The 68,688-nt window shown below is 55.4% G+C and overlaps 2 protein-coding genes, 4 non-coding genes and 1 pseudogene across 8 annotated transcripts; 2 read left to right on the top strand and 5 right to left on the bottom strand.

Annotated features, from left to right (window-relative positions):
- Window positions 1–9,475: 9,475 nt before the first annotated feature.
- RPL3 (ribosomal protein L3) lies at window positions 9,476–16,072 on the bottom strand. 2 transcript variants are annotated; one of them, XM_042993302.1, is made up of 10 exons: window positions 15,972–16,072; window positions 14,820–15,012; window positions 14,140–14,308; window positions 13,439–13,574; window positions 12,129–12,315; window positions 11,404–11,564; window positions 10,859–10,960; window positions 10,291–10,386; window positions 9,777–9,896; window positions 9,476–9,576 (listed from the first exon to the last, which is right to left on the bottom strand). In XM_042993302.1, the coding sequence occupies exons 1-10, from the start codon at window positions 15,972–15,974 to the stop codon at window positions 9,532–9,534; spliced, it is 1,212 nt and encodes a 403-aa protein (XP_042849236.1). In that variant the 5' UTR covers window positions 15,975–16,072; the 3' UTR covers window positions 9,476–9,531. The 2 variants fall into 2 exon arrangements, with proteins under 2 accessions (XP_042849236.1, XP_042849237.1); XM_042993303.1 differs by having other exon boundaries at window positions 15,968–16,039.
- On the bottom strand, window positions 10,503–10,596 carry LOC122240679. The gene has a single exon (XR_006220451.1). It is a non-coding gene; the product is annotated as a small nucleolar RNA U83B (small nucleolar RNA).
- Window positions 11,987–12,079, bottom strand: LOC122240680. Its single transcript, XR_006220452.1, has one exon. It is a non-coding gene; the product is annotated as a small nucleolar RNA U83B (small nucleolar RNA).
- On the bottom strand, window positions 13,575–13,629 carry LOC122240684. The gene has a single exon (XR_006220455.1). It is a non-coding gene; the product is annotated as a small nucleolar RNA U82P (small nucleolar RNA).
- LOC122240664 lies at window positions 15,416–15,479 on the bottom strand. Its single transcript, XR_006220436.1, has one exon. It is a non-coding gene; the product is annotated as a small nucleolar RNA SNORD43 (small nucleolar RNA).
- A 23,574-nt stretch (window positions 16,073–39,646) lies between the features above and the next one.
- On the top strand, window positions 39,647–62,544 carry SYNGR1 (synaptogyrin 1). 2 transcript variants are annotated; one of them, XM_042993305.1, is made up of 4 exons: window positions 39,647–39,805; window positions 56,286–56,523; window positions 57,967–58,112; window positions 62,270–62,544. In XM_042993305.1, the coding sequence occupies exons 1-4, from the start codon at window positions 39,707–39,709 to the stop codon at window positions 62,489–62,491; spliced, it is 705 nt and encodes a 234-aa protein (XP_042849239.1). In that variant the 5' UTR covers window positions 39,647–39,706; the 3' UTR covers window positions 62,492–62,544. The 2 variants fall into 2 exon arrangements, with proteins under 2 accessions (XP_042849239.1, XP_042849240.1); XM_042993306.1 differs by lacking the exon at window positions 62,270–62,544 and adding an exon at window positions 59,636–59,939.
- Window positions 62,545–67,985: 5,441 nt separating this feature from the next.
- Window positions 67,986–68,138, top strand: LOC122240695 (annotated as a pseudogene).
- The last annotated feature ends 550 nt before the right edge of the window (window positions 68,139–68,688 follow it).

Consider the following 68,688-nt stretch of genomic DNA (forward strand, 5'->3'; position numbering starts at 1 on the left):
AGGTGCTTCTGAGCAAACAGAAGAGGCTGAGGGCCTCTCCTCCGGGCCCTGGGCAGGTACCTTTGCCAAGAGAGAAGGAGAAGAGAAAGAAAGTCGTTGGTGCCACAAGTTTGGGCGGCGGGGATGTGGTCATGAGGGGGGGGGGGCGGGGGGGCGGTGGTGGTGGTGACAGGATCTACCCCCTCCCCGGCTGCAGGAGCTTGGAATTTTCTCCTGGCAGGAAGGGCCCACCCTCCTAGGAATGGAAAACAATCCCTGGCATCTGGCCCCTGAGGCGTGCAAGGTCTTTGACAATCAAGCATTATAATCCTCCCTGCCTCAGCCAGCGCAGAGGGGAAACCGAGGCAGGTGGGGTCTCCGTCTGAATCAAGAACCTGAATCGCCCCCCCCCCCGCCCCCGGCAGATTCCAGGGGTCCTCATCTCTGATGGAGGAATGTCAGAGCCCAGGGAGCCACAGGGGAGGGGCCTGAGTCAGAGCTGGGAGGGCAGATGGGAGCGGAGACCAGAGAGGGAAGTGGTTTGCCCAAAGTCACCCAGGACGCTGCAGCATCCTTTCTTATTGCCTCCACAAAGGCTCACTTCCAGGGCCTCCTCCTCCAGGAAGGCGTTATAGATCGCGCTCCCCTCGGCCCCTTTGCCCCTTAGGACGTTACCATTTCACACAGAACAGTGTACCCTAACTGCTGTGTTCTTACAGGTTTTGTTTTCTAAGTATTTTGCGAGAAAGTGTCTCATCTTTCCAGCCCATGCCATGGTGGTATCCCTCTATCGGCCTGGAACCAGAAGCCTTGGGTTGAAGCTTCCACGCCCCTGCTCAGACACCTGCCATGGCTCCCCCATGCCCGGACACGTGCAGGCAGGCACTTCAGGGACGGGGGTCCTTGGTCCTACTGGGCATAGGTCTCGCCAAGTTCCTGGCAGGCACCGCCAGGCCGTCTGGCTCCCTCCCTGCCCTGCTCCGGGCAGCCCGTGGCCCTCCTCCCTCCTCCCCTGGACAAAGCAGCCTCATCCCCCAGGCCTCCGCTGAGACCACCTGCCGGGTGCAGGTGCCTCCTGGGGCAGCCTTGGACTTTCCTCTGCGGCCCTCACTTCTCGGGGCCTGCTCCCCGCGGCTGGCCTGGGTCTCACGGGCCGGATCTGAGACCAGTTCCGAGGTCCCCACGGCTGGCCTCAGCCCCTCACGTGCTCTTGCCCTTGGGGTTTTGTCCGATCCTCCCCACTTTGCAGATTCCGAAACTGCGGCACAGTGTGACTACATCGCTTCCTCGAGGTCACACGGTTCATCAGTTGGCAGAGCTGGGACCGGGGACCCTGAAAGTCGGGCTCCAGAGGCCACACGCTCTTCCGTCAGGTCACATCACCCAGGGAGGGGGAGGACAGAGCACTGAGCGCCACAGGGCCCTGCCAGGGAGCCTTGGGGAGCCAGGACCAGGGATTGCTGAGCCCGATGCCTCCTCGCTCAAGCCCCCGAGGCCCTGAGGGGGCAAGTCCCCCATTTCAGGACTCTCACGGACACAGTGCACAGACACACACACACACACACACAGCAGCACACGCACGGCGCACGCATGCACGCTCGTATGCACACGCACACATGCACCGAGGCGCATGCACGCCCCTGGAACTAGCTGCAGGAAGCCCTCAGCTGCCCAAGCCTTTTTCACTTCAGCTTTTCCTAAATTTGCCTTGAGGAAGTTGTGGCCGCCCCGGAGCTCTCCCCTCTCCCTCACGCGCTCCAGACCACATCCCTTCCCTCCCCGGCGCCTCTGGGACCTGGAGAACAGGGCCGCAAACAAGGGAACGGGGAGAGACCGTCAACGTGATGAGGAAGGCCGTTGCACACGAGGTGGCAAGTGAGAGCGCCCTGGAGCAGAGAAGGGGTGGGCACAGTGGGGCGTGAGGAGAGCAGGCGGGGAGCGGGTTGCCGATATCACTAGGGGGTCAGGTCAGGAGGGGCCTCGCTGTGGAAGGGGCATCTCCGAAGGCTTCTAGAGGAGGAGGATTCCAGGACGAGGGGAGAGCCAGTGCAAAGGCCCTGAGGCAGCAGCACGCCTGCCAGGAGAGAGGAACGGAGAGGCCCAGATGAGTGCAGGGAGTGAGGGACGTGAGGTCAGGGACCGGGCACCTTGGCGACTTGGGCTGGTGCTCTGCACTCGATGGGAGCTGTGCAGGGTTCGTAAATACGGTCACGTGGCGCAGCCAGCGCCCCTTCCACGGCACAGAACACTTCTAAAATGGAGACTCTGAACCCAAGGCTGCAGTTGGACTTGGGCTTTAACGGGATCATTCTGGCTGCTGAGTGGAGAATAGGTATGAGCCTCCAGAAGGGAAGCAGGGAAGTCAGACAGAGGGCAAGAGAGGGTGGGGCGCCGTCCCAGAGGCAGGACCCCCGGCTTCCACCGCGTCCGGGCCACCCCGACCGTCCGGGTGACCCAGAGAAGACCCCTCCGCTCATTCTTAAATTCGTGTGTTTATTCGTGCCTTCGGTCAACTAGGTATTCAAGAGATATTTGTTGTGTTGAACACCTCCAAGCGCTCAGCACTTGGGGGCGCAGAGGACACAAGAAGAACAGAACAGACACAGAGGCAGCCCCTGATGCAAGGAGGCGGCCATGAGGCTGGGAAGTTGGACACGGAGCCCAAAGCAGCAGGAATACTAATGCTGAGGGAGAAACTGAGGCAGCAGGAAGAGCTGACATTAGAGGACTCTGATATGGGGGGGAGAGGGGGGCGGGGGGCAGGGGTTGTCTGGGGAGGCTTCCAGGAGGAGGTGACACTGGAGCCCGGAGGGCAAGGTGGTGTTGCCCACTGCAGAAAATAGGGAAAGGATTCTCCGCAGGGGAACAGCCTACACAGAAACCCTCTGCTTCTACGGAAGGCTTCCTTCCCGTTCCCTCCTCCAGGTAAAGGGGCCCAGGGGGGCCTGGGGGTCAAGCCCAAGTTCCTCTTCTGTGTCCTGTAGATGCGAGGAGTCGATGAGCCGATGCACGGCGAGTGCCACGCGTGGTGCCTGGCACACAGTGTGCAAATGGACCACGGGCCAACTCCCCACCCCCACCCGCCCCATCCTGGTCTGGAGAACCGGGGCTCCCTGCGGTGAGGTACAGAGGAGGGTCTCAGGGAAGACCTCCCCCAACCCACCTCCAAGTCCCTCCCCAACGTGCTTCCTGCTGTGCCTCAAATTTCTCTATTAACAAGCTCATTCCTTTGAATTGCGCTTTCCCACCCTTCTCGAACCATCCATTCCATTCAGGTTAGCCGTGAGCCGGGCATGACTCGGCCTTCACGGCTCGGCTCAAGCCTCCCTCTTGCAGCAAGGCTTCCCTGATTGCTGCGGCCCGTGGAGTCTCCCTCCTCGCTCTGCACTGGCCTCCGGCTTTCAGAGGCCCAGCCCCGGAGCTGAAAGGGCGTGCTTCCGCTTAGCGCCTCTCAGGCCCCTGGGCCTTTGGATTGCTTCCAGGTTTCTGCCATCGATCAGGATTTGAAAGACGAAAGCGAAGCTGTGAACTCCCGAAATTCAGAGTCTCATGCAGACCAGCTCACGCCGAGAGCCACCCCAAACACAGCTGTGGGCTGCTTTGGCCCTTGGGCTGGCAGTTGCCACTTCTGGCCTGGTGGGGCCCGGGTGCCGGACGAGGACAAGGACGAGGCAGGGCCACGTGCTGGCTGCGGGAGCCTGGCGGGGTCCGCTGCCCTCTCTGAGCCCTGGTTTGGGAAATGGAAGTGATTCTGCCTTTTCCACGGGCCCGTCCGCCCATTCAGTGTCTACTGATGGGGAGTGGGGGCCAGACGGAGAGCGAGGACTCGGTGACAGCAGCCGCCCGCCGGGGCACATCCTCCACCCGGATCTTCTCTGTGGCCCTCCCAGGGCTGTCACAGCTCTGGGGAGAAACAGCCGGTCTCCAGCCCCGGCCAGCTCTCCCCCACGTACCGCGCGGGGCCACCGCGGCACAGCCGGGAGGCCTGGGCCAGACGACGGTGGTGGTCCCACGTGGCCACATGGTCAAGACACAGCAGCCCGTGAGGACCTGCTGGGCAGACTGGGGCCAAATGAGGGGGAGGAGTCTTGGATGCCGCCCCAAGGTGCCCGACACAGGGCGCTTAATAAATGTTTTCGACGTCTGAATAAGTGGACATGGGCAACGTGGAGCCGCGGAAAGCTTTGGAGCGGGGGAGGGCCTGCCCTTGCGTAAATGTCAATGCACAGTGACTTAGATGGTGCTGGTCCCGGGGAGGCAGGGCAAAGTGGCAGGCACAATGCCAGCTCGCTGTGCTTGTCATACCGGAGCCCCCCCTCCCCGCCGTCCACCCCGCCCACCCCCGCTCTGTGCCCCAGGGCGCTGACCTCTGCGGCCACCTCTGGGGACGACCTCAGCCAGTCGGGTTCAGCCAGCAGGTGGCCAGCAGGGGGGCCGTGGCGTGTCCGCGAACGCTTCACCACCGGCCCTCTGGAAGAAAGGCCCCGATGTGCAGCGTTTGTGGATTTCTCCCGACGTGAATCCTTCCGGGCGGGTGGAGACAGACTCCCGGATGAATGAGTGACACCGCGTGTCCCCGTGAGCCTCGGTGTTGTCGTGCCCGTGTGGTCACGGCCCCCGGCCGTCGTGGAGATGTGTGGTTGTGTCGGTGTGGAGGGGTGTCCGTGGTTCAAACGGGGGTGACGATAGACCTCCCGTCGAGGGGAGGTTTTTGAGCGGCACGGGGCACATCCCTGACCGGCCCGGCGCCGGTGCCTGGGGAGTCTTCAGACGGTGACCGTGGCCTGGGTCCCTGTGTTGTGCCCCAGGCTCTGAGGAAGGGCCTGCCACGGGAAGGGTGGTGCGTGCTGGGAGCCATCGGGGACGAGGTGGTGGCCAGCGAGGATGAGGAAGTGGCGAGCGGGCTATCTTTAGCATCTCCTCTCAGAGCCCTTTTCCTCTGCCTGCTGCGGGGGCTCAGGAGGCAGCGAGCGGGGACGGCCACTTCTCCATAGTCCTATGAAGCCTGGTAGCCTGAGGCCAGCCGTGGGGCCAGGACCCCACCTGTCTGCAGCGGCCCTGTGGGCGGCATCCCCCCCCCCCCCACCATGCCCCGCACCCATCTGTCCCCGCCCGTGGTGTGAGTCTGTGAGGGGCAGGGGACAGAGGGACGTTGGTGCTGTGGGTGCTGCTGGGAAACGCTGTCCCTCCCCTTCCTCACCAGCAGCCCCCAGGCACCTACATGGCGAGGGCAGCGCGGTGCAGGGGTTAGCGCTTACCTTCTGGAGCCTGGATTTGAATCCCTGCTCAGCACTCCAGAGAGTCCCACGCGAGGGGCCGCTAGGCAGCTTGCGTTTTCTCATTGCGGAAACAGGGGTGGTAACAGGGGCGCCAGTTCCCGACCCACGGGGCTGTCGTGACCGCTCAGGGAGACAGCGGAGGAGATGCCCCCCAGAGCTGTGACCTCCGAGGACTCTCTGAGTCTCTCTGGGACCCCCATTTTCCCATCTGTCAAATGGGACTAATGGTTGTAAGGGTCAGAGTAACTCCGAAAGGGTCTAGCACAAGCCTTAGCACACAGTAGGTGCTTCACAAATGAGTACTGTACTCCTCCTTCTCCTTTTAAGCCACGATGCTTTTGCAGGCCCCTCGTAGCAGAGGGTCGGGGCGAAGAGATGCCAGGCCTCAAATCCCAGCCCTCCCAGTTATCCGCCGTGTCCCCTTGGGCAAGCTGCTCATTCTCTCTGAGCCTCAGTTTCTCCTCTGCAAAATGGGGTAGTAACAGAAGCTGGGTCAAGTGGTGCTCCTGGAGACTGAGTCTATACGCGTAAAGTACTGAGGACAGTGCCTGAGAGGAGGTGAGGTATTCAGGCTATTACCACCTGCCCACCAGGCAGTGCCCCCTGGAGGCAAAGCCAGCGTGAGCGCGGCTCCTCGCGAGCCAGGGGCTGCTGGGCCTGGACCCTGGGCCGCGCTGTGCGGGCGGGTCGAGGGGGCCGACGGATGAGCTATGGTGAGGATTCTGCATCGTAACAGTTCTGATCTGCTACGAGGCCCTGGAAGGTTCCTGGAGGCCGCCTCCCTCGCTGTCACTTTCCGGCCTCCCCCGGAGTTTGAGTCAGGCCCCTCTCCTCCGGGCAGTCCAGCCCCAGCCCGGGCTTCTGAGCCTGCTGCTGAAAGGGCAGGGGAGAGCCACCTGGTTTCCTGGGAGCAGGCCGGGAGTCTGGCCCCGGGGAGGGGACGTGATGCTGGAGAGGTTGGCAAGCCTCGAGTACCAGCCTATGCGGCGCGACACCGCACAGAGGGCGGGCGGGGACTCTCAGACAAGTAGCTGCGCGCTGAGAGCAGATGGGGGGAGGGCGAGGCACAGGGCTGGGGCCCCCGGGGGCTGGGGTCGGGAGGGCCAGCGGGGCAGGCAGCGCAGCAGCCCTCGCTGGCAAGGCCGTCCGTGGGGATCTGGGGAGGAGGCGGAATACTTTGGGGGTGAGCCCAGGAGGTGCAGCCAACGACTCACCCCTCCACCCCCCAAGGCCATCCCCAGGTGAGCTCAGCGAAGTCACTAGCTCTGTCGTGCCTTTTAAGGCAATGGTGGCTCCGGCCACCTCCCTGTTCCCACTTGCTCAGAAATTCCCAGCAGGTTTTTTTTTTTTTTTTTTTCAGTTGGAATGGAATGAGACTCCTTGTTCTGTCACCACAGGATTCCAGCGAGGCCTGTCTGAGGGTTCTGGTGACAGGAAACGCACAGCGACAGGCACTCAGGAGCACCCTCAGTGACATGCAGGCAGACTGCGGGAGACAAAGACAGCTGTCCCACCCACCACGGGCTCACACAAGTGCCAGGAGACCAGTGCTGGGGCACCCGACACGCAAGCACGGGCGGGTCCCCGGACGCAGGGAACGTTTACTGAGCACCTACTATATGCCAGGCCCTGGCCAGGTAGGCAGCGGGGATCCAGTCCCACCTTCACGGACCTGCCTCCCTCCGGAGTTCAGATTTGAGCATGGAAGCCTCGCCCACCTCAGGGACTTTGCACCTGCTGTGCTGTTGGGGGTGTTGTGTCCGTGGAGCTCGCTCAGGCTGGATCCTTCGCACCCTGTCTCAGAGCGTCCTCCCCACACCCGTGTAGCCCAGGGGCCTGTTTTATTTCTTCACGGGCATTCATCACTCCTAAAACTGTCTTGTTTACTTGTGTCTACCGTCTGCACACCCACCAGATCAGCTTGAGCAGGGACTTTCAGTTCCCCACTGCTCCCCCAGCGCCTGGAGGTTCTCTGGATTGGAGTGAAGCTGACCCCACACACATGTGGCCGGCCCTTCCCGCTGCCCCCTGCCCCAGAGACCCTTATTATTCACCCTAAAAGCCCCAGCTGTTCCGTGCACCCACTGGGACACTCTTTGCCATTTGGTCCCGCCAACAACCGCTGAGATCGTGAGTCACCAGCAGATGAGGTGGGGGCTTGGAACTGCTCTGGGATGTGCTCAAGGTCACTCACTGGCCAGGGCCAGGACAGGAACAAAGAGAATGGGGACACGAGGGTATGGTCAACAGCCAAGGGCTCACTCAGCCCCTGTCGAGTAAGCCTGCCCCCGCAAAGGGCTTTCTGTGCCCGTGTCATGTGTGTGGGGACACAGAAGGATAAGGCGACAGCATGTCACCTGGAGATGTATGCAAGGTGCTGGATGCTTGTGCGCATGTCCTCGGGCTAGGAGCACACAGGATACTTTTCTGCCCTTAGGAGCTGAGCCTTTGTTCTCTGGACCCACATCCGGTCATCCTGGCCATTCCGAGTGGGCAGAGCCCTGGGGACAGGGGAACAAGGCCCAGCCAGGACATCTCAGACAGACCAGCAAAACCTTCCCTACCTGGGCTGGGTGGGCAGCCGGGCCCCAGGGCTGGCCTAAGGGTGGTGGGGAGGCCCGAAGGCTACAAGGCCAAGGGAAAGAGGGGGTGGTCCTGCCCAGCTCACCATCCTCTCCAGAACCTGACTGGGTTGGGAGATTGACTCTGCCCGAGGGGACTAGTGGCCTTGGACCAGGTCCTCACCCCTTCCGGCTGTGGGCTTGACTCCCGAGACTGGGGCACCCTGGTCAGGAAGCCCTGGTAGGGAGAGGCGACGCTGTCTTGGGACGAGCCCTGGGGCCCTCCCGCAGGGCCTCAAGGGGCCGGTCCAGCAGGGTGCTGCCCACTGCCCCCCCCTGGCGGTTCTGGCCAGAAGTGCAGCTCCAGAACCAGGATCCTGAGGACCCACGGCGGGCGGTGCTCCGGCAGCTGTCTTCAATCAGCCAGCGGCTTCGAGGCCATGCCCCTGGGGTTCACAAGGGGCTCCAGAGTTGCCAGGCAGAGGACATGATGGGAGGGCCCTGTGCTTAGAGCTCTTCTCAGCCTCATCCACTATGCGGGCATCATGCTAACTGGGAACCAGAGGGACAACTTGGGCCCCCTCTAATTTACCTGGCCCTGCACCACACACATGCCATCAGTCTGTCCTGGGCCAGCACTACCCGTTCTCAGGCGGTGCCAGAAGCCAGGGGGGACAGCCTGCTAGTTGCTAAACAGCTGGACAAGGACCACCCAAAGCTGCTCCAGCCACAGTGTCGGCCCTCAGCTGGAGTCAGGAGGCCAACAGCCCAAGGTTGTGGGGGGACCAGCACAACGGACAGGCCTCAAGGGGGGAGGGGGGCGGTGACACCTCCCCAGGACACACCCCTGGACTGCCAGCTGTGCCAGAACTCACAGGCTTGAAGTCACGGGGGTCAGAAATCAGAGATTAGAGCAGCCACACCACTGCCCACCACTGTGGGGATCCCAAGGCTGGAGGGCAGATAACACAGGGTAGAGGCTGAACCATCCTAGGCCAATGAAGGGTCCCAATGGCTTCCCAGCCGGGCAGCATTTCACCTCTGCACGCCCACGTCCTCAACCTTGGAAAACAAAGCTGGGGGAGCAACTAACCAGAACCTTCCTCAGGGTACATTCCCATGTTCTACCAGTTTCAGTGCGGGGTACCCACCCCCCGCAGTGTCAAAACCCGGCTGGTTAGAAAAGAACCTCAACAAGCCCCAACTGGAATCCAATCCCATGTATCCCATGTGGATTAGTTAACTAAATTACTTATTCTTACACTCAAAGCCAGGGTTGGCCCTGCCATGCCCACCAGAACTCCAAAGCCAACGGGGAACACGAAATCCTCACTGCCTCCCTCCCCGTGCGGTGTTACCACCCAAGCTGTGCAAACACAATCACCCTCCACAGCAGAGCCTCACCGGGTGACAGGACACATTTGCACAAAGCCTGCCGCCCCAGGCCAGTTTCAACAATTCAGGGGCAGACCTGGGCTCCGCTTCTAGCTCCCATCAAGCCCCACCTGCTCCAGGCAGGGGGCCAGATAAAATGGTAGGGCTAAAAACATGACATTTTGCTAAGGAGCCAAGGGCAACAACTCTCAGAAAGCACAAGAACCCTCCTGTGGCCACAGTGGAGCGGCCAGACTGAGAAGCAAAACCAGAGGCAGGGGGTCACTGGAAAACTAGTTTTATTGAGATCCCACCAGCTGCTCAATCTGGTCCTGACGTTAAGCTCCTTCTTCCTTTGCAATTCGGTCTTTCTTAAGTGGTCCCTGTGGAGAGGCGCAGGGGGCAAGGTTAGAGGGGGAGGAAAGAAGCTGGTCACGAATACCCCCACGTATGGAACCAGAGATCCTGCACTGGCACAAGCTCAGGACCCCCAGGAGCCAGTGCAGCTGGGCAGGCTGACGGGAGACATCCCCGGGGAACCATCCCAGCCCCAGCCAGAGGGCAGCAGGGTCCGGGTGCTCACCATGAACGCTTTCTTCTCCTCCACGGTCTGGAATCGGCCATGGCCAAACTTGGAGGTGGTGTCGATGAATTTAAGGTCAATCTTCTCCAGGGCCCGCCGCTTGGTCTGCACCAGCAAGGACTGTGGGCCAAGAGGGAAAGGTCAGTTACAGTTCACAGGCCCGTCATCTGCGAGGGCAGAGGATCACCAGTCTCAATCACAGCCCCTCCAGAGCCAAGAGGAACCCCCTTCCCACACCACCTCTACTATAGCTGGTCTTACCCAAGGATCTCCCCCTGGACACCAGAACGATGTAGGAAACACATGAAAACAGAAGCAGACAGCTGGGCCAGGCCAGACTGAAATTCCTCCTCCCAGAACTTCAAAGCTCATGTTCAAGGGAAGGCCAAGCCCTGCCCCCCATTTCTTTGAACTCCCCTCAACGAAGTGTGGCCCTGTGTCCCCTATCGACTCCTCCACTGGAGGCCCAAGCCCCGCCTACACCCCGACCACCAGGAAGGGCCGCCAGCCTCACCTTGCGAAGAGTCAGCACTCGCTTCTTGGTTCCCACCACACAGCCTTTCAGCATGACAAAGTCATTGGTCACTTCACCATAGTGGACAAAGCCACCCTGGAAAGAGCAAGGCCATCAGATCAGGACAGAGCAAGTGTAAGGCTAGAGACTGATCAGACAACACACAGGACCCTTCAGATTCAGGTGCTCCCCTGCCACCTGCCGACCACAGGGCTGTTCTCAGAAGGAAGGCAGCAAGGAACGTTTCCGCAGTTGGACTCGGGCGCTGTGCCCAGCGCTCATTCCAGAGCCTCATCACTGAACAGCTGGGTCTGAGATCCCACTTCTCACCAGCCAGCCCCAACCAGGGCATTGAAGACGTGCCATTTACAAGAACAGACGGCTGGATACAGTCTGTAGGAGACCAGTTAACAGACTGAAAACACAGCCTCGGTGAGTCAGCCAGGACACAAGAGCACCAGGGTCCCACCCCACAGGTGAGGTCTGGCGCAGATTCACAAAGAATGAGAAGGAAATCCCCGCCGGAGCCAGGACTTGAGGCTTTGAGAAAACAGTTCTCATTACTCACCAGAGGATTGATGCTCTTGTCAGACAAATCATAATCAGTGGAAGCATTGTTCTTGATCAGCTTGCCATCCTTGATGAGGTAGCCCTGGCCAATCTTGTAGATCTACATAAGGGATGGACCGGAGAAACTTAAAAGGAGAGACAGACTCCAGGAAAGCAGCTATCGCCTCAGTCCTAGTGATGGGGCACCCCAGGCTAGGAGCAGAAAGAAAGGCCGGCTGGGCCTAAAGATACCGCCGCGTGTTGGAGACAGTGGCCCCCGCAAAACCTCAAAGGCAAAGGAAAGGCCAGACGTGGCTCTCATCTTTGGTCACCCGAAGGGTCAGCTGCACCAGAACCACCTTCGACGGCACCTTGTAAACCACTGATGTCCACGAGCCAAAACCATGCCCCATCAGACAAGGGGAGCCAACTCCAATCCAAGTGCAGTCCGGAAGCTCCCGCACAACGGAGCAGTGCTAACAGGAAGTGGAAACTGCACTCCCAACACTGGGCTCGTCTCTCCCCAGCTTTAAAGTCTCCATACGAACCCCCCTGGCACCTCACCTTCTTGTTGATCTCAGTGCGGTGATGGTAGCCTTTCTGCCCGGCCCGAGCCACAGAAAAGGCGACTCGGGCAGGATGCCAGGCCCCAATACAGGCCACCTTGCGCAGCCCTCGGTGGGTTTTGCGGGGTAGCTTCTTCGTGTGCCAGCGGCTGGTGACCCCTAGAACAGACACAAGCTTGTTACCGGGGTGTCGAGAACGCCTGCCATTGGCCCTTTCCCACTGAGTGCCCAATCTGAGTTCACTTGACACCTGAGTATGGACAGTCAACACCCACACGGACTAGGTGAGTGAGGGACAGGAAGGCTGAACATACACGTGACCCTCTAAGCCCTCTTATTCGCTCCAGTGGATCACCTGCCAAGACGTAAACCCGTTCTCAACTCAAGAGGCCTCGGAGAACCGGCCGTGCACTAGAATGGGAGCACGTGCACCTCACGGCATCCACCAAGTTCTACACCGTCGGAGGCTGACCCAATTTCCGAGTCCCCTCCGCCTTCTGCAGCGAGCTCCAAATGTAAGGGTTCAGATGTATGGCCAGATCGCCCCCAGTCCTCCTACCTCCCTGCCACTTGACCACAGGGCTATTCCCAGAGACAGGCAGGGAGGAAAGTTTCTGCCATCTTACTCGTGGGACATGCCCAGCACTCCTTCCAGGGCCTCGTCGCCAAAGATCTGGACCCGAAACCGCATCTAACCACCACTCGGGCCACCGCAGAGCTCACCTTTGTAGCCTTTGCCCTTGGTGACGCCGATGACATCGATCATCTCGTCCTGCCCAAACACCTGATTCACAGGCACCTGCTGCTCCAGCCTCTCACGGGCCCAGTCCAGCTTCTCGGCCACCGTGCCTCCGTTCACCTGGATCTCCATGAGGTGGGCCTTCTTCTGGCGTAGAGGGAGCAGGCGCATCTAGGAGGGAATCGGTACGGCTCAGACACCTGAGCTTCAAGCTCTCCTCCAGTGGCAGAACAGTCTGGCCACCTTGAACCGCACGTTTCTCCACTGGCAAAAACGAAAAGGCTCCTTCCTGTATTAAAATCCCTACTGGGTACCGTTCCCCTTTTCAATTCTGATGCCAGAGTTCACCATCAGGATGGACTGATCCTTAATACACATGGGCCACGCCAACACAAGCAGACCTAACCAGATCCTGGGACCAACTAGCCCTACGTTCCTGATCATCATGCTTTCTGGTGGCTTCCTTTGGCGTACTGCCCCTCGTTTACCCTGGCCATCTATCTTGGCTCTACTGACCGTCAACAAGCCACTCACATTTTGGGAGAGTGGAAACAGCACCTCAGTCAAGAGAGAAGCTGCAAAGTTTAGGGAAAAAAAGAATTCAAACCTAAAGCGTTTCATTAAGAGCGGCCCAGTGCTGTCCTATGGAACTCTCTTCAGTAATGGACACACACTACAAATCTAAGCCAATATGGTCATCTTAACCATACTGAAACTGAACAATTTAACAATCGGGGGTGTATACCCAGAATAATAACTCAAGCAAACCGCAGAGGACGTAGTCATTCTACAGCCAAAGGGTCACGGCAAGTCAGATTTGAAGCGCGAACAGCCAGTGACCTACTATTTTCAGTCAAGCATTTCACAATGTCAAAGAATCACTAGTTCCTTCCACCACTTTTCCTAAAATGGGACACGGTTTCCCAAATAAAAAGCCTGGAGACACAGCGCCCTCTGTTGGCGACAGAAAAGCCAACCCTTAGGCCTGGAGGAACCGGGCTGCCTTCTCAGGTTAACAGACTTTGCCTGGCCTCGGAAATCCAGGGCAGGTGCCGCACCGTGTTGCTGCATCACTTCAAGCAATCCCCAGGCTGCTCGCTGGCCCATCCATCCAGACACGTTTAAGGAACTGGAACCAATCTTACCATCCCTCCAAAATCCCTACACGGTCCGTTTGAGGTGAGAAATCAACTCAGAAGAGAACTAGGGGGGGCTCGGTTCAAGTAGGACTCCGTCTCCCTAGACAGGAAGCGCTGGCGCAGTCCCCCTCTTGCGCGTCCTGCCGAGTGCTCACCTGAGTGTGGGCGATGACGCGGATGACCTGGCAGTACTTCTTCATGCTGCCGAAGTCCTTCTCTAGTTGCTTCTTGCCATCATCATCCTGCCACTTCTTGCAGTACTTGGTGAAGGCCTTCTTCTTGGACTTATGCCTTCAGGAGCAGAGCAGAGTTGGGGAGGGGGCGGGGCGCAGGCCTTCATCACTCCTCCAAGGGGTGAGCGGAAGGCACACTGGCACCACATAGGGACGGGGCTCATTGCCGGCTTCTAAGGAGCCTTTTCCACCGGCAAGCGGAGCCTGGATGGAGCTCATCGGGCAGAGCCGAGCGGAGCTGAGCAGAGGTCCACAAAGTTAATACAAGTCACAAACATTCAAATACTCACTAATTCTTGCTCCGACTTAGCCATTATTAACCCGACCACGCTCCCAGACGGAGGACTGGGGGAGTTAGGCACTATCTCAGTTTCTAGCCCTACTCTCCATACTTCCCAGCAACCAAAAGAACACGAGAACTACTGAGTTCTCAGTCAACACCCACTAAGCTGAACGGGAAGGTCTAGAGGTGCTGCTCAAGGTCTGTCCCCAGGAACTGTTCTGCTCAGGACACCAACTAAACCGGACGCCAGAGCAGTTCTAGTTCCTCCCCTGCTAGAGAGAAGACCTGCACAGGGCCCCTGACCCACAGGGCGCATAGCCTCCTCGTCCCTGTCCCTTACCAGTTCTTATAGAAGCGCCTTTTGCACTCATCACTGATGTGCTCAGCGAAGATGGTCTTAAAGGTACGAAGGCCTCGAGGGGTTTCCACGTAGCCCACGACGCCCACAACCACCATGGGCGGGGTCTCCACAATGGTCACAGCCTCCACGACCTCCTTCTTGTTCACCTCTGTGGAAGAGAGGGCGGTCAGACGGGAGGGGGACAGCCAGAGTCGCCGAGGGATTATGACGCTGCGTCTCCAAGTGCCCACTTCAATTAAAGAACGCAACGTGCTTGAGGTAACCAGAAGTTTGCAGAAGTGGGGCCCTTATCGGCAACCTGGACTCCCAGGGGCCAACTTCCCGCGTGCGTTTTGTGTTTCTAACTCAAAAAAGTATCAGGACTCTAAGGCAGTGCAATTTTTCTTCACAACCAGGGACACGGGCAGTATTCAGGCTTTTAGAGTTACGGCTGACAGGGACGATCTCCCAAATTGGCATACTCCTATGCTGTGGTTTTAAAACTTACTCACGTTAAAGTTCCCGGACTTCAACACATCCCTCCACCTACAGCAATGCCAGCCATCTACAGCCTGAAACACCGATCCCACAGAGAGGGTCTGCCCCAACTCCAGTCCGTCCCCATCCTCGGCTCCTAACCACCACCCCCCACCAGCTCCGAGGATGCAGCCTGTACTTACTGGATCCTGGCCTGTCGACCTCCCGCACGATGTGAGTCATGCCGGCCTTGTAGCCCAAGAAGGCGGTGAGGTGGACGGGCTTTGAAGAGTCATCCTTGGGGAAGCTCTTCACCTTCCCACGGTGTCGGCTGCTGCGTTTCCGAGGCAAGAAGCCCAGGGACCCATGCCTGGGAGCGGAGAACTTCCTGTGAGACTAGGAGGAAACAATCCACGTTAGCACTCTGGCTCATCTAAGTAGCTCACTTCTGACGCCCAGCGTGCCTCAGTTGAACGCTGAGTCCACGCCAGCAACCCCATGAATAAACATGCTAATGTGCGGGGCTGGGTTCACTTGCTTAGAGGGCCACACATCCTAAACGAGTTCTATCTTTGCCTCGAAACCTCATTTCGTAACCCAAGCAAACGTACTTTCTTCTCTTAACAGGACTAAGACACACAAGGTGGGGGGGAGGGTCATTAAAATCACTTCACAGGTGGCTTTATGGTCGAGTCAGCAACAGTTTGACCACAAAGAGACTTCTGGGACAAGCGGCTGGCACTACAGGTTCCCCAGGCCGGACTGATAACACGTAGAGGCCACCAGAACCCGACAGAGCCAAATCAGAACATGACAATCAGCACAGAGTCTCTGTCCGCCCGTCAATAAGTTCATCATCTGTGGTTCCTCGGAACTCCAGAGGCCTTACGGTTGTAAGAACCGTCCCACCCATTTCAGCCCGAGGCCTCGGCACCCCTACCCCAGGCTCCCCTCCCGCGCGCTACTTGGATTTCTGCACCTCCCAGGTTAGCACGAGTAGTGCCTGGCGACCCCACTCAAGAGCCTCCTGGCCTACGTGCTCAGACTCTAAACCGGATTAACACTAAATCGGGAAGGGCGAGATCCGGCAAATTATCTGGCACTTGAGAATTTTCGGGCTCGGGGCCTCCAAACCGGAGCCAGGCCCAAGGGCTTTCGCCAGCCGCCTGGCGGGCCCCAGGTCAAGCACAGGCCTCGGGTCTTTCCAGAAATAGGCCTGGTTGGGGATGTCGCCGAGTCCCCCATGCTCGTCGAGCAGGCCCCCGGCGCCCGCCGAGTTGGGATGGCGGCGATGCGCCGCGGATGGAGTCGTGCCGCCGCGCCAACAAAGAGGGGAGGGCCATGATAACACATACCATCCCGCCGCCGAATGCTGCCGGTAGAGGTCGGGGCTCTGCCGGCGAGCCATTTATAAAGCCCCGCCTGGCTCCGCCCCTTCCGGCGTGCGAGCGCGCGCCCGCGGCGGACGCCGGGTCGTGGGGCGGGTACGGGGCGCCCTTTCCACGCACGCTCGTCCTCGCCCAGAGTTCGTTCTGAGCTGGACGTCCGTTTCGGGGGCGGGGATTAGAAATTATACGGCGAGCGACTGGGTTCAAACTTAGCGAAGCGCCAGGGAAACGTTGGCAGAGAATTGGGCGCAACGACCGTTCAGCGCTAGGTAGCTGCCAAGTTGGATGACACACGCCGTTACGGTGAAGCTAAATGGCCGCGTCTGGTTTTTTGGGTTTTTTTTTTTCATGTGAAATGCCGTCCCCTCCAGGATTGAATAACCCAGCTGTGGGTTTCAGCGCCAAAGCGCCTTCACACGTGACATCCCCTTTCCGTCCCACACGGCGGATCCGCGGTGTTGGCCGTTTGGCGGGCAACCGACTTGGGACGCGTTGCCCCGCTCCCACCCGTTCAGAGTTGGAGAGAAAAGACCGAAAACCGGGCTGCCTGACTCCCAACCCAGAGCTGCTTCCGCGACACCAACTTGCCTTTACTGCTTTCTGATTTCGGACACCCGTCCCTCAAGCCCCGTCTGGGCCATGACTCCGGGTGTCCAGGTGCTGTGGCCCGCGCTCGCTTCTGATGGTCAGCGAGGCGACAAAACCGCCTCACGACCTGCGGTCACGGGTCCAGCTGCCCAACCTCCCTGACTCGCCCTTCCAGCCTCAGGAGCCCTTGCTGATCTCCGCCTGCCTCCCCCCACCCACGGTGACCCACGAGCTTCCTATTGCTCCCCCTGCTTCCAGGCTTGCCTCTCGAAATCTTTTTAAGAATCACATGTTAAAGGGGCGCCTGGGTGGCGCAGTCGGTTAAGCGTCCGACTTCAGCCAGGTCACGATCTCGCGGTCCGTGAGTTCGAGCCCCGCGACGATCTCGCGGTCCGTGAGTTCGAGCCCCGCGTCAGGCTCTGGGCTGATGGCTCGGAGCCTGGAGCCTGTTTCCGATTCTGTGTCTCCCTCTCTCTCTGACCCTCCCCCGTTCATGCTCTGTCTCTCTCTGTCCCAAAAATAAATAAAAAACGTTGAAAAAAAATTTTTAAAAATAAAAAAAAAAAGAATCACATGTTATCTTGTTACTTCCCGTGGCTCCCTGTTGTTTCCTGGGGATTAAGCATTAACTCCCGAGGCTGCCCCCCAAGGCCTGATACACCCTTTTTGCTGGGGGAGGACACGCACACTGTCTCCCATACGTCACCTTGCACCTCCATCCCACCCGGTCCTGTTACTTGATTCCGGACCTGGCCATTGCACGCTCACACCATTGGTTAAAAAAACATTTCATCTTCACACCATCCCTTGGGGGGTCGGGGGTGGGGGCGGCGCCGATTTCCCTCACTGGAAATAAGATTTCCCTTCTGGGAAATCTTTGGGGCCAGATGTGTTTCCAAACTCAGCATTTTTCATGTTTTAAATAAATCATGCAATATGGTGCACATACTTATGTAATCCTCCCCAAACTCTTTAATGAGACACATTAATTCTGTAAAAATATAGATACGGATATAGATACCTTCTTATGGAGTGGGATAAATATAAACGGCTTCACATCGGTTCAAGGCTGACTTTGCTGCCTAAAAAATTCGTCGGTTTGGTTTTTGCTATCCAATGGCTTCTGTTTTTAATTTCAGAATGCAAACGAAAGACTATGACCCATATTGTCTGTCCCCTCCTATAGAGCAAACAAAGTTTCAGGCCAAGAGGAAATAATTTGACAAAAGTCACACAATCAATGAAGGACAGGGCTCAAGTCTGACTCCAGCTTCGGTTTTCACAGCTTCAGACTTGGTGTCCAGTAACCCCCTCACTGGAAACAGCTCTGGGCCCCCAAATCATTCACTCAATAAGAAATATTTACTGGGGGCACCTGGGTGGCTCAGTCGGTTAAGTATCTGACTGGCTCAGGTCATGATCTCAAGGCTCGTGAGTTCAAGCCCCGCCTTGGGCTCTGTGCTGACAGCTCAGAGCCTGGAACCTGCCTTGGATTCTGTGACTCCTTCTCTCTCTGCCCCTCCCCTGCTCATGCTCTGCCTCTCTCAAAAATAAACATTTTTGAAAAGTTAAAATGGCGAAGAGAGTTTAAAAAGGTTTGACAATGTCACTAAAGGTCCTAGACAAACTATTCTCCCTAAAAGGAATTCCTTCCTTACCATCAAGGGAGAAAAGAGAGCATCAAGAGACTTCTGCCATTCCATTCGTGCATACAGCTCACTGGATTATTGTCTTGGGCCTCAGGTTCCCCATCTGTCAAATGAGGGATTCGTTCATTCATCTAACAAATGTGTGCTGTGCTAAGCCTGCTCTGCCTAGCCTTGTGCTCAGCTCTGCAACATAGAAATCAAGCAGACGTGAAGCACCTGCCCTGGGAGAAACCAGTTTGCCGACATCATAACTGCACCAGAGGCCTGTGCAAAATATGATTGGAATACAAGAGAGGACTGGTGAATCCCTCCCCCCTCCCCCCAGGTCGTGGGCTTCTGCTGAAGCGATGTTATTTGAATTGGGCCGCAAAGGATTTTTATTTGTCAGGCCAAAAGGCAGCTGTCCAGGCAGAGGGAACAATGTGTACAAAAGCACAGAGAATAAAAGATCTGCTCACGGACTGCTTGTGGTTTGATATGGTCCAGAGAGTACGGGACAGTGGCAGGAGACAAGCTTAGGAAGACAGAGTTCAAATCCCAGCCTAGAATCTAAGGACACTTCATCCTGAGGGCAGCGGGATGCGCTAAAAGTGTTAAAGTACCCGTCAAGGTGGGTGGCCTGGGTGACGTGACCAGTGTGACCTGCAAGGTAAACATAAAGGAGCCAAATCAGGAGATGGTTAGGATGGACAAGATCTGGAAACGATTGGCATGAGTCATTGGAGGTGGGATGAAGTAAGGAAGACACGAGGGCAAGGATCACGGTATCCATTACGGAATATTGGGTAAATACGACTTTTACAAGGGCAAGATTTGTAGGTTTGGGATTCTTTTATAGGGTTAAGCGTATCCTTTCTCCTTCCAAGAACGTGTCTGAGGTTACATACCAGAACGTGTGCAGCTCAACAAGAAAAAGGTAAGCAAATGAGGGAAGGGAAAGAAAATGAAGCCAGAAAGGGATCACACGCAAAACACGCATCATAGAACTCTGTGTCTGTGCCCGAGTCGTCCTTCCATTTGGTTCCGAGCCTCTGTGCAGCCACATAAAAAAGAGAAATATGATTAGGAGCACATTTCACAATATCCACATGATGAAAACAAACCGGTAAGTAGAAGGAGTCCGCTGTGCCTAAAATAAGGCTTGAAAGAAATTTCTCTGGGGAGACAGAGAAATGTTTGGCTGAAGGGCCAGCATGGGATGTAGTCGGTAATGCCCCGAGCGTCCTCCCGCAGTGAACTCACAGTGGCTATGTACACACAGTGCAGACCAATGAATTCAAGGTAACACACCAGTACGATCCGTATGAGCGCTTTACGAGAGGCCGGAACAAAGGGGTTGGGTTACCTGATCCCACATTGCTAGTTTCACCCAAAGATACAATCCAGAGCCTGGTGGGGCACCCGGCTCGCTCAGTGGATAGAGCATGAGACTCTTGATCTCAGGGTTGTGAGTTTGAACCCCACATGGGGTGTGACGCCTACTTAAAACAACAACAACAACAAACCCAGGCGCATCTGGGTGGCTCAATTGGTTGAGCATCTGACTCGTGATTTCGGCTCAGGTCGTGATCTCACATTTCGTGGGTTCAAGCCCCACGTCGGGCTCTGTGCTGGCAGTGCGGAACCTGCTTGGGATTCTCTCTCTCTCTCCTTTTCTATCTACCCCCCCTCCCACGCAGGCTCTAAACAAACAAACAAATAAATAAATAAAATCCAGAGTCTGAAAAGAAATGGATGATGTTATTTACAAATGGCCCTCCATCGCTACTGTTTTTTAAAATGGAACTTCTGATAAGCAGCAGAGAAAGGTCTCAGGCTTTGCTCAAATACCTAACGGGCAGATATTCTGTATGGCCAGGTAAAGCTCTAGGTGTGGACTAACCGTAGTGGCAGGTCAGGAGGACCTAAGCAGGAGCCAAACAGGGATCACATGATGTTTCAACGTCCATCTCTCTCACCGGACCGGAAGTTTCCTGTAGGCAGAGACCATATCCTGTTTCCATGTTCTCAGCACCCAGTACAGGGCCTCGCACAGAGGTCTGGGCCATGGAGGCCCCACGTCCCCGCTCCTCCACCACCGGCTGTCAGGATGATGCCCCACAGGCTGGCCATGGGGGCGTGGCATTTCCTGCCCCTTCCCCTGTGTGGTGCAGGCCTGGTGAAGTTCTATGCCCCCCTGCTGGGGCTGCAGGTGACCGTAGCAAACATGGCCTCCCACTGCCTCTCAGCCCATCTACTGGGCCTCTGTGTCCTGTGCTACAGTAGCCGGCAGGTGGGCCGGGGGTGAGGCCAGGAAGCTGTGCATAAAGTTGCCACTGCCTATCCAACGGGCCTTGTGGCAGCCACTGACCATGGTCTGGGGCTGGGGCCCCCAGCAGCTCACCATCCTGATGCACGGAGCCTACCACCACATCCCATGGCTCTTGTGACACTTCAAGTGGGAGTCCAGCCTGGTCCTACTCTCCATGGCCCAGCGGGCCTCCTACAGCCCGGCCAGCCTCCACCAAGAGAATGACAAGGCCTTGGAGCCGCCGCTACGAGCCGTGCTGCCGCAGGTGGCCATGTCCCTGCTGGTCTGCTGCCTAGACAGGCTGTGGGTGGCCCTGGGGCAGGTAGGCCGGGCCATGCTGGGCCCAACCTCTAGGGTGGGCCAGGCTGTCCTGGGCAGAGTCCAAAGACCTGGATGAGGTCACTGCCATCCTTCCAGCCATCCCCATCCCTGGCCCTGACCCAGCCGCCCGGAGCAGGCTCCCACCGGCCTCCATCAGCCTGTGCCTCGTGTTTGGGGACAAGGACGCCAGTGGGCGAGAAAGAGGCCGTGGCTTTGGGGCCACCGAGTTGCCCGTTAGCACCAGGTTCCAGAACAGCAGGACAAGCAAGATGGCCTCCAGGTGTTCAGGCTGGGGGACCTGGTCTCAGCTCTATCACCACTGTGTGTCTCTGGGGAGGCTCCTTTACCTTTCTTAGCCTCAGTTTCCTTTTTCGTAAAAATTAGACGATAGGCCTCTAGGGAGAGGGGATATATACAATTGGGCCATTTGTAAATTGTAGAGTGTTCTTCCTTCTTTAATGACCCTACCAGAATGTATAAGACCTCCTTGGAGACAACTTACATATTCTATCAAAGGATATAAAAAGAAGACCGTGATAAATGGAGTGATGTAGTCAGCTCATGGATCGACGGACCTAATGTCTTAAAAAATGTCAGTTTGTCTCCAAATTAATCCATACAGTCATTGGGATTCCAACCAAAATCCCGAGGGATTGTGGCAGGGGCTACTCAGAAACAGATTCTAAGATGTATATAGAAAATCAAAGTCCTGGGCGTGCCTGGGTGACTCAGTTGTTTAAGCATCTGACTTTGGCTCAGGTCATGATCTCGCGGTCCATGGGTTCGAGCCCCACGTCCGGCTCTGTGCTGATGGCTCAGAGTCAGGAGCCTGCTTCGGATTCTGTGTCTCCTTCTCTCTCTGGTCTCCCCAGCTCGTGCTCTGTCTTTTGTGCTCTCAGAAGTAAATAAACATAAAGAAAAGAAAATCGAGGTCCTTGAAAATTTAGGGCTTTTTGAAAAAATGAAGCCAAGATGGGGATTTACTTGACCATATATTAAGACATATAACCAAAGCACAACAGTAAAAACAATGCGGTAGTGACACAGGCACAGAAAAACAGGCAGATGAATGGAATGGAATGTAGAACCCTAGACATAGGCTGGGTACACACGGAAACTCGATACATGAAAAAAGTGACATCCCAAACCAGGATGAAAGCATGGATTATGTAGCAGAAGGGGTTGGAGAAATTGGTTCACGACAGGAAAAAATAAATACATATGGACCTTGTAGTGGATTGAAGGTGTTTCTCAGAAGATATGTCCACCTGTCAATGCGGCCTCATTTAGGAAAAAGTCCTTTGCAAAGGATTCTTTGAATCAAGGATCTTGAGATTAGATCATCCTAAATCAGGATGGGCCCTAAACCCAATGACTAGTATCTTTTTTTTTTCAAGTTTATTTATTTTGAGAGAGACAGAGACAGCATAATTTGGTGGGGCGGGGGGGGGGGGTGGCGAGGGAGAGAGAGAATCCCAAGCAGGCTCCGCACTGCCAGAACAGAGCCCGAGGCAGGGCTCAAACTCACGAAACTGTGAGATCATGACCTGAGCCGAAACCAAGAGTTGGACACTTAACCGCCTGAGCCACCCGGATGCCCCTGATGGGTACCTTTATAAGAAAAACTAAGGGAAGGAGAAACACAGAGGGGAGGGCCATGCGAAGAGAGACACAGATTAGCCAAGAAATGTCAAGGATTGCCAGCAGCCACCAGAAGCGTGAAACAGCTTCTCCTTCAGAGCCTCCAAAAGGAGCCCACCCTGCCAGCATCCTGATTTCAGACTTTTCCAGAACGGCGAGAGAGTAAATGTCTGTTGTTTTCGGCCACCAAGCTTTCGGTAACTTGCTACAGCCGGCCACAAGAAACGAATACAGACCCTTACTTTGCGTCTCAGCTCTATACGTAAGGTCCAAAAAAATTTGAGGCGCTGTACCAATGCAGATGGGTATTATTTATGTTATTACAGTGATTTGTATGTGCCCAATGCATTTCTTAGCCTTTGGGAAATAGCTGCCCTTCACTGAGGGCAGAAGAATCTTTTATTTCATTCAGTCAGTCAACCCTTTGAGGAAAGCACTCTTCAATCAGCTCCATTTTAGAGCTAAGGAAACCATCCCGGAAGAACTTAGTAACTTCCTGGGGTGCCTGGGTGGCTCAGTCGGTTAAGCATCCGACTTCGGCTCAGGTCATGATCTCCTTGTTCATGGGTTCGAGCCCCACGTCGGGCTCTGTGCGGACAGCTCGGAGCCTGGAGCCTGCTTCGGATTCTGGGTCTCCCTCTCTCTCTGCCCCTCCCCCACTCATGCTCTGTCTTTCTCTAAAATAAACAAACATTAAAAAAAGATTTGCCGGTGCAGCCACTCTGGAAAACAGTATGGAGGTTCCTCAAAAAATTAAAGATAGAACTACCCTACGACCCAGCAATTGCACTACTAGGCATTTATCCAAGGGACTCAGATGTGCTGTTTCAAAGGGACACGTTCACCCCCAAGTTTATAGCAGCACTATCAACAATAGCCAAAGTATGGAAAGAGCCCAAATGCCCATCGATGGATGAATGGATAAAGAAGATGTGGTACATAGATACAATGGAGTATTACTCGACAACCAAAAAGAATGAAATCTGCCATTTGCAACTATGTGGATGGAACTGGAGGGTATTATGCTAAGTGAAATTAGTCAGCCAGAGAAAGACAAAAGTCATATGACTTCACTCATACGAGGACTTTAAGAGACAAAACAGATGCACATAAGGGAAAGGAAGCAAAAATAATATAAAAACAGGGAGGGGGGCCAAACAGAAGAGACTCCTAAATATGGAGAACGAACTGAGGGTTCCGGGAGGGGTCGTGGGAGGCGGGAGGGGCTCAATGGGTCAGGGGCACTAAGGAATCTACTCCTGAAATCATTGTTGCACTATACGCTAACACTTTGGATGTCAATTAAAAAAATAAAATTAAAAAAAAATTGACCTATTAAAAAAAAAAAAGAATTCAGTAACTTCCTGAGGTCACACAGCAGAATTCGCACCTTCAACCTCTAGCCTTCACATCCCTGTTCAGAATGAGCTCTTTCCAGGGTTTCTGTGGCACCTCCTTCACTGCCACCACTAGCATGGAGGCGTCAGGAAGACAGGCTCTACTGAGTTCCCTGCTGTGTCCCCAGGCCAAGAGTATATATATATATGTGAATACGATATGTGTGTATATATGTACATATGTGTGTATATACATAGATATACGTGTGTGTGTATACGTATCTATTCATATATACGTATATATGCATATATGATCCTATGAATGACATCAGATGCCAGTGTCCCCTTTTAGACTTCTGCCTGTGCTATTCCCGCTTGTTTGCTGTTTACAGAGCCTGCTTGCCTCCCAACCCTCAATGTTAAATCCAGGCAACTGTCCCCTCCTGCCTGGATTACTGCACCGGCCTCCAGGAGCATCCTTTTTTCTCCTCCCCTTGCTCCTAAAATCCATCCTCTGCCCTGCAGGCGGCGGGGTAAGATCTCACGCTGTGAATCAGATCAAGTTATTCCACTGATTAAGATCCTCCACTTGGGGGCGCCTGGGTGGCTCAGTCGGTTGAGCGTCCGACTTCGGCTCAGGTCATGATCCCACGGTCTGTGAGTTCGAGCCCCGCGTCAGGCTCTGTGCTGACAGCCCAGAGCGTGGAGCCTGCTTCGGATTCTGTGTCTCCCTCTCTCTCTGGCCCTCCCCCGTTCATGCTCTGACTCTCTCTGTCTCAAAAATAAATAAAAAGAAGAAGAAGAAGAAGAGGAAAGACCCTCCACTGGCTTCCCATAGTATGAGGCCGGGGGCTGGGTCCCGGCGCATCCCTGAGTCCCCCGGGGGGAGGGGCCCCATCCAGACCCCGCCCCCCATTCCACCTGCTGCCCTCCCTGCAGCAGAGCCTTTGAACCTGCTGCTCTCCCTGCCCGGAACACCGGCTGACTTCCACTCACTCTTGTTAAACCATAAATGTTAAGAGATGATAAAATCGTGACTCTTGTGCAGGTATAAAACGAACATATATCAAAGATTTTATTTAGTGCATTAATTAATGAGAGAACTAGACAGATGCCACAGCTGGTTCAAAGGAAAAGATGCGGAACCACACATTCATATGGAGTAAAGAAATGTCGAAATGAATTTACAAACAGATGTAAAATTGACTTTCTCCCGGGGGGGGGGGGGGAGGGTGTCCTTCCACTGGACCGGATTTATTTGCATACCTATAGATAAGGGTTATTTTCGTAGCTGCACTTTATCTACAATCCACAGAGCCATAAAACAGTTTCACAGCAAAGAAGAACCTTTTAAACTGCATCAAACTAGATAATCCCCCGAAGCTTTGAGCATGTCAGCAAAAAAAAAAAAAAAAAGGACAGCCAGCGATCTCGTTTGCTTGTTCCAAAATAAATGTTTGGAATTAAATTTTTCTTCCACTCTTCAGATTGTACCTTATACATTACTTCTTGTGAAGCCTCCTCCAATCACCTGATGGTACAATCTGGTCTCCCTGCCCTCCTCAGACCTTATCCCCCATGGTGGATTTTATTTGTTTGTTTGTTTGTTTGTTTGTTTGTTTAGTAAGCTTTAGGCCCAACCTGGGGCTTGAACTCAAAACCTGGAGACCAAGCGTCACGCGCTCTACCAGCTGAGCCAGCCAGGTGACCCCCTCTTTGCAGATTTTAAATGGTCACTGTCAGCTGCTTTAAAGAGGGTGCCTCTCTGTCTTGCACAGCACCGAGCACATAGGCAGGTTTCATAAATACTTGTGGATGAATGTGCGGTGAGCCTGTTTGTTTGGGGGATGTGTAAATATTATCACTGGAGCCTCAGGTTTGGACCTCCTGGGTCCCTCTAACCAAAATGTATTTCTCTTCCCTGGGGGAACATGAAGGTGAGAAGCCCCTCCCCCCAGAACCCCCAGCATTTTCCTCGTTTGGCCAGCTGACCTAATAGCCACCCGAGTCTTTGTTTCCTCGGGTGTAAAGTAGAAAGAATCACATCTGAATCAAGGGGTCATTCATTCATTCATTCAGTGAATTCATTCATTCATTCATTCATTCAGTGAATTCATTCATTCATTCATTCATTCAGTGAATTCATTCATTCATTCATTCATTCATTCAGTGAATACGTAGGATTGATTGCCTGTTACACACCAGATTCTGTTAGTCCATGTACAAGGAACAAATTTAGAATCTCTAAAAGTAAGAAAGAGGATTTTATTCCAGCCCCAGTTAGGACAGCTGCCTGGGAAACACGGTCTTCAGAGGGAAGAACGTGTTTCAGAGAATGAACAGGGTTATGTACTTTTTTTTTACATCTTGTAAAAGCTCAAAAGATTATAGGTTAGCAGATAGGTGGGAATCACAAGTTTTATCAGAAAGGAATGCAGGGAGTGGGAGCATTGATAGATATCTCAAATGGGGTGCCTGGGTGGCTCAGTCGGTTAAGCGTTTGACTCTTGATAACAGCTCAGTTCGCGATTTCGAGGTCGTGATTTCGAGGTCGTGAGATCGAGCCCCACATTGGGCTCTACGCTGCGTGTGGAGCCCGCTCAGGATTCTCTCTCTCTCTCTCCCTCTCTCTCTGCCCCTCACCCGCTCATGCTGTCTCGCTCTCTCTCTCTCTCTCTCTCTCTGAAAATGAATAAATAAACATTGTTGTTTTTTTTTAAAGGACAAGATGGTTTTCCTTCAGGCGCTCATTCACAAAGCAGCTGCACAATACATGTGTGGCGGGCCATAAATCGGGCTTCTGGTTTGAACAAAGTTTATATACAGTCATGCTGACTTAGAAGTAAATCTTTTTTTTTTTTTAATTTAATTAGTCTTTCTCTGACTAATTTCACTTAGCATAATACCCTCCCGTTCCATCCACGTAGTTGCAAATGGTAGAAGGAAATCTAAAGTGGCTTCCGTCGTGTCTCAGGACTTTAGAGAGCTTTTCTGTCATCAGTTATACTCATGACATATAATTCTTTGTATAATTATAATATACATTCTCTCAATCTTCAAAATCCTTTACACCAGGACTTCTCAAGCTTTAATATGCAAACCAATCACCAGGCTTGTTAGAACGTGGGTCTGATTCATGAAGACTAGGTCTGTGGCTGCTCTTTGGGGCACCCTTTAAATAGCAAGGCTCGGGGCGCCCGGGTGGCTCAGTCGCTCAAGCGCCCGACTTCGGCTCAGGTCACGATCTCACGGTTCATGAGTTCGAGCCCCGTGTCGGGCTCTGGGCTGACGGCTCGGAGCCTGGAGCCTGCTTCGGATTCTGTGTCTCCCTCTCTCTCTCTCTCTGTCTTTTTCCCCCGCTCATACTGTCTCTCTCCACCTCTCAAAAAATGAAGAAATGCTAAAAAAAAAAAAAAATCTTTTTAAACCAATTAGATCTCCAAAGGTACTCAGTTGAATTTTTGTTTTATAACGCAACAAATCGCAATTTCTGGGAGCGAAACCCGGGCATGAGGCATTTGGAAAAGTTCTCCAGATGATTCTAAAATGTAGGCAAGATTGAGAACCACAGGATTGAAGAATTCCACATGAGGGTCGAGTTGGTAGGTTTCAGCAGTCGCCCAGCCAACCAATCTCTTCCAGATTGGTGATGTGTGCCCAGTTCTGCCCTGGGGGTGGGGGATTTGGGGGTGAACCCATCTGGTGTTCATTCAAGGTACCTGGAGAGGTGGGAGAGGGTTGACGGTGGAAGAGGAGGTGAGGCACGTCTTCTAGAAGGAGGCAGCTCTCCTCAGAGGTGAGAAGGTTTCTGTGGCCTGCCCTATAGGCTCCTGGGCTGGGTGATTTCTGCCGGGTAGGCTTCTCAGGACCTAGGGTTACCCTGGTGTGCTTCTTGGGCACAGAATCCCCTGAAAAACAATAAATGCACATCAGTCACGATGTGCTGGCAGGGCAGAGTCTTCTTGGGATTCTCCCTCACCCTCTTTCTCTCTGCCCCTTCGCCGCTCGCCTGCGCTTTCTCTCTCTATCTCAAAATAAATGAATAAACTTAAAAAAAAAAGACTATAAAGGTCATTTTTAAATATGGGAGAAAAATCCCTGTGACCTATGGATGCCGAAAGTCTTAAATAAGGCCCCAGAAACACAAATGATGAAGGGGAGGAAATGATTGTATTAGGCTGTGTCAAAAGTAAGGTTTGCTTTTCAGGGAAGGACATTGTAAACAACGCTCACAGAGTACGCACTAGGTGCCTGGCACGGTTCTGTGTGTTTCCTAATGTTACGCCTCTTAACCCAATCATTCTTGGTGCCGTGCGTAGCCGCACGTCAGTACATGGAGAATCAGAGCCGTAGAAAGAGGTACACTTGAAAGTGGTGAGAACAGATTCAACCTCCCGGAGGCAGGGACCAAAGTGCGGGCGCTCAACCCGGGGTCCGCAAAGGCTTTCTGGAAGGGACCAGAGAGTACACGTTTTGGCTTCGTCAACCATGCAGTTGCAAGGATCCAAAGCGCGCTCCGGTGGCATTAGGGTTACGTTAAGATAAAGACACCTGAACAAACATCAGCCGCAAGAAACTTCTTTGCTGCCTCATGCACAACTTCCTGAAAGATACAGCCACACAAATTCCCGGTCTGAGTGATTCACAGCCAGAATGGAGACTAACCATCGTAACCTGAATAGTTGCTTCAACAAACTTTATCCGAAACTGTCACACCTTCTATCTAGAGCCATGGGCAGCGGCATCAGGTGGGGAACATGGTAGAAACACAGATGCCCAGGCCCCACCTGTCATCACCCTGAGCCTCTACGTTCTTTCTGAGCTCGCCCTGGGAGGCTGATGCACACCACACATGGGAACCTCTGCTTGTAGGGAAAGAAAATAATCGTGCCTCCTTCCATCTATCCTTCTAGGTTCTCAGCTGGGGCTCTGTAATAAGTGACAAATTAACAAGAGAAAAGCAAACAGAATTGTGTTAACACTCTACATCTCCTGTATACATGGGGAAAACCCAGGGATGGGTAGCTCAAAGAGGCGATTAAAACTCGGGCTTATCTGGCATCTTCAACAAAGAATAAACACGTGTGTAGAGAATGACAGGGCAAAGGAAACTGTGTTAGGCTTCCAAGGGTGGCAAATGGTGGGAGAGGGAATATATGGGGGGGGGGGAGGGATCTAATGGAATGTGGTTTGTTTTCAGATTCCCCTGGAATGTGGTTTATCTTCAGATTCCTCTGGTGCTGCCATTGGGCTCATAACAGTCCAGAGCGGTCTCCAGTAAAGGAAAAGTTAAACCCTAGAAAGGAAGAGGGGGAAGAGAGCTCTTCCTGCGTTTGCTACTTTTTAATTGCTTTCAGCTCAAAATAATTCTTATGTCAAAGAGGCATATTTTGGGGTGTCATATTCTAGTTTCCTTCAATGATATTTCTGTACAGTGAAATAGTTTGCAGTCTGTTAGCCAGAATTAGGTAGCTCTATATAGAGTGACATGAAAAGACTTTCAAGACACATTGTCAAGGGAAAAAAGCAAGTCATGGGAGCAACACAAATGCTATAATCCTACTTATTTAAAAATGAGATACATGTCCACGCATGCTAAGTGAGTAAATTCATAGACAGCCAACCAGAAGGTGGCTTAAACCGTGGATACTTTTGAGGAGCGCGGTGGGCCTAAGGGGTGGGTGTGAAGGCAGCTTTCCCAGATGGTCCCGTATAGCCTGCCGTGTGCTTCACGAGAATGTACTCATTGTTAATTACTTGCGCAATTTTTAAAAATAAAAATCAAAGAGAACTTCTGAGAAGAAACAAAACAGGAATCATCTGGACTTTTTCAAAATATAGATACCGCCCTGGGGCCTGCTGAATCAGAAGCTGGGGCAGGGGAGGCACAGCCATGTGGTAAAAGAACTCCAGGTAATTCTGATGGCCACACCCCCCTTAAGCACCACTCAACTAGGGAAAGTTGGGGCAAATGACTTAAACTGAAAATCCAAGTAATTATAAAAGTCTTTTCTGTGCACCAGAAAGCTCTGTGGGGACATCACACAGCTCTGATTGGGAGGCGCTGAGCAAATCCCTTCCCATCTCTGGGTCTGAGTCCCTTCTTTTGGAAAATGAGAGGGTTGGACCAGAATCTCTTTACTGGATGGTCCCAGGTCCCTTCCATTTAGGTGGAATTCTAAGTGGGTTGTGTTTCTAATCCAACCAACCAAGACCTAACTGTTATGTTGCTAAAAAAAACAAACCACCAGATAACTGTCCCGCTACTGAATACAGAATAAAAGTAGAAAATCACCCCTTCGTCGTCCCTAATTGAGTCAGGCAAGCATCTCCAAGAGATGTTAAAAGCATTGGGTGAAACACAGAAAATAGTATAGTCATGCAAAGTATTACGTACAGATTCCTTACTCATTCCGAAGGGAAAGTGTACTTCAACGGTGGGGGGACCACTTTTCAGCAAGTGGCAACATTCATGGTGGGACAACCTGGCATGGGGTCCCTCCCGAAGTTCATGGCATCATCTGTGATCTGCTACGGTCCACATGGCCCATGTAAGCGCAATCATGAGAAAACAGGCCAATCAGGCCTCTCCAGCCTCCACTTTTACCCTGTCCCTCCTCAACCTCTCCATTTCAGCCCCCCTCAGTTTATTGCAACTCCCACAGCTGGGGTTTCCCGTGCATACGGGGATGACACATGTGACCGTAACATAAAGTAGGAGGGTGGAGGAACCTCTGCGGTGGTGAGATTCCATTTTTCACTGTGTCAGTCAGGGTCCGGAGAAACAGAACCTATCGTGTGTGTGTGTGTGTGTGTGTGTGTGTGTGTGTGAGATATGTGTGTAGATATTTGATTTATTTTAAGGAATTAGGTCATGTGACTGTGGGAGTTGGCAAGTCTGAAATCTGTAGGGTAGGCCAGCAAGATTGAGACTCAGGCGAGAGTTGATGATGTTGTAGGCTTGGGTCCAAAATCTGCAGGGCAGGCACGACAGACTGGAAATTCAGGAAGGAGTTGATGTTGTAGTCCGGAGTCCAAACTGTCTCCATTTGGGGAAGCCTCTGCTTAAGGCCTTCAACTGACCAGGTGAGGCCCACCCAATTCTTGAAGGTCATCGCCTTCACGTAGCAAACACATTGTACACGTTGATCACGTCCACAAAGTGCTTTCACAGCCACATCTAGATTAGTGTTTGACCAAACAACTGGGCACCACAGCCACCGATGAGCTGTACCAAGGCATTTATTCGCTCGGAGCACCCACCTCACGAACTCGTCTTTTAGCTGTATCCACGTTCCCGTTTTCTCCACTTTTCTTTCGACATTTATATTTTTCATTTCTTCTGCTTGATTCGCTTTCCCTACTCTTTGTTCCTCTTTGATGTTGCTAGTTTCTTCCCTTGTCTCCACGTCATGCTTATTTCAAATGCTTGGTTTGTTTGTCCTAATACCCCTGCTTCAAATGGTACCTGCGTGTTCAGGGAGTTGTACGGCTCAGCTATCTAGTTGTTTCAGACCCTGAGCTCCTTTCCCCTCTGTACAGGGATCTCAGTTATTCAATCTGGTTGTGGGTATTGAGAGAAGAAAAAGGCCAGTTCCTGGGGTGTGTTAGTCCCAAGGAAATTTACATAGAGGGGAAGATGAGCAGAGGAAATGGGGGGGGGGCGGGCAGAAAGCTCCAGGGTCCACAAGACAGCTGCAAGCACTCCCTCTGGCTGACACTGCCCCCGGGTAATCATGGTTTCACCTTGAACCAGTCTCCTAGCTGGCCTTCTGCCTCCTGCTAATTTGGAGAGGCGGGTGAGTGAATGAATCCGGAGCGCAGCTGGCTTCAACTTCCAACCGGCACATGGCATTAATTTGTGTGAACGGTGTGAGGTAGGAACCCAACCTCATTTCTTTCCCCAGCACTGCTCGTGTACTAAATGGCCTCTTCTTCCGTTTGCAGGGTCACTTCTGTATATCACATTTCCAAATGTTTGTCATTCGATTTCTGGGCTCTGCATTCTGTTCCGTTGTTCTGTTTGTCTATCATCCGATTTACTACAGCTTTATAACAAACCTTTACATCTTCTGTCTGATAGAACTTCTTCCTCGAAATCGGATTGGCAATTCTTGGCCCTTTGTTTCTCCATAAGAATGTTAGAATCAGCTCCTAAGCGAAATAAGGCAGTCACAGAAGACAAAGGCCATGTGATTTCACTCATATGTGGAATTTAAGGAACAAAACAAACAGACTTGAGCAGGGTGGGGGAGAGAGGAAAACCTAGAAACAGACTCTTAACTATAGAGAACAAACTGATGATTACCGGAGAGGTGGGTGATGGGTGAAACAGGTGATAGGGAGTAAGGAGAGCACTTCTGATGAGCACCGGGTGTCGTATGTAGGTGTGGAAACACTAAATTCTATACACCTGAAGCTAATATTATACTATGTTAACCAACTGGAATTTAAATAAAAACTTAAAAATAATAATAATAAAAAGAATTTTAGAATCAGTTTATCAAGTTCCACTGAAAATCCTGTTGATTTGTGGACAGGAATTGCATTGACGCTATACATCAACTTGGGAAAACTTGAGACCTTTACAATATTGAGCTTTGGGGTGCCTGGGTGGCTCAGTCGGTTGAGCATCCGACTTCGGCTCGGGTCATGATCTCGCGATTTGTAGGTTTGAGCCCCACGTCGGGCTCTGTGCTGACAGCTCGGAGCCTGGAGCCTGCTTCGGATTCTGTGTCTCCCTCTCTCTCTGCCCCCACCCACCACATTCTGTCTCTCTCTCCTTCAAAAATAAATAAAACATTTTTAAAAATTACAATATTGAGTTTTTACACACAGTTATCTCGAACTATGTCTCCATTTCTTCAAGTCTTCTTTATCACCTTTCATTTTAGAGTTTTCTTTCTAAACATCTGTCTACCCACCTCCTTTTAAATTATTCCTCATCGTGGGGCACCTGAGTGGCTCAGTTGGTAAAGCAACTAACTTTTGATTTCGGCTCACGTCATGATCTCGCGGTTTGTGGGTTTGAGCCCCACCTCAGGCTCTGTGCTGACAGCTCAGACCCTGGAGCCTACTTCAGATTCTGTGTCTCCCCCTCTCTCTACCCCTCCCCTGCTCACGCTCTGTGTCTCTCTGTCTCTCAATAATAAATAAACATTAAAAAAAATTTAATAAAAAAATAAATAAAACCTCAGCGCACCAAGGAGCAGAGCTATGTTTGGTGAAGCTCTGACTTCAGGGCCTGTTCATCCCTCTGGGTTCAAGCCTTCCTTCTTTTTTGTCTTTTTGGTCCATTCCTGTTCTGTTTTGTTCTTTTTTTTTTCTATCACTTTAGGTTTTTGGCCATCCATATTGCTCCTTTCTTTCTTTTCTTTTCTTTCTTTCTTTCTTTCTTTCTTTCTTTCTTTCTTTCTTTCTTTCTTTCTTTTTCTTTCTTTATAAAGATTTTTTCCTTTGAGGATTCCAAACACTTAAAGATCAAGTCTCTGGGAGCACCTGGGTGGCTCAGTCAGTTAAACGTCTGACTCAGTTTGGGCTCAAGTCATGATCTCATGGTTGGTTGAGTTCAAGCCCCAGACTGGGCTCCACACTGTAGAGCTTGCTTGGGATTCTCTCTCTCCCTTTCTCTCTTCCCCCCACCCCAACCCTCTCTCTCACTCTCAAAATAAATAAACTTAAAAAAATAAAATAAAATTAAAAAAGATAAAGTCTTTCACTTTCCATAAGTCATCCCATCTGCAGTGACTACATTTTCTGCTTGTGAGTGGTGAATTTGTTGCCTGTAGGGTTTCAATAAGGCTTCTGGATTTTTGGTTTGCAGCTTTATTGGGAGTGGAAGGGTTTTGTTTTCTTTTTCCTACGCTTTCTGTTTTCCTCTGTGCCCAGGAAACTTGCCTCTACCAGGCTTCCAGGAGCACAATCCAGAAGCAGATCTCATAGTTTAGGGCTCCTTCAATGGACGTATAAGGGACACCGAAGCCTCAGCTGAAAAGCCAGTGGAGGGCTTGCTTTGGCATTCTGAGGGCAAGCTAAATCTTTTTCTTTTTTTTTTAAATTTTTTAATGTTTATTTATTTTTGAGAGAGAGAGACAGAGACAGAGTGCAAGCAGGGGAGGAGCAGAGAGAGAGGGAGACACAGAATCCAAAGCAGGCTCCAGGCTCTGAGCTGTCAGCATGAAGCCTGATGCAGGGCTCAAACTCACGAATCGTGAGATCATGACCTGAGCCGAAGTCGGACGCTTAACCGACTAAACCACCCAGGCGCCCCATAAATCTTTACCCTCCCTCCCTGGATCCACCACTTTCTCTAAATCAGAGTCCCAGGGAGGGATCTTTGCAGTCACAGCTTTTGCGTCCCTTCCCAGCGACAGAGCGCCACCCCCCTAGCTGGCTTCACGCAGGAGCCTGGCTCAGGTTCTGTCTCTTGTGGAGCATCTTAGACTCTATTACCCTAGAAAAGTGAAACCTTCAGTGGCTGTGTGGATCCAGAGTCCAAGAGCCCACGGCTTCAACCCTTTCCCCATTTTGTACTCCTACTGCACAGGGTTGTTTATTTTTGAGCCTGGATGGGTCGGTTAAATTTTCCCGGCTTGTATTTTGGTCACCATGGCTCTGTGTATGGTGGAGAAGTGTTTCTTGACTTGTTATGGGCATCATCTATGGCGGCACACCAAATTACTCCAAAACTTAGTGGCCCAAAACGACAGCCATTTTATTATACGTTGTGATGTTTGGTTCAGGAACTTGGGCATTGACTCTTTTTTCCCAGGTGGCACTAACGGAGGTCACTCGGTAGCGTTGAGGCCATGGGTCAGTCTGGAGGGTTTGGGACAGTGGTGGCGATGGCTAGAAGCCTGGGCTCAGCTAGGGCTCTTGCCCCGAGTAGGTATATGAGGTCTTGGTGGTCCCAACATAGATCTTTTTTTTTTATTATTAACTTGTTTTATTTTTTCTTTTTTGAATTTGCATCCAAATTAGTTAGCATCTAGTGCAACAGTGATTTCAGGAGTAGATTCCTTAGTGCCCCTTCCCCATTGAGCCCTTCCCCCCTCCCACGACCCCTCCCGTAACCCTCAGTTTGTTGTCCACATTTAGGAGTCTCTTCTGTTTTGTCCCCCTCCCTGTTTTCATATTATTTTTGTTTCCCTTCCCTTATGTGCATCTGTTTTGTCTCTTAAAGTCCTCGTAGGAGTGAAGTCATATGATTTTTGTCTTTCTCTGACTAATTTCACTGCGCATAATACCCTCCCGTTCCATCCACGTAGTTGCAAACGGCAAGATTTCATTCTTTTTGATTGTCGAGTAATACTCCATTGTATATATATACCACACCTTCTTTTTCCATTCATCCATCGAGGGACATTTGGGGTCTTTCCAGACTTTGGCTATTGTTGATAGTGCTGCTATAAACACGGGGGTGCAGGGGCGCCTGGGTGGCTCAGTCGGTTGAGCGTCTGACTTCGGCTCGGGTCATGATCTCGCAGTCTGTGGGTTCGAGCCCCGCGTCGGGCTCTGTGCTGACAGCTCAGAGCCTGGAGCCCGTTTCAGATTCTGTGTCTCCCTCTCTCTGACCCTCCCCCGTTCATGCTCTGTCTCTCTCTGTCTCAAAAATAAATAAACATTAAAAAAATTAAAAAAAAAACATGGGGGTGCATGTGTCCCTTCGAAACAGCACCCCTGTATCCCGTGGATAAATGCCTAGTAGTGCAATTGCTGGGTCGTAGGGTAGTTGTATTTTTAATTTTTTGAGGAACCTCCATACTGTTTTCCAGAGTGGCTGCACCAGCTTGCATCCCCACCAACATAGACTCTTAAATGACAGCGTAGGGCTGTGTTCCAGGAGATGGGAAAAGTGAACACTTATGTTTTCTTAAGGCCTGGGCTAGGAAAATGGCAAAATGTCATTCTACGGATCAATTGATGAACCATCACAGGTCTGCCCGTATTCAAGGGGAGGGGACATAGGCACCTGCTTGCCGTGGGAAGAGGATCACAGAATTTGTGGCCGTAGTTCATCTGCCACCCTAGGTTATATTTTCCCCTGGACAATGAGATCCTTCAGGTGAGAGACCATATGCTATTGGATCCCAAGGGTTTTCAGCGACTTGGCACACAGTGGTGTCACATATGTGTTGAGCAAATGACTAGATGAATTTAGTACGTAGGCTCGGAGCTAACTAGGGCTGTGGGTACTTCCTTCATCCCGTCCTTGAGAAAAGAATGGGATTGCCACGTCAGCTGAAACACTCCGCCAAGCAGCTCTCCAGAAAGATACCTGTAGCAAATTTTTAAGACCACAGTTCTGCTGTGGTTCACCCGCTCAAAGCCAACGAACAGCGTCGCCCCTCTGCCCAGGCAACTCCACACTCCCGCAGAAAACAGACCTGACACCTTCCATACCAAAGCGGCCTCAAGGGGGCAGGAGAGAAGGAGCCAAGGTGAGTTGCAGCTCGGGCTGGACCGGGAACTCAAATTACAGGGCAGGGCGAGATCAGGAAGCTCTGGATTTGCAAAATCTTGACACGCGAAGAACAGCCTGACTTCCTCCTTTGGCCTTGCCGTTAACAGGGATCACAAACACAAGCAGTGGAAGAGGAAAGGGAGGATGTTTCCGTAACGCGCAATGATAGGTATTGAGTTAGAGATTCAGGAGTGACCCTGGAAACCCACCCATCATTTATAACTTCGTGCTTCTAAGAAAATGCCTGTGGGGCGCCTGGGTGGCTCAGTCGGTTGGGCGTCCGACCTCGGCTCAGGTCGTGATCTCACAGGTCTGTGAGTTCAAGCCCCGTGCGGGCTCTGTGCTGACACCTCGGAGCCTGGAGCCTGCTGCAGATTCTGTGTCTCCTTCTCTCTCTGCCCCTGCCTCGCTTGCTCTCTCTCTCCGCCTCAAAATAAATAACCACTAAAAAAATTTTTTAATTAAAAAATGGTTACTAAGCTCATTCTTTATATATATCCAGCACTATGCTGGGTATATTTTGTGCGTGCACTCATTGAATCCTGACAATAGTCCTCAGGTTTATTTATAATATTTTGCTTATTTCCATTTTCATACGAGGAAACAGGCCCAGAGAGGTGAAGCCGTTTGGCCAAGGTGACTCAGTGACTGTTGGAGGGAGCCGGGACTTCCGTCCAAGAATATCTGAGTCTGACGCTCCGGTTCCTAAGCACCACCCTTTCTGAGATTTAAATTCACTGGTGTGATGAAATCTTTAAGCTGGAAGGATTACGAACAGTCTCTAAATTCTTCACCCCGATGCGCCCCATGTCTAACACAAAGTCTTGTGTAAGGTGGGCTTCCAATAAAGATTTATTGGAAGAATAAGCGAGTGAATGTTATTTACTGATTTGGCCCATCACACTCACACAGATTTATTCTCCATTAAAAAAAAAATTTGTGTAGGGGCACCTGGGTGGCTCGGTCAGCTACGCACCCGACTTCGACTCAGGTTTGTGGGTTCGAGCCCCGCGTCAGGCTCTGTGCTGACAGCTCGGAGCCTGGAGCCTGCTTCCGATTCTCCCTCTCTCTCTCTGCCCCTCCCCTGCTCAAGCTCTGTCTCTCTCTGCCTCAAAAATAAATAAATATTTTAAAAAATTTTAATAAAAAATTGAATGAATGATACAATGAAAATCACCCCTTTTATGGACATATAGTCGATTGTATCGCTATCACCACAAATTATAAAATAAATCCATCATCCCCCAATTCTCCCTCCCCCCCTTACTAGTAAATCCTAAAACGTGCCCCCTAGCTGCACTTCTAGTCCCCAGCAACCGTTGATCTGTTTTCTGTCCCTATAGTTTTGCTTTTGCAAGAAGGGCACAGAAAGGGAACCATGCAGCCTGCAGTCTTTTGAGTCTGGCCTCTTTTACTTAGTATAACCCAGGTCGTTGAATGTGTCAATTGTTGAGTCATTTTCATTGCCGTGTAGTAGTCCACGGCACACAGTACTCCACAGTCTATACGTTCTCCAGTTGAGGGACATTTGGGTTGTTGTGCAGGGTCTTGTACGAAAATAACTTTGGGGTAAATACCTAGGAGAGGGATTACGGGATCATACGGTAAATGTATAAGCTACCTTTATAACAAACTGCTCGCCTGTTTTCCTACATGGCTGTACCACTTTGTATTTTCACCAGCAAGGTACAAGAGCTCCACATGTTCTAAATCCTCATTAGCACCTGATATTGTCAAATTAAATTTTTTTAACCACGTTAAGGCGTGCGTGGAAGTATCCCATCCTGGTTTTAATTTGCATTTCCCTAATGACTGATGACGTTCAGCATCTTTTCATGTCCTTAGCTGCCGTCCGTATATCTTTCTTGGTGATAGGTTATCTGTTCAAATCTTTTGCCCGTTTTGCAAAGAGCAGATTGTTTTCTTATTATTGACTCTTTAGAATTCTTTATATACTTGGGATGCAAATTCCTTATCAGATGTATGCTATTTGTAAAGATTTTCTCCCAGACTGTGGTTTGCCCTCACGTATTCTTGTAGCAATGACTTTTGAAGAGCAGTTCTTAATTTTGATGAAGTTCAATTAATTGATTGTTTTCGTTTATGGATCATGCTCTTGGCGTTACATCTGAGAACTCTTTGCCCAACCCAAAGTCACAAAAATTTCTCTTGTTTTCCTCTGGAAGTTTTATAGAATCATAGCAGCTACCTTATGAGGTCGCTATATTAAATTGGGCTACGTGTAAAGCCGTTAGCGCTCCACTCTGTGCCAGCACAGAATTAACCCTCAGTAAACAGAGTCTAAGATGGACATTTGGCTAGGTGATATTTGTAAGAACGGCCCTCACACCTACCACGCGTTTCCTCTGCCCAGATCTGTGTCCTGTCATCACAGAATGACCAGACACCAGAGCCGCAAAGCCGCTGCAGATATCCTTGTCCTGCAGATATCCTAGATCCAATGGAGGTACCGGGACACATGGAGAGAGGCCATAAGGACTACAGGTCATGGGAAGAGCCAGACTTGGTAGGTTTTTCCCACTGCAACTCCATGCTATTTCCAGGAAACCTTGATGTCTAACCCAAGCCGTGATGGGGCTCTGGGGACTAAGGGTCTGTTTATTGAGCAACTACTGTGTGCCAGGACATTGGCTACAGCAGCGAATGAGACAGCCGATCGCAGAGACTAGCAGAAGAAAGCAATGAGCAAATAATTACATAATTAATTAAGGAAAAGGGTAGGGTGTGTGTGTGTGTGTGTGTGTGTGTGTGTGTGTGTTGGGGGGTTTGTCCACTAACAACTTCCTTGCCCTTCCTCCGCCTCCCTCTCTGTGCCAGGTGTCTCGGGCCCCTCCACTCTAGGGGTGGGGTGGGGTGCGCAGACACAGGGGCCCACGTGATCTCAGCCTGAAAGCAAGGTGGAAAGGTCCCGGGGGAGGTGGGGGCTGTGCTTTGGAGGGCTCTGAGTCAGGGGTTATCGTGGTCCCCTCCTTCGTTGGCGAAATCTGCATGCGGCCCCTGCCCTCTACGTCGGGGTCAGGCAGCGACAGGAAGGAAACCAATAACGAAGAAGGTTTCGGGAGCTTGAGGCTCGGAAGTGCCGTGGTGGGGGCAGGGCGGGCCGTCCCGTATTTGCGGCAACCGCCCCTCCCCCCCCTCGCCCGAGCTCCGCAAAGAGGTCACCGCGCTAGCGCCGAGCTCGCCCTCCGCCGGGTCCGCAGCACGCGCGCCCCCGCGAACGAGCGCGCGCGCGCCCCGAGCCCCCGCGCCCCCGCGCCCTCCGCACAGGACGCCCCCTGGCGGGAGCCCTCGGCCACGCAGACCGCGCGAGCAGGGGAGGGGGCGGGGGCGCCGCGCACGCGCAGGGCCGGCGGCGCGCGCCGAGCGGGGGGCACCGCGCGGGTGCAGCCACGATGGAAGGGGGTGCGTACGGAGCGGGCAAAGCCGGGGGCGCCTTCGACCCCCACACCCTGGTCCGGCAGCCGCACACCATCCTGCGCGTCGTGTCTTGGGTAAGGACGGCTGGGTGGCCCGGCCGCGCGGGGGGTGGGGTGCGGTGGGGGCGCGGGCAAGGGCGGCGCGCCCGGACGGACCCCGACCCCGCGGGACCCCGGGCACGCGTGCCGCAGCCGGCGGAGAGCCTTCCGACCGGGGTGCCGGCGCCCGCCACCCCTTCCTTCCCGGGCCCCGGGCGGGGGGGGGGGGTCCCAGCGCTGGCGGAGCGGGGGGAGCTCCCGCCCCTGCTGCCGTAGCCCTTGATTCCCGGCGTCCCCATTCGCGTGCGGCCCCCCTTCGCCGTGACCTCCAGGCCGCGGCTGGGCAGCTCGCGGCTCGGGTTGCGCGCGGCCGCCCGGGCTGATCAGCGGCCGTGGGGACGAAGCCCGGGTTTCAGGTGGCCGTTTGGGGGGGGGGGGAGAGGTGGATCAGGGCGTGGATCATCTCACGGGGCGCACGCCGCGCCTGCCGTGGACGTTCCAGGAGGACAGGGCCGGAAACCGGGTTTTGTGGCTTAGCCCGGAAGGTGTGGAGCGATGCGTCGGGAGCCGGATACCTAGGTGGCTTGCTCGGGAACTGCCTCTCCTTCGCGGCGTGACCTTGGGCTGGGAACCACCCAAGAAATGTTAGTGGGAAGCGAGGAGTTACATCCCGACGTGGGGAGAGGCAGCTCCTCTCTCATGCCTCAGTTTCCCGGTTTGTAGAGAGGTGGGAGCGGCCACCGTGGGCTCTGATATTTCCTGAATCCGTGACAGCACTCCCCCCCCCCCACCACGCAAGTACACCTGGATGCTTGTGGGGGGGATTAGGGGAAAGCAGAGGGGATTGTTCTGGATCTCCAGCCTGGCAGGGGTCAGAATTCCCCAGCGGGGGGGGGGGGGGTCCCTGCTCAGACCTGGGGTTGTGGGGGAGGAGGATGGGACAGAGACAGTGAGCACAGAGGGAGGGGTTCATGTGGTCTGGGCAGCACCCCAGGGAAAGAAGCCTGCTGCAGGAGGGGGGGTGCCTGGGGCTCCCTAGGGTTTTTTGGCCATTGCCCAGACACTCTCACTAGAGGGTCTGGCCTCTACAGGCCTGGGGCCTATTCCTGCGGGCCCACACCAGAAGGTCTTGGGCTTGGGGACGCTGGGCAGGGTCACTGTCAGCCACCCCAAGGGGCTACGTCTGAGGTCAGCTATGGCCTCAGGGTGCTCAAACTCCCTCACTTCCTGGGTTTCCCGGGCAATATTAGGGTCAGATGGGTGGGACAGCTGGGGTGTTTATCTCTGGCCTCCCAGAGAGAAAGGACTCTCCCTGTCTAACTCTTCCCTGTCTAAAAACGTTCAAACCTCCTCCTGGTGCCACAAGAAGCGGGGCCATGTGTAAACCCCTTTCTTCTCAAGTACCCACCAGCTGGGGAGCTCTTTGAGGGCAGGGAAGCCGCAGTGACGGCACAGGGCCTGGCAGCGGGCCTGGCACCCGGGGACATCCGTAAGGGTTTGTGGTGCCGACTTCATTCATGTATGCCAGTCTCCAACTCCTCAGAGACCCCAACTGGCCCTCGGCAGAGATGGAGCTCTGGGGGGCACCTGCCTGATCAGGTGGGCCAGCTGTATGCCCTGCTCCCCTTTGCCAGCCCCTCGGGCCACAGGCCTGGGAGGGTCAAGCCACTGGCTTTGTGAGGCGTGTGGGCGGTTTGCTTGCTTGGGTCACTTCTGCCTGTGATGGCTTCATTTAGCAAAGCTTCACTGCGTCTGCTGGGCCCTTAGGGAAAGTGACATGACTCAGATGCAGCCTTTAGTGTTCGGGGATCCCACAGTCCTACTGGGAAGGGAGCCAGGTGCCACCCCACCCCCCCACCCCCCGCCCCCCGCCCCGGGGTAGAGGCCGTGAGTGCCAGGAGAGGGGTCTCCCTGCTGTGGGAATCAAGAGAGGCTTCATGGAGAAGGTGATATCAAATTGGGCCTTGAAGGATAAATGGGGCTTATCTCGGGGTACGGCGAGACAGTCCAAGCAGGAGGAAGGAAAAGTAACGGATGGGGTACCCACTGTGGGCCGGGGTGGACACACGCTTACCCAGCTAGTTCCCCTCCGGCCTGCATCACTTGAGGAAACTGAGGCTCAGGGAGTCCCAAGGTTACTGAGCATGTAAGCGGCAGAGGATTCGAAGCCAAATCTCTGAGTCTCCAAAGCACATTGATTGCTTCTCCTGGAGCCGGAAGAGGTCAGAATCCTGGATTTCAGGTTCGGAAAGGATAATGGTCATCTGGGCCAGCCACCGTCTAATGCCCAAACCTCCCCCCCCCCCCCCCCCCCGCCTCCTAGCTCTGCTCACTACCTTTATGCTAGCAAAGGCAGCTGATAACAGGCTAAGTGACACCTTTAAGAAATGTGTAGTTCTTTTTTTCTGATCCCAAAAGTAATCCCTGCTGACTTTCGGAAAATAAAAACATCACTTGTGATGGTTGTACAGCAGAATAAATGTACTGTACTTAATAGCATTGAACCGCACACTTAAAAATGATTAAGACGGTACGTTTTTTCATAATTTTTTAATGTTTATTTATTTTTGAGAGAGAGAGAGACACAGAGAGAGCGTGGGCGGGGGAGGGGCAGAGAGAGAGGGAGACACAGAATCGGAAGCAGGCTCCAGGCCCCGAGCCGTCAGCACAGAGCCGGACGTGGGGCTCGAACTCACAAACCGTGAGATCGTGACCCGAGCCGAAGTCGAATGCTTAACCAACCGAGCCACCCAGGCGCCCCGAGACGGTACATTTTATGTTGTATTTTACCACAATAAAAACGATCGATGGTGGGGGAGGGGGAGAAATAAAAGAAAAAAAAATAGTGGGGTGGAAAAAAATCACGTGTGATCCCCTCACTGAGGGAGGACCGGTGCTTCCTTCCAGTCTTTTTCAAAAATGTGTGGTGCTCTGAAAGTGTTTTAACTCGTCGATGAGCGCGCAGAAGATGCCGTTGGTGACCTGTCCTTCGCCCTGGCGTCCCCTTGGCATCCTGGGGTCTGGGAGGCATCAGGCTTGGCCTTCAGACGAAGTCCTAGCTCCAGGGCTAGGGTGACCAGTTCATCTTGGTGTGCTGGAACTTTCCCAGCTTCAGCACTGCAAGTTATGTGTCTGGGAGCCTCTGAGTCCCACACAAACCTAGGTGACTGGTCACTCTAGCCAGGACGACTCCCCTGCCACGTAGTCCCCTTCTACAGCCCTGGAGAGGCCCTAGCAACATGTGCACATGGGCTTGTGATTTTTGTAAAAGATCTTTTTCTGAAAGAGGAAACCCCCTCCCCGCACCCCCCCCCCCCCAGCCATATCAGCTTCAGGGCCTCTTCAAACCTGGATCTACCCTGGAACCCAAGCCGCAGGGGCAGGAGCAGGACCTCCGACACCACCTTTTTGTCTCTTGACGGAGGCTTCCTCAGCTCCTCTCTGCCCCTTGTCCCCTCGCTGGCCCCCAGGCCTGGTGAAGTGACCACTCACGGCAGGAATTGACCGCTTTGGTTAAGGTGGAGAGGGAACCAGCGAGCCCAGCCAATTTGGACCTTTCCTGCCTCGGGTGAGGAGGGGACGGCTGAGCTGGGGCAGTGTCGAGGGTAAACTCAGAGCCACCTCTGACCCCACTGGAGGGAGACGGGGGCTGTGCGGGCTGGGAGCCGGGAGAAGGCTGCCTCTGCCCGCTTCCCCGGGCACCGGCCATGCCCACCCCTGTGCCTTGGTCTCCCCATCTGAGTGAGGAGGTTGAGCTGGGTCAGAGGTGCTCCGGGACTGCAGCCTGTCTGTGACACCTTTCCCTATCCCTGGAGCTAGGAGGGGGCAGCCGAGCTCTGGCAGGGAGCGACCTGATTTCCTGTAAAAGACCACCTTCTCCGTGGGCTTCACGGTCTCCCTTTTAGAGGGTTGCACTGGCCTGCGGGGAAGGGATATCGGTGCTGGTAGAGGAGAGGGCTGTTGGTGTTTTAATATTCAGTTTGAGCAAAATAAATGATAAAATGTCTGAAATGGTGGCGTTTTCAGGATTGATTTCTTAAGGGCCTTGAGTGTGACACCCCAGGATTCTGTAAGTAGGGTAGGTGTCGCCGCCCCAAATGACAGAGGTACAGCCTGGACATCTGCAGCGCCCACATTTGGTGCGCTCCCTGTGGCTTCCCTGTCTAGGTTGAAGTGGCCCCAAGAGGGGCTTGAAGGGGTCTTGTTTTTACCAGACCCCCTCAGTCATCCCAGAGAACCCTGAGTGTAAAAGCTGAGCTCGTCCTGCACCAAAATCAGGGAGCTGTGCGTGGGGTAAAAGGGGTCTGGGGTGGAGATAGAGCCTCTGGCCAGCTCTGGCATTCAGTCATTCGTTCCACACATGCCAAGTCCCTGCCCAGTACCAGCCTGTGTGCCCCATCGGAGACGCTGTCAGTCCAGTGACAAGCACTGTTGGGGAGGCTTGAGATGCTACAAGAAGAAAATCCAATAGGGGTAGCTACCTCTGCCAGGGGAGCATGGAGGGCTTCCAGGGGGAGGCGGCTTCTGAGTTGGTTCTGATAAAGAAGCGGGGAGGGGCATTCCAGGTGGAGGGAATAGCGTGTGCAAATATCTGGAAGCATGAGGTCTGAGTGGGCTTTAGAAATAAATGATGGTGAGCTCTCAGGGTCCTGGGTGTGCGAGTGAGTGACATCACACTCTGTGAATGTGCTCCAGAGTGGCAGCCAGGGGGAAGCTCAGAAAAGGTCTTGGATGGCAGATGTACACTCTGGGCTTCATCTGAGGGCTGTGGGCAGCCACAGGGAGGGGTTTGAAACACAGAAGAGCTCCCTGTGGCTGCCATGGGGAAGCGTGACCTTAGAGGGTGCTGGGGACGAGTGTCCTGGCAGGAAACGTGTGACCTTGCATGGCCTGTCCTCTCCCAGCACCTGGCACCGCCCTGTCATTTACTCAGGGAGCTACATCCACGGAGGTAGATTACATGCTCCTTTGGCACTTAGCACTAACAGTCTTGGAATCTTCCTTATCTCTTCATCTGCCTGTGGCTGATCTCTTAGGTCTAGGATGGAGTCAGCAGCCAGGAGGTCTTCAGGAGATGCTGGCTGGTGGGTGAGGTCTTCAGAAGACTTTGGCTGGTGGACAAGGTCTTCAGGAGATGCTGGCTTGTGGGTGAGGTCTTCAGGAGACTTTGGCTGGTGGACGAGGTCTTCAGGAGATGCTGGCTGGTGGGCAAGGTCTTCAGGAGATGCTGGCTGGTGGGTGAGGTCTTCAGGAGATGCTGGCTGGTGGGCAAGGTCTTCAGGAGACTTTGGCTGGTAGACGAAGTCTTCAGAAGACTTTGGCTGGTGGGCGAGGTCTTCAGGAGATGCTGGCTAGTGGGTGAGGTCTTCAGGAGACTTTGGCTGGTGCTGGCTGGTGGGCAAGGTCTTCAGGAGACTTTGGCTGGTAGACGAAGTCTTCAGAAGACTTTGGCTGGTGGGCGAGGTCTTCAGGAGATGCTGGCTGGTGGGCAAGGTCTTCAGGAGATGCTGGCTGGTGGGCAAGGTCTTCAGGAGATGCTGGCTGGTGGGTGAGGTCTTCAGGAGATGCTGGCTGGTGCTGGCTGGTGGGTGAGGTCTTCAGGAGACTTTGGCTGGTGGACGAAGTCTTCAGAAGACTTTGGCTGGTGGGCAAGGTCTTCAGGAGATGCTGGCTGGTGGGTGAGGTTTTCAGGAGACGCCGGCTGGCAGGTAAGGTCTTCAGGAGATGCTGGCTGGTAGGTGAGGTCTTCAGGAGATGCTGACTGAGGGGCGAAGTCTTCAGCAGATGCCGGCTGGTAGATTTCTGCTCTGTGTCTTGGGCATTTCCTCGTGTACCGGGGCCGTGCAGGAGCTTGGGGAGCCTGGGAGAGCCGGGGGTTTGGTGTGGGGAGCAGGGTCATCAGAGCAGGACCTTGGAAGATGCTGGCCTCTCCAAGCCTCATCTGTGACATGTGGGGCAGACTCTAAGCTTTGTGAAGACTCATGTTTGAAGGGCCCGCCGTATAACCGCTCCCCCTGGGCATTCGTCATCCTGGTCAGGTGGGTGTTGTTTCAGTACTTTAGGTGAGAAGCTGAGGCCCAGAGATGTTAACCGGAGTAGCTGGGGTGACAGCCTACAGCCTCCTGCTTCAGGGAGTTCCCGGCCACATGCAGAGTCCCACAGGACCTGTTCCTGCAGAGCTATGAGGCAGGCCTGAGCCTGGGGAGAAAGAACTAAGGCTGGGGGAGGAGGGGAGGAGAGGAGGAAAAACCAGGAAGACAAGGGAGGAAAGGAAGGGCAGATGGCAGAGCCGGCAAGGGAGCCACGCTTGGCGCCCGGAACCGGAAGAACCAGCTGTCCAGGGGGAGGAGAGGCAGGACAGGGCTTTGGGGAGTGCCTGGGGCCTCGAGGCCTGAAGCCACGTTCTGCGACCCCCTCTGACCCCGACTGGTGGTGTGACTTGAGCAAGATGCCATGTGCTCTGGGCCTCAGTTTCCCCATCTGTCACATGGGAAATGGATAGTCATTTTGGGCTGGTTCCCAACCTTTCCACCCTCAAGGAACCCCACGCTTGCTCCTAGTGGACTCCAGGTTGGGGACTGTTGGACTGGTCCGTCTTTAAAGAAGTGATATCAAGAACCACACCCCCACAATGCTTTTGGGGGGCCCACAGCAGAGGGGCCTGGGCCCCGGGTCCACGTATGTGAGCAGAGTGTCAGGGGCTCCTGGCATGGCAGCTCACGGCCCTGTGTTTCTGGAGAATGCTTCCCTTCCCGGGATGGGACTATGCTCAGCCCCCCTCTGCAGGGGATGAAGGGGACTGTGGGGAAGGGGTGGGTGTTTGGCTGGGACAACCCTAGGCTGCCAGGCCCAGACTGTTTAGAACGCAGTCATCCGGGAACCCCAATGAGCTGGGGCTCTCAGCTCACGGTCCAGGGGGCGGGAGGACGTGACCTGTGTCCCCGAGTCCCTGACCCCGCTCTGAACGTCCCTAATTGTACATTGCGTTGTAACCTGGCCTCCCCCCACGACCCCGCTCCCCTGGCAGCCCTCTTCGGGGGGCTCTTCCTTCCCTCACACCCTCCCTCTGCCGAGCCTGGAGGTGCTCCTGGCTCCTAAGGCCGCTTCCAGACCATTGTCACCCAGCTTTGACTCTCACGCCAGCCCTGGATCTCTTCATCTTAGGCCAGCCCCGGGTCACTCCCCTACTCCTCGAAGGTGCCTGAGATGCTTGCGTCTTAACACCCGCTCTCTCTAGCGCCACCGCCGCCTCCGTTCCTGGTGTCACAGTGCCCGCTTCCGTGCTCCTGCTCACGCCCTGGCCTCGCCGCCTGCCACGGTCTTCTCCTCGCGCGCCTCGGCCCCTCTCGCCAGGCGCACCCTAGGCCTGGCCGTCTTTCCAGCAGCTGCGTGCTCTCAGGTGGCCACCTCTTCCCCTCTCCTGTCTGTCCTCCTCTCACCTGTCAGTCCCAGCTTCCCTGGGCCTGGGACCTCGGAGCCATTGACCCTCAAGGCTGTGTAGCGCCCTCACCCCATCCTCTCTGGCGCCCCTCCAGCGGGGCTCCCCCCGTGACCTTACCCACAGCCTCCTGCGCCGGGCACCCACCCTCAGCCGCCTCATGCCCGTGCCTCCCCTGGGCTCTCCGATTCTGTGGCCCGGGCCGGCCTCCCTGCCCACTAGCTCTGCACGCCCACTGGCCTCTCCCTGTCCCTCTCCCCTATCCTCAGTGTCGCCCTCTCCACCTGGCTCTTGCCCACCGTCTTCCCAACGTGCCTTATTTCCATCCCTCACCAAGGTTTCTCCCTCCGTTTCTCACATGCACCCCGCTCAGGCTTTCTCCCCCACCCCTCACCATCTGTGACCCTCTCGTTGCCAAATCCATGGTTGCCTGTCGTTAAACGGCTCTCTCAGCCGAACCTGGCCGGCCGTGAGCGATTTCTCCGTCCTCCCCTCGGACCCGACGGCCGCAGGACACAGACGCTCTGTCGTCTTCTAGTTAGCAGCCACCCCGAGCGCGTGCTGCGTGCCCGCTGTTTGCCGAGGGCTCACAGGCTGGCGGAGGGAAGCGTGGTGGTGACGCCAGTAAAAATGCAGAGGTGAGCGCGCCACCAGCGTGAGGAGACACTCACCTAGGTCAGGGACGGAAAAGTGGCAGTACGGTTAGTTACGAGAGGGACGGCGTCGGCCAGGCGGAGACGGGGGAAGGAGCTCCGGGCAGGAGGGCCATCGTGGTAAAGGCCGAGAGGTACAGCAGAGCAGCGAAGAGGATGCCGCCCCCTCGGGTGTCAGCTGTGGGGGTGCAAACACTGCGTCTGTCACATCGCTGTTGTATCCCCCAGGGCCAGGCAGCGTGGGGCGTCTTGCGAGGGCTCCACGTGTGGGTGAATGAGGTGGGGGGCACTGCTCTGCCTTCCTCTTCCCACCCCCCACCCCTATTCGGGGTCTCCCACCGCACCTTCAAGGCCCAACGCAGAAATCACCTCCTCCTTGAAGCCTTCCAGGATTCCCCCCCCCCCCCCCACCAAGCTTGCTGTCTCCTCCTTGCTTCTTTTGTGCTCTATGTGAACGGCCGTGAGAACTGTCAGTGCGGAAGGCGTTTCCCCCTTTGTGCCTTCTTCTCTAGAAAGCGAGGCAGGGCCTGGGACCAGATTCTCTCCCCGAAGACCTCAGGCTCCCACAGAGGGAGAGAGACAGTGAACAACGGCGTCAGTCATGTAGGAGCTGGCAGGGCAGGGGCGGGCATTGAGCTGAGGAAGAGCACACAGACCCGGGTGGTTATCCCTGCCCTTGTGACCGGCTGAGAGACTGCACAGAGCCTCAGTTTCCCCAGCTGCAAAACGAGAGAGAGCAGTGCCTGCCTGCCTGCCTGCCTGCCAGTGGGGCCATTGGGGATAAATGAGGTCCCGCCCGGGAAGGGCCCAGGCAGTGCTCGGTTGGTGTTCATAGCCCTTTTCCAGGGGTGACTCTGTTCCCCCTCCCTCCCTCAGGGAGTTCAGAGGTGGCAGGGCCCGGTGGGGAAGGACCTGGGCTGTAGAAGATTATGGGGTGAGGCCTCTGGATCCTTCGGCCACCAAGCTGCAGCCCTGGGCCAGTCAAGCAGCTTGTTTCTGGGTCTGGGCTTCCCCCTTTCCAACAAGGGTCCCTGCCCCCTGTGGTCACACAGCCACAGGAGGGTGAAGGTGGGAACAGTGTGGCGAGAAGGGGGAGCCTTCAGATCACCCGGCTGAGTCTCAGTACCTTGGGGACAGGGGTCTGCTTGCTCGGGCCCCTGCCCAGCAGAGCCCCCTCCCCACCCCCACTGCTGAGAACCCGAGGGACAGCTTGCAGGAAGATTACGGCCTAATCCCCCGCAGGTTACATCCAAGGCGTCGGAACAGGGTGCCCGGGCAGGGGAGCAGAGAAGGGGCCCTGGGAGCCTCCCCACCCCCGACCCCGCCTCAGCCCTGCGGCTCCGCACGAGGCCCTTCAGGAAGCAGAGTGGCCGCCTACTGCCCATCATGTGCCCCTGCGTTGGCTTTTGCCATTTTCCTCATATGACCCTGTGGGAGGTCATATGAGGGGTGGGGGGGCCTTGGCAGCCTGACTCATCCCTCAAAAGCACGGCTCCTTCTTTCCTCACACAGCCTTTCCCTGGGGCCCAGGAGGCGGCGGGATTGAGGACTTTGGTAGGGACACTGACAGGAAGGCAGGTTCAGCTGGAGGTGAGGGAGAGAACTCAGCAGCCCCCCCTTTTAGGGAGTGAGCTCCCCGTGGTCAGAAGTGTGCAGGCAGAGGCCCAAGCCAGGGATGCTGATTCCCATGCCACCTGCACCTCTGCCCACCTCAGGCTTGCTGTTCATTCCCCTTAAAGCCTTTCCTGACCCTCCCTGTGGGTCCAGCGGGCAGATGTTCACCCAAAAATGAACTAATAACTAGGGACGTTAGCGTATAAAGACGTTATCAAAGAAATACATTGGAACGTATTGTAGAATATCGTAGAATATTGTAGATCTGGGAGTCAGGCCTGGAGGGCTCCTCTGAGTGGTGTTTTCTCTGAGATATGGATGTTGAGAAGGAGCCAGCAGGAGCCAGCCTGGAAGGTCTGGGGAACTCTGGGTATTCCAGGCAGAGGGAAAAGCCAAGTGCAAAGGCCCTGAGGCAGGAATGAGCTTGGGAGGGAGCTAGAGAAGAGTGGGAGAAAGGAGTCTGAGAGGAAGGCAGGAGCCCAGGGGTTGCAGCTGGGGATGCATCCTGGGGATGGAGATGGGTAGGACGGAGCATGGGAATGACACGTTTAAAGGGATCTTCCCAGGGGCGCCTGGGTGGCTCAGCCGGTTAAGCATCCAACTTCGGCTCAGGTCATGACCTTGCGGTTCATGGGTTTGAGCCCCACATCGGGTTCTGTGCCGACAGCTCAGAGCCTGGAGCCTGCTTCGGATTCTGTGTCTCCCTCTCTCTCTGCCCCTTCCCTGCTCTCTCTCTCTCTTTCCCTCTCAAAAATGAATAAAAACATTAAAAAACAGAATTTAAAGGGACCTCTCCAGCTGCTGTAAAGGGGATGGTGCAGGGGTGGGAGTGAACGCATAGAGACCAGGAGGGAAACTGCTGTCCTCTCCTGGCAAGCGGTGGTAGTGGCCTGGGCCAGCATGGGGGACACGGCGTCATTTGGGTTACTTGGTGCAGGATGAAACAGTAGGGCTAGCCCCGCATTGGATGGCACTTGAGGATGAGCCCGGTTCAGGGTTCGAGCTCCCGGATGGGAGCCAGCGTGCAGACGGATGAGGGGCGCTGGAGGTCACTGGGGGCTGCAGGGGTTGGACGTGAGACCAGCCGCCCAAATAGGGGGACCTCAGAGCCCACTAGGGGCTCAACCTCGGGAGAGACTCGTAAGAGTTGGGGTGGGTGAGCACCCACTGGCTGCCGCTGGAGGAGGTGAGGAGGCCGTCCCGGGGCAGGTGACGTTGCAGCCTGGCGGTGGGCAGGAGCGGAGACCGTGGAGTGGAGGCTGGTGAGCGAGTCAGCTGGCTGCCTGCGGTGCGGTGCGGGGCTCGGGAACATGGAGGGTGAGACGGACGGTGCCCTTCCTAGCTGGCAGGGCTCCGGGGCTCCGCTCTCTGCAGCTTGTCTGGGTGGAAACCCAGTATGTGCCTAAAGGTGTTCAAAGCCAGCCTCTGGGGAGTTCCTGGCAAATAGCAGCGACCTCTGCCCCTCACGCTGGTTTGGCCCAGCTCTCCCGGGAGCCCGGGGCAGCCTGTTGCCCGCCAGTGGCCTAGGCGCGGCCTGCCAGCTCTGTGTGCAGATGTGGGCCCGGCCCCTCCTGCACAGTGGGGTGGTGACACAGCTCGGGACGGCAGGTGTCCCTCCTGGCACTCACGCTCATTCTAGGGTTTGGGACCTGGAATTCACTCCTGGGGAGGCAGCTGAAGGTAGGGATTTGACTTACATCCTGGAGTGGGGCTGGAGGCGGGCAGGTCTGGGCTAGAGCCCGGTGCCCTGCTTACCCGCTATGGGCCAGCCTGTTATGGGCCAGCCAGAGGCCAGGCTTCCCTCTCTGTGAAATGAGCTAAGTGAGCCTGATTTGTGGGCATGTTTTTACCTTTATGTTTTCCTTAGAGGTTTTGGTGAGGATTCACTGAGATGTTTTCCGTCAGGCGCTCCCAGTCGATGCAGGGCCCCTGCAGAGGCTGTGGGTTAGCTCAGGTCTCTTGGGAGCGACAGACCCATAAATGAGTGTGTGCAGGGTCAGGGTGGGGGAGTGACTGGGAAGGAGGGGGAGTGACTGAGAAGGAGTTTGATCCTATTTGAAAGATGGAAGGGTGGGGAAGGGCATTCTGGGAGGGCAGAACAGCAGGTGCACAGTTATGACACAGCCTACATCCGTGCCAACCCTGACGTCTGGGATGGCTGAGCAGAGTGGGGGCGGGGTGTGACACTTCTGGGGTCTCCGCTTCTGTGTCTCTGAACCAGTACCCCAAGATCCTGAGAGTCTGAGACACCTTCCGATGTGTTTTTCTGAGTTTGACATAGCTCTGCTCCAGCTGCCATCTGGAATCCCTTTTTTTTTTTTTTTAATCCATTTTTAAAAAGACCCAGGATTGGATTATAAAGGTGGTGAAAAAACAGCCTTGGTCCATTTACATTGGTGCCTCCCCCCCCCCCCCCCCCCCCTCGCTTTCTATAGCATTTTCTTTAGTTTGAGGAAAAGGGATTGTTTTTCCTGTGCCTTCCAGTGACCAGCGGCCTCTGTGGAGCCTCCCCTGAGGCCACCCTGTCCTGTTTCCAGGCCGCTGGTTCTGCCACCACAGACCCGTCTCCAGTCCCTCCAGCAGGTCCGCCTGTTAGGTAGAGTTTGGCCGCAGCAGCGTAGAATTTCATTCTGGTTTAATTTCCGGTTCTCGGCTCCGTGCGCTCCCTGCTGCAGATCCGGCCTTACCGCCTGCCTGACACAGAGCCCTGGCTTTGGACTCGGAGGGACTTGGGTTTGAGTCTGTATCCCCCCCCCCCCCCAAGCCAGCTGCGGCCCCCGGGCAGGTGCCCGCACACGGCTGGAAAATGAAAACAAGGACGTGGCCCGCGTGCAGTGAGGAGCAGGTGTTTCAGTCCCCCAGTAGGTCCCGAGGGAGCCCCCCTTCCTCCCACCGCGGGATGTGAGCTCCGAGGCCCATCCCTGCTCCTGGGGGGCTCGGTCCCACGTGGGTGGAGAGACGGCAGCTAAGTGGAGTCGCGAACCCCGGGCTTACAGGGTCCCGGAGGGAGTTCGGGGACCCCGAGGGACTAGTTGTGTCTCCTTGGCAACGCTTCTCCATCTGTAGAGTCTCAGGCCCGGTCCAGGTGAGCGTCCCTGCCCTGGCCCGGCTGTGTAGCCTGCGGGGAACGTGGCGTGCACACCTGTCCCCGGGGGTCGCGGAACCCAGCCCCCCGCGCCCCGCCCTTCGCTCTTCCTTCTCATCCCCACGGCAGACGTGTCAGCAGATCCCGGTGGCTTTACCTTCCGCATTCAGCAGCCACCCCGTCCCACTGCCACCACTGCCCACGCCAGCCCAGCCCCTCCTCCCTCCCCCGCCGGGCGCTGCTTAGCCCCCCAGCGGGTCTCCCTGCTTTCACCTTGGCCTTACGCTCCTCTCTCCGCGGCGCCCAGGGTGGCCCTTTTCAGACCTAAGTCAGATCAAGTGAGATTAAGCCCGAAGTGGCTCCTGAGCTCACCCTGCCCTTCACGGCTTTGGGGGTCAGGCCCTGCCTGCCTCGTGGCAGCTTGCCCCGCCGCCACCGGTCGCGACCTGTGCTCGTAGAAACCACGTTCAGAGAAGAAACCGTGCAACCGGCCGGGGCGTGGGAAGGTGGGGAAGCAGTTATCAGCAGGCATCGGAGGGAGGTGAGGCCCAGGAGGGGTGGGCGAGCCATACAGCAAGGGACTGGACCACCAGCCCTCGGAAGCTCGGATTGTGTCTGGAAGGCCGTGGGGGAACCGTTTCAGGGAGCTTCGTGCTGCAGGGCGGGGACGGTGAGCCACAGATCCGGTCACCCCCCTGTGGTCACACCCTCCTCACGGTGTCCCACCCACCTGGCCTTGTCCCCCCCCCCCCCCCCCCCCCCCCGTCTCTCCCACTCTCCCTCCCGCCGCATCTCGTGAACCTCCAGCCCTACTCCTCCGTCGCTGCTCCAGCCAGGGTTTTCTCCCACCTCCCGCCTTTGCCCTTTCTGTTCTGCCTGCAACACGCTTCCCCCCATCTTGGCAGGGCTGGCTTCTCACTCAGCTCAGCTCAAAAATCACTGCCTCGGCTCCCTTCCCTGACCGCCGCTGCCCCCCTCCCGACATGGCCACCGCCTGCCGTTGCTTCGTTATCCCTTCTGCTTGTTTAGCATCACTCCGGCGTTTTCTGGGTGCCGGCTCCGCGTCGCCTGCAGGCCCTTACGTGCATGGCCTCGTCCGTTCCTCACGACACGCCAGTGGTTCAGGGTGCTGCGGTGGCAGGGCTTTACAGATGAGGGGACCGAGGCTCCGAGAAGCCACTCGCCCCAGGTGACTTCGACCTCAAGGAATGCCTGACCGCGGAGCGCCCTGTGTGCCAGAGCCGTGGGATGGACAGGAGGACAGAGCGGGCACTGAGCTCCTCTCTCTGCGCTGCCCCGGGGCCCCGCCGGTTCCTTGGAGGCTGTTTTGATCTTGTTCCTCACCCTCCTGGGGACACACTGTCTCCAGCACGTGCCTCCTGGCCTCTTCAGGGACTCCTGCTTCTGTCCCCCAAGAGGGCCCCATCTTAATGGTTCCTCCTCTGCTGTCCCCAAAGCCCCAACTTCCGCCCGCCCGCTTCCCCTCCCACCTCCTGCTGGCCTGCTTTTGGAAGGGGGTCTACCCTTGTTCCCACCCCTGGTGGAGCATGTCTGCCAGGAAGTGCTGCTCAGGAGGGCCTTCCTGGTGCTCGTCCCGTTTTTCCTCGGGCCTCTGGAGAAGGGAGTTAACCGTGGCTCAGCCCCTGGTGTACCTGCTCTGCTCAGGGTGCCTGCGTGTCATTCTGTCAGGAGCCCTGGAGGGAAGGTCACTTTTTGCAGAGTTCCAATCGGAGGCTCAGAGAGGTTAAGTCATTTGCCTGAGGCCACACAGCATAAGAAGCAGGCCTGGGATTTGACTTCAGCAACCCTGTGTGACCCCTTAGGTCTGGAGTGCCCCCTCTAATCGAGTAGCTTGTCCATTCTGCTGGATTGGGGACGTTGGGTGACATCTGGGGCTGGGCCTCGGGTTCCCGACCTGGCAGTTCCTTGGTAGGAACCTGGGACTTGTCTTGGAGCACAGGTCCCAGGGGGCTCTGTGAATGGCAGTCCCGGAGTTGTGCCGTGCGCCACTCAAGCAGCTGGCCATGAGAGAGCCTGCCTTCATCACCTGTGGCTGCCTTGCTTGTCAGGACTCTGTCAGTAGCCCCGGAGTTCCTTAGACAATCGCTGTGAAGTCAGGACTTCCTGCCTCTCCCCTCCTGGGCCCCCGAGCGCCACACTTGGCACTCACTCACACTACTGGCCCCCCAGGTGTCTGGAAAGACCACACCTCCGTCCGGGCCCACCCCCTGAGGCCGAGCGTCAGCCTAGTCAGGTGAGAGACAGCACAGGGCTGAGGATCAGGACGCCCGGGTCCCCGTTCAGCCCGGAGTGCTGACAACAGTGCCACCTGCGCTTTCTGTGCCTCAGTTTTCCTGCGCTGCTAACTGGGAGCAGCACGAGTTGCCCTGTGCACCTCCTGGGGTGGCCGCGAAGATGTGGAACCTGTGACGGGGCCGGGCTGAGAGCCAGCACGCCGGCCCGGGTCTGAACCGTGGCTGTGTGCACATTCTCGAATTTGGACAGGCAAACGCGTGGCTCACGGGCCACCGTGGCCACCGCTGTGCCCACGGCTGAACGAGGACACAGCCCCACAGCCTTGTCTTTAATGGTAGAAAAATTCGCATGCCACGCGATTAACCATTTTAAAGCGCGCGTTTCCGTGGCATTGATGTTGCGCAACTGTCACCTCTGTCTGGTTTCAAAACGTTCATCATCCGTAAGAACGCTCCGTGCTTCTTAAGTAACCGCTCTCCGTCCTCCCCTCCCCCAGCCCCGGGGCACCTCTCGCCTGCTTCTTGTCTCTGTTTTGTCTGTTAGGGCTTTTGTCCTGGGGGTTGACTTCGTGTTTGGCTTCCCTCGCCTCTTTTTCCACCTCTTTTAAGGTTCATCCAGCTGCAGCAGTGTCGGTTTTTTTTGTTTGTTTGTTTTTAATTTGTGTGTTTGTTTATGGCTGACAAACCATAAAACGCCACATGGGCCCCTCCAGAGGGCAGCTCAAACCAAGGCAGCCTCTTCCTTCGGAGCCAGCAAGTAAGAGGCGGCAAGCGAGGGTGAGCGAGGTGGAAGCCAGCGTCCTTGCAACCTCCTCGCAGAGATGTTATCTGTCGCTCTCTGCACAGATTCCGTTGGAAGTGAATCACAAGGCCCAGCCGCCACGCAGGGGGAAGGAGGTTGCACAAGGGCGTGAATGCCAGGAGGTGGGGTGGTGGGGGGCCATCTCGGCTGGCCGTCTATCCAAGTGAAATAAACCTGGCAAAGGGGTTGCCGGTGGGGGTGGGCATGGGCCAGCGTCTAGAGGAGTCAGCCTAGGGGGCCTGGGGGTGGGGGCTTGGCAGGTTCACCTCCCAGAAGGGCATGGCCCCACTCATTCTGGGAGGCCAGGTCCAATTCTAGAGGAATCTTGGTGTCAGGGCCCAGGAAGACCTCCCAGGACCTGGACGGTGGGTTGGTAGGGCCAAATCTGTGGTCAGAGGGTCATTCCTGCCTGAGGCGGAGGAAGGAAGGGATTGTCCCCCCCTGCGCTGTGTGACCCGAAGCAAGTTGCCCTCCCTCTCGGGGCCTCCCCTCTGAAATGCCCGTTTTGCACGAGCCCTGTGGCTGTCGGGGGTGAAGAGGGCTCCCCGGGGCAGGGGTAGGCCGCGGGCCGAGGCGGGTAGCCTCCCCTTCTCCGGGCCTGGTGCTGGGCAGGGGCCGGCCTGGATCTCATGCCTGGTGCCCCCCCCCCCCCCGCCCCTCCCCCCACAGGTGTTCTCCATCGTGGTGTTCGGCTCCATTGTGAACGAGGGCTACCTCAACAACAACTCGGGCGGCGAGAAGTTCTGCATCTACAACCGCAACCCCAACGCCTGCAGCTATGGCGTGGCCGTGGGCGTGCTCGCCTTCCTCACCTGCCTGCTGTACCTGGCCCTGGATGTGTACTTCCCACAGATCAGCAGCGTGAAGGACCGCAAGAAAGCCGTCCTGTCCGACATCGGTGTCTCAGGTGAGCCCCCCGCCCAGTGGACACCCCTCCCCCCCCAGCACAACGGAGCCGGCCGGGGGCCGTCCCGGCCGTGGGCCCGTTAATCCTCGCGCGCACCGAGGAGGCAGCCGTCCCCCATCGCCCATTTTCCAGATGAGGAAGCTGAGGTGCGGGCGGGTGAGGGGACAGACTTGGGGGTCACGTGGCTGGCAACGGGGAGCGGTGGGACCAGGGCCGGGCCTGAGGCCCCGGAACAGCCCACAGCTCCGTGGCGGGGAGGGGACACAGCTTCCCTTCTCTCTGAAGCCTCCCCTGTGCCACCCCCCGTGAGAGCCTCGTAAGGCAGGACCGACCGCCTGGCACACAGTCTGGGCCCGGGGAGGGTCAGGACCTGACGTGACCTGCTGCCCTCATCCTCCAGAAACAGCCTTTGGCAGAGCTGACCCGACCTCTGACCCCACGAGTTCTGAAGTCTGTTCACTGGGTGCTTGGGTTGAGAGGCCGTGAAGCTTTGCCTGTGGCCTCGGCTCTCTGGCTGAGACCTCCCCCCATTACTGGGCCTGGGATCCTCAGGGTGAGCCTGGCTGACTGGAAGCAGTGAGACCGGTCCCGTAGACTTGAAGGATAGAATGAAATTAATGGTTCTCAAGTGGTGGTCCACGGCGCCCCAGGGTTCCCCAGCAGTGCCTGTGGGAGATGTTGGTCTCTAGCTACCCCAGCCCTTTGGCACACACACGCTTTGTCTGAGCCGCTCTGGTCCTCTCTGGGTAGACCCTGGGGACCCACAGAAGACCTCATTGCCACAAGGCTCCCACTGCTAAGGTCCCTGGGCCTCCGTTTCCCAAGAGGGCCCTCGCTCACCTGGCTCGGGCCTCGTGAGGCTGGGCCTCGTGAGGCTGCGAGCACAAGAGAAGGCAACGCTCAGACCTGCCCAGCTAAGCTGCCCCCCCTGCCCAGCCTCCTCCTCATCCTCTCTCTGCCCGATTTTCTGGGAGGCTATCGTTGGCCAGGGGGTCGGATCAGTGCTCCTCCCAGACTGCTGCAGGGGCAGACTACGTCCCGGGGCGGGGATTCAGCTGAGAAATCTGTGTTTGGCTAAGGCAACAGAAATGCGCACCTAGGCCAACTGACTTTTCTCTCTGTCTCTCCCTCCTCCCCTCCCCTCCCCTCCCCTCGCTGCCCCTGGCTCTCCCTGCCTCTGCTCCTGGCCTTGCTATCTGCGTGGCCCGGCTCCTTTCTGTGGTCTCCCTCCTGCTCTGTGTCTGACTGACCTCCCTGTTCTCGCCTCACCTTCCCTGTGCTCCCCTCTCTGTGCCCCCTGCCCCCGCCTCTCCCTATGGGGGTGGGGGTGGGGTGTGGGAGACGTGCTCCCAAACCCCTCCCTGTTGCTCGTTTTCCCCATTTCCTCCCCACTCGCCCTCTCCTGTGCGCGGCCCCTGTGCCTGGCCCTCGTGGACACCCCAGCCTTCTGGGCCTTCCTCTGGTTCGTGGGCTTCTGCTTCCTGGCCAACCAGTGGCAGGTGTCCAAGCCCAAAGACAACCCGATGAATGAAGGGACAGATGCGGCTCGGGCCGCCATCACCTTCTCCTTCTTCTCCATCTTCACGTGGGTGAGTACACGGCCCACCCAGCCCACAGTCGCCCACCCCAGCCAGGCTCCCGAGCGGGTGGCCTTTCAGCCTAGCCGGGGCCTGCATCCTGCTTCCTGGAGCCCGTACGTGCCCCTGCTTCTCTCCTCAGCAGTCACACGGGCTGCTTCCCGGGAAGGAGGCTGTTGCCATCGCCAGCAGGGTCACACAGTGGTGCTAGACCCTCGCTTTGGCACAGAGCAACCTTCCAGTGGTCACGAACGCCCCTCCCAAGCACTCTGGTAGTCGGGTTGTGGGCGTTTACCCTAACCTTTTGCAGACCCAAGTGGAGGCCTGGACAGAAAGATAAGGCTTTGCAGTTCTGAGGCTGGTTAGGAGCCCGGGCCTAGGTGTCGGGAGACCTGGGCCACTTCTTGGGGCTGCCTCTAGGTTTCCGGCCCATTATCTTCCCATCTCTAAAAATCAGGAGTTTGGATTTGGGGGGGCGGGGTGTCACAAACTCAGATATCCGTGTGGTAGGCAGCACGTGAGAAGGCGTGAGTGGGCCGGGCGGCAGGTGCATGCCCCCAAAGGGACACCCTTGATCCCTGTTCCAAAGCAGGAATAGGGACCCACACAGCCCAGGTCTTCCCATTTTTCCAGAGAAGCCAGAAATCTGAATTTCTGTGTGAAACCTGATCGTTACGTGTTAGCAATTTATTCAAGTTAGAAAAAAAAAAAATACCGTGTGGGTCAAAGAAAGCGTGTCTCTGGGCCCACAAACGGCACCCATTGGCAGGCTCTGGACCTACACCTCCAGCACCCACGGGCATGACAGCAGGGCTGGGCCCTCTTTCCCACTGGGGTCAGGTCCCCTCGGTGTATTTCTTCTCTCCTCACCTCCCTCCTGTGATATTGGGGTCACATGGGCTCCAGGCCCCCATCTCAAGGGTTCTCCTTTTCCCTGCGTGCAGCCCCCTTCCCCTCCAGGCCCTAGAGCAGCCCTGGGCCCAGCCTTCTGCAAGGAGACCCTGGGGCTAAATACAAGCAGCCCTAGCCCTTCCTGCGAAGCCTGCTGCAGCCAGGCCTCCTTGTCCCTCTGCCCTTCTGGGCTTGTCCTGGAGTGACTTCCTGCTCTTTTTGAGGGCCCCTGAATATCCATTTTCTCTTGGGGCCCCTGTCCCAATACAATATTGGGAGCCAGGGTTTGGAGGAGAACACCTGTGGTTCAGGCCCCGGCACGCCAGCGGTGGTCACACCCGCCCTCCGTGTCCTCAGGGCTGGGCAGGAAGAACCAAGTGACCCCAGGGGATCTCAGACCACAGAAGATGCCCCATGTATGGGAACCACACAGCCCACCCGGTGCTACAGGGAGATGTTTGGACCAGTGAGCCCTGAGATGGGGGTGGAGTTCACAGAGGAGGAGGAGTGATTGGGCGTCAGGACTTCCGGGGGCAGATCCGAAAGCCTGACGGACAGGTGCCCACTGAGGCCGGCTTCCCTGCTGGCACTTCTGCCTTTCCCAGCTCTTCCCCACCGTCCTCACCCCTGCTCTCTCCCGGCAGAGCCTGACCGCAGCCCTGGCCGTGCGGAGATTCAAGGACCTTACCTTCCAGGAGGAATACAGCACACTGTTTCCCGCCTCGGCACAGCCATAGGCCTGCCGGTTTCCTGAGGCGGGGAGCGCCCTGTATCATGCCCAGTGGCAAGGTTATGGGGGCAGCCTTCTGCCGGAAATGGCCAGGATGCCAGGGCACGCAGGGCAGTGGGTGGCTGGCTTGAGGGGCCAGTTAAGACTCGCCACTTACGCATTCATTGCCTCCTTTCTTTTTCCAAATGTCCATTCATTCAGTAAACATTTATTGAGCAGCTGTTTTGTGCCTAGTGATGGATCAGACGGGGTCCCTGGCCCCAGGGGCCCACAGGCTGGGGAGGGGAAGACAAATTGAAATCTCCCCCAGACAGACGGCCACGGGCTATCAGAGGGTTGGCGGTGGCTCTCTATACTGGTATACTGATCTGTGGACACGGTGCGAGAGCCTGTTCCTTGCTGCAGCACGAAGGCTGACCTTACAGTTCCCATGGAGCCTGGGTGCAAACGGAGGCCTGGCCGAGGACATCAGAGGACTCCTGGTCCGGCCCTGCTCTCACATGCTGTGTGACCCTGGGCAAACCCCTGCACCTCTCTGAGCCTCAGTTCACTACCCAGTGGACCAACCTCTCAGGGCTGTTGTGTGGATGAAACAAAGGCTGGCACGGAGCTTGGCACAGAGATGCTCAATAAATGTAGGCTCTTCCGTTCATTCGTTCCTTCCTCCATTCTCTCCAGGGAGTCAGAGACCCCTCCATAATCTCTACTTTGGGGGCGATTCTCGTGTGGTGAGCCCTCGTTCTTCCAAAAGACTTTGACCTCCAGTTCTACAGTTTGGGGGCCTTTAGCTGCCTGGGCGGGAACCACCAATCTCTCCACTCTCCAGGAGTTGAGGGGGTATCAGAGCAAACAGGCCCCCAGAGCAAAGCACAAAGAGAGTGAGCTTCCCAACGCTAGAGGCATACCAGTGCACACGGCTTGCTGCGTGGTGGAGATCCTAGAGAGTACACCTGCTCTGAAGAAGCAGGGCCAGGTGGGCCACCAGGTCCCTGGGCTCCGAGCAGAACTCCCAGCCTCCCCTCTGCACCTGAGTCCAGCAGGGTCCCATGCACCACCCCCCACCCCCATACTCTTGTGTTGTGGCCTCTTGAATTAGGGAGGCCTAATTCCCTCAGCTCAACTCCTTCGGGCCTGGTCTGCCTTTCTCAGGCTCCTGCACTGCTTTAAACAGTATTCAGGAAGGGCTGCCCCTCAGAGCCTTTACCAATGACACAAATCAAAAGTCAGTGGCTAGTCATTGGGCTTCTGGAACTTTCTAGAATAAAATGCCAAGCACACTCCCCCCGCCTCTCACCAGATGGCCCTTTCAGGTTCCTGGTTGGTTTATTCCCTTGTGAGGGGGCTGATCCATGGGAAGGAGATGGGGAGGGCCCTGGCCTGGGAAGGAGCAGGACCTCTGGGTTCAGGTCTGGGTTCTGGCACTGACTCTGCCGTGAGGTCTCCCTTCACTAAGCCTCAGTCCTCCCAGCCCAGAAATGGGTGTGTAGAGCATTAGCATCTTTCCGTCACAGGAAGATTACCTGCTAGAAAGATCTTTGGGGAAGGCTTTCAATGTAAACCTAAAAAGTATGTTTTAAATTCATTCCCTAGCTGGGGGTGGTCAATGTCATTGTCCTTAATAACAACGTAATAGCTTTTACTGAAAAAGAATTTCCCACCTTTGTGCGTATGCTGTAGACAAGTCTTTCCCAACTAGGTCCCGTGAGAGGAGGGCTTCATTGGTCCGGTAAGGTTGGCAAAGGTCGCCTGCCAGAGTTTTCCCCTCGGGGATCCCAGTAGACGTCAGTCAAGGCCCTAACAAGTCCCGTGGCCCTGAAACTTCTTCTACTCTGTTGAACTCAGCTTCCCAAACTTGTTTGACCAAATGTTTTAGTTATAATTAGGTTCAGCAGCAAATGAACTTGTAAATAGCAGTGGTTTAAATGAAGTCCAAGTCTGAGAAGACAGTCCGGGACTGGCCTCGTGGCTCCAGAAGTCTCCAGTGACCCAGGCCCCTTCCGTCCCTACAATTAGCTCATGGACCTCGTGGTCCTGCGTGGCTGCGAGAGCTCTAGCCCCACATCTGCCCTCCGGGCGTCAGGTCAACGGGTGGGACAGCTGGTGTGCTGGCCAGAACTTAGTTACATGGTTTCACCTCGCCGCAAGAGAGGTGCGGTGGCTTTTAGGGGGTTTTCCAGCACACCAAGAAACTTTTTCCCCTCTCCACGTAACACCCCCGAGAACACAGTTTGAGGAGGATGTTGTGGCCTTGGGGCCACCTTAACACTCCACAGTGGAAAGTTTTTGGTGACCCATAGTGACCCAAAGACCTTCTGAAGGTCTTTCTGGCTGGATGGACAGTGTGGTTCTGGGTCTCTTGAGGGCTGGCTACAAGGACAGACTTCTGCCCCTCAGTCAGGCTTGGTCTCATCTTTGGGGCTTCGAGGATATTTAGCCCTCTGTTGCCTGTGTCCTGTGAACTAACTGCCACTAACCCAGCGTTCTTGTCTGTCTCTCCTCTAACCATCCCCTCCCGCCTGTCCTCGTCCCCGCCGGCCCCCGTCCCCAGGCGGGCCAGGCCATGCTGGCCTTCCAGCGGTATCAGATTGGCGCCGACTCGGCCCTCTTCTCCCAGGACTACATGGACCCCAGCCAGGACTCCAGCATGCCTTACGCCCCCTACGTGGAGCCCAGCACCGGGCCAGACCCCACCGGCATGGGTGGTACCTACCAGCAACCGGCCAACGCCTTTGACGCCGAGCCCCAGGGCTACCAGTCGCAGGGCTACTGAGCTGCAGTGACCGCCTGCCCCTCGCCTGTCCCTGCCCCGGTCCCAGCCACCCCTGCCCTCCCCGCCCCCCCACCGCCCACCGCCCACGCCCAGACCCCCGCGCCCTCCCAGGCTGCCCTGCCCAGCACCTCGTTCCACCGACGTCCAGGGCGGCTCAGGGTGGGATGGGGCAGTAAGGTGTTGGGGGTGCATCTACACGTGTGCAAGTCTGTCCGGCGGGGGCTGGGGGTGTTCGCGATCATCCGTTGTGTCGTCGAGTGTTCATTGAGTGCCTGCTGTGTGTCAGGTGTGTGCTTGGCACCGGTGGTGAAAGAGAAATGGTCCCGGAAAGGAGGAAGACGAGGGACGGAGGAGGCCCCGTGGGTACCGGAGGTGGGAGCGGTGCGAGAGATAGACCCGGATGATGCCGGGAAAGTTTGGCCCCAGGGTGGGTGTGAATGCCTGCAGGACACTGGGAGTTGTCGCCTGCCGGAGTGACGGCAGCCCTACTGTGGGTGTTGGGGCCGTCTCCATTTCGTGGCTGAGGAAACCGAGGCCTGGAAGAGTCAAGGTCACTTGCCCAGGGTCACTCGGCAGCCAGTGAGAGTTGGCTCCAAGCCCAGGCCACCTGACTGCGGAGCACCTGCTGTCCCCTGTCCTCCCTGCCTTCCCCATCCCCGAGCCTGGGGCTCCACCTCTCAGTGCTATCATCACACTCTGGGAGGCCTTGGGGACCTCAGCCCGTGAGATACCCTGATTCTGCTGCAAGCCGGGGGCCTGTGCTGCCCGGCTGGCTGCTCCCGAAGTGGGACAGCCCTGTCTCTAGGCCCCTCTCCCCACATCCCCACCAACCCCTGCCCTGGTCTCCTGTCAGGGTGGGAGGGCCCGGGGGGCTTGCCTCACTCGCCTGTTTCACCCATGTACTGCTCCGTGCCGTGCGTGCCCCACCGGGAGCTCCGGTGGCCTCCCAAAGGACTGACCGCTGTCCCTGCCCAGGGCCGGGTGGGCGAGGAGGCCCAAGGTCACAGCGAGTAAGTGGCAGAGCCGGGCTTACTGCCCGGGGTTCTTGGTCCCAGCCACTCAGCAGGCGCCCCGATTCCCTGCCCTCGTGACCTCCCAGGAAACGGAACTGATCTGGAACACTGTGTCATCTTTCCCTCGGCCAGGGTTAGCCAGGGGGGCTCAGGGGCTGGAACTGCCAAGGACCCAGAGGGTCCTTCCACTGGCCTTCCAAAAGGCCTGATGAGAGGACAGTGTGGGAGTCAGAGTAGAGACAGCAGGGACCCTGGGCCCAGCAAAGCCAGCCATTGAGCTGCTGCCATGGGACAAACGGCTCCCGAGATGAATGCTGAAAGCCCCTTGGTGCATGGCAGGCGGGGGGGGGGGGGGGGGAAGGAGGCCTGGACTGTAGTGGAGATGGTAAGCAGGCGACTCCAAAGGCACAAGGAGGATTGGGAGCAGAGAGAGACTCTTGCACAAGTGGGCTCTTCACTGAGCCTTGAGGGGCGGGGAGGCCTTACAGGATGGAGGTGGGGGGGGGCATGGGGCCCAGCGTCCACTGGCCAGTGCCTCAGGGAGCAGGGCAAGGGGACTGTGGCTCGGCACCGTGCTGGATGTCCCCGCCACCGGCACCCCGTTCCCCCACCAGAATCCTCAGAGGCAGGTGACACACTCCTGCAGACTCCGCTGTTACACCAGGGATTCAGAAGGCATGCAAGCCGGTGGTCCAGAGATGGGCCCCAAACCCGCCGCTACCCAGGGTCCCCCAGAGGGCAGTGTGCTATATGAGAGCTTGTGAAGGGGTGAGGCTCCCCGAGGAGGGGCAGGAGCAGCACCGCAGAGGGAGAGAGAGGGAATTTCCCAGGTAGAGAAGTGGCACCGCTGTCCCCGCTTAACCGCAGAGGAAACAGAGGCTCAGAGTGTGAATGAGTTAGCGGCGGAGCATGCATCTGAACCCCAGCCTGTCCAAGCCCTCCCCGGGGGGCAGCAGTGACAGCAGAGAACCCCAGGCAGCTGAGCAGCAGCTCAGGGTTGCTGACTCCGGGGTTTTCCACATCTGGCGGAGGGACTCTGTCCATGGTACCCCCGCTCCCGGTGGCCCGAGTGGGGACGGGATGAGGTTGCGGTATCTGCCAGGCCGAGCGGTGGAACCTGTTACCAGACCAGGTTTACGAAGCAGGTAAGGGTGCGGGTGGTCGTGGGTGTGCTTCTGGCAAAGTGAAGTCCTGTGCCGGTGCGGGAGGCTGTGAGAGGCCCTTCCCTTCGCCCACTCCCCACCAAGCACCTCCCCTGCCGATGGACACAGGAGGACCCCAGGGCGCTGTCCGTCCGTTCTCCCTGGGCACCGACTAGCTCCTCGTGATGCTAGGAACCACTTAAGCTTCATCCAACCCCTGGGTGTTCCTCATAGACTCTCCCTGCCACCCTAGACTGGGAAAGTTTACAGGACGCCTGCCAGGAGTGAGGGGCACCGAATCCTATCACTTTGCATTCCTCCCTTGACCTGGGGTACAGACTTGGAGTACAGCCCAGATGTGATCCCACCATCAGGCTGGCTCTTGACAGGGACCAGCCAGTGGTGGAGGGAGAGAGGGCGGAGGGTGGGATTTGGCTGAGACCCAAGGCTCCTGACTCCCCTTTTGGGAGGTTGGTAGCGACGTCCTGCTTCTTCCCCTGGCCGAGGACAGCCCCCCAGGGCCCCCAAGGTGTATTCACAAGCCAGTGGTGTACTCTTGCCTCCCTCTGCCTCTCTCCCCGCACCCCCTGCTCCCACCAAGCACAAGAGAGGGCTCAGGAAAGCTGGGTTCCACATAAGTTTAGAGCTGCAAGGACCCTTAGAGATAGTAGAGTCAGCCGGGAAGACAGTGACTTGTGCAAAGTCACACACAGAGGCAGAGGTTTGGGATCCGGGTCTCTTGCCTCCAAGTTAACACTCATCCTGCGCGGTCAAAGCCCGTCTGCCTGGGGGTGGCTTCTGGTACCTGGGGGTGTAACCATTGGTCTAACTCCCCAGGGACTGGCATCCGCTCCCTACTCCAACCTTCCCTGGTGAGTTTTGATCTTCAAAGACTCTTGGGGGTCCCAGGCTTCCCCCATGTAACCAAGAGCCCCCACTTGTTACCCCTTCAGGGCCCCCCAACCTTGACCCCAGACCCCTTTGATTGTCTAAGGAGCAGGAAGAGGGACCACCCTTCCAAAGAGTTTGTAGGAGGATGGGCTGGTGCAGTCGCTTCCAAGCGCTGCCCCTCGATGTGACACTCCCCCTCCCCTGGTGCCCACAGCCCTCATCTGGGTGTCCTGGCCCTCCCGCAGCGTAACTGCCTGTGTATAGTATAAATATATATATTTTCTATATATAAGATGTATAATATAAGGCTCCACAAATATATCTCTGTGTGTGTGCGTGTGTGCAGTGAATGGCGGTCCCCCTCCTGGGCCCCCACTCTGGACTCCCCCACCACCTGGTTAAGTCTCAAGAGTGAATCCAGTGGCCCCGTGGCACCCTCGTTTATGACATCTGTCCATTTGTGGTGAACCAAGTGAAGGTGGTGACTTCTGGTGACATAGTAATAAAGTGAAGACAAAACCCACCAGCGGATCGCAGCGTGTCACAATGTTTTTGTTCGCCATGAGTGTGGCTTTGGGTTGCCCGTTCCCTCTCTCCCCTGACCTGGCACATGCTTTTATTTGTTCATTACTGTTCAGCAGAAGTGAAACCATTGCAGTCGAAGCCAGTACCCCCCAGCTTTACATATGTACACGCAGGCACACAGGCTTCAACGTGCACACACACCTGCCCCGCCACCATTCCCTATCCTGGCCCCTTTCCCGCTCCCTAGAGGCAGTCAAGATTCCCTGCAGACCTACACATGCGTTTGCACTGTATTTAAAGTTAGTGGCCCTGGGCTGGCACAATATTTATCCAGACGCTGTGCTGGGGCCTAGGAGTCAACACTGAGGAACGTGGACAGCCCTTGACACCCCCCCACCCCCCCGCCCCTCGTAGTCTCCCGGCAGGGGGCATGGACGTTAAACCATGCAAACAGGAAATGTAAGTTGTGGCCGGCGCTGAGACAATGTCAGAAGACGTAAGTTGAGACGTGGGCTCAGGTACAGACCCTCTGAGCAGATGACCCTTCATCTGAGCTCTCTAGAATGATTAAGGGTTCAGTGGCGAGGGGGTGGGCTGCTGATCGATCTGGAGAGCAGAACTGAAAGGGAAGAGCTTGGGAATAGTGGAAGGCAGGCGTGGCAGATACACAGGAGAGAAGGAGGAGGGAGAGGCCAACGTTGGGCCATCAACCGACTGAGCCACCCAGGTGCCCCAATCCTTGTTGTGTGTTTTAAAACACCACTCCTGTGGTCACATGGCAACCAAGAGGTTGCTGCCCCTTGTTTAGACAGGAAGGTCACCATGGACACGGTAAGAGTGGGGGAAATCTAGATATATTTGAGGAAAGAGCAGATCGGTAAGCGATGGACTGAGTCAAGGGGGCTGAGGAGTGTGAGAACCACTCCCCAGCAGCAGCGCAGGAGCTCAGGCGGTAGGGGAGCGGCAGGTAAGCTGGGGCCCCCGTATCGGCCTGTCAGTCACAGTCTGGCCACGCCTATGCCCTGGGCTGTCCGCAAGTCCCGCCTTAGTCCCGCCTTAGTCCTACCGCGGGGCCTCTGACTGGGCAGAGGTGAGCACCTGATCCAAGGGCCGCCCTTTCATAGGCTGATGGGTCCCAGGGTCTTGGTGCCAAGGCAGCTGTAAAGGGCACCGCCCTCCTCCACGACTAAGCCAATCAGATTGCTTCCCTCCACGATGGGGTGAAAGGATTGGTCAATCGGGAGTGGGAGGAGGCTGGAGGAGCCCGGAAGAGGCACCATTCTGACAGACAGGGCCACGGACGCGTTCCCGCCTACCCGGGTTCTACCTTCCTCCTCTTGCTCAGGAGAAAGAGCCTTATCTGGAGAAGATGGCTTCCAGATTGGGATGAGAAGGACATTGCAGTGGAGAGTGTCCGCGGCAAAGACGACCAGCCGTCCGTCATCTGTGATGCGGGTTTCTTTGCTTGTTTGTTTGTTTTTGTTTTTGCGATGTGGGTTTGAAAACAAGTGGTAACCTGATGACCATTCATTGGACTTGACGGAACTCAATAAAAGCCCGACAGGGTTTTAACAGAATCAGAATAATTCGGAGAAATATGAAAACCCTCTCGAAGAAATACTAGTTTTCAGAACTAGCGCCCCTAGAAAAATTTCAGGGCCTCCTATTCAAAGAGCGGGTTTTAAAAATGCAGCTTAAGGTACTAAAATACAATTTTTTTTCCCTTTCAAAATATTTTATTTGTTATATTTTAGTACATTTAGAGCTGATGATTCTCCTGGAACAGTTTGTCAAAAGATAGAAGTCTTCAGAAAATCAATTTCACATATGCCTGAATTTAACATGTAACTTTATACAGTGACACGTTAATATTTTCTTTAACATTATCTGTAACTTGTGATGTTGTACAACACAGTGAAAGTGATACTTACATGGGGACATGGTGATCACCAAGGTGGTTCTCCCAGGGTGAGGCTCATAGACTGCGCTTAGGCCACACTGACCTTTGTGACTTCTCCAGATGTGGGAAACTCAACTGTGCAATTTCTTTTTTTTTTTATTTTTTTTAATGTTTATTTTTATTTTTGAGAGAGAGAGAGCGCGCAGGTGGGGCAGAAGCAGAGAGGGAGGGAGACACAGATTCAGAAGCAGGCTCCAGGCTCTGAGCTGTCAGCACAGGGCTGGGCGTGGGACCCGAACTCACAAACCACGAGATCATGACCTGGGCTGAAATCGGACGCTTAACCAACTGAGCCGCCCAGGCGCCCACCCACTGTGTAATTTCTAATAGCGAGGGAGAGCATTTGTGCCCTCCTCTGGGGGAAAAAAAATGAAAGCGACTTCATAATTTGTCTATAATTTTAATGACCTGTTTAGGCACTTGACTGCCATACCTTGGATTACAAGCAAATAATAATAATAATAATAATAATAATAATAATAATAATAATTTAAAATTGCCCTTCTCATTAATAATGAAACTTCACATGAAAATAGAATTTTCTGTAAAATGTGACCTTTACATTTGAGTTCTATTTCTAAGCCTCTGAATATTTGCTTTGCAATATTGTAGCAGTCTTCAGAACCAGGGATTCTAAACCCTGAAGAATTGGCAACTCCCCAACAT

Source organism: Panthera tigris, chromosome B4, assembly GCF_018350195.1.
Source record: "Panthera tigris isolate Pti1 chromosome B4, P.tigris_Pti1_mat1.1, whole genome shotgun sequence".
Classification (NCBI taxonomy): domain Eukaryota; kingdom Metazoa; phylum Chordata; class Mammalia; order Carnivora; family Felidae; genus Panthera; species Panthera tigris.

Bases quoted from the DNA above. Each gene is read 5' to 3' on its own strand.
- RPL3 (XM_042993303.1), bottom strand. From the start codon at position 16,024: ATGGCTCGCCGGCAGAGCCCCGACCTCTACCGGCAGCATTCGGCGGCG. The intron at 13,575-14,139 runs GTAAGGGACAGG...CTGCTCCTGAAG, and splicing joins AGGCGCTTCTATAAGAACTG to GCATAAGTCCAAGAAGAAGG. The intron at 11,565-12,128 runs GTGAGCTCTGCG...TGTCTGTTCTAG, and splicing joins CAAGGGCAAAGGCTACAAAG to GGGTCACCAGCCGCTGGCAC.
- SYNGR1 (XM_042993305.1), top strand. From the start codon at position 39,707: ATGGAAGGGGGTGCGTACGGAGCGGGCAAAGCCGGGGGCGCCTTCGAC. The intron at 56,524-57,966 runs GTGAGCCCCCCG...TGGACACCCCAG, and splicing joins GTCCGACATCGGTGTCTCAG to CCTTCTGGGCCTTCCTCTGG. The intron at 58,113-62,269 runs GTGAGTACACGG...CCCCGTCCCCAG, and splicing joins TCTTCTCCATCTTCACGTGG to GCGGGCCAGGCCATGCTGGC.